Source organism: Hyaloscypha bicolor (genome assembly GCF_002865645.1).
Source record: "Hyaloscypha bicolor E unplaced genomic scaffold K444scaffold_165, whole genome shotgun sequence".
NCBI classification, from domain to species: Eukaryota; Fungi; Ascomycota; class Leotiomycetes; order Helotiales; family Hyaloscyphaceae; genus Hyaloscypha; species Hyaloscypha bicolor.
In genome coordinates this window covers 2,386,666-2,453,743 of record NW_020194667.1, presented here as the reverse complement: position 1 = coordinate 2,453,743, position 67,078 = coordinate 2,386,666, and the positions used below count along the sequence as shown (strand labels likewise).

Sequence of the window (67,078 nt, the reverse complement as noted above, 5' to 3'; positions counted from 1 at the left end):
TTTTAATGAAACCCTCGCCTCGAACTTAGCTATACTCCAAGAGCTGGCCGCTAAGCCTGCTCCTCCAGCACTTGAGAAAGTCGACCTGTCACTACTATTTACCAAACTCGATAAATATACTACTTACCTAACCGAGATCAAGTCCGCAGTTACTATACTAGCTCCAGCTCCCGAAAAGGTTAATCTGTCTCCCTTGTCTACAAAGCTCGAGGAACACTCTACCTACTTAATAGATATTAAATCTGCCGTTAATACCCCGACCCTAGTTCCCGAGAAAGTAGATTTGAGTACCCTCGAGACCTTAGTTAAGTAAGTCCACTCCCTCCTCGAAGTATAATCCACTACCCTCTCTAAAATCAAAGACAACGCTATTAGTAACACTGCGGAGCTAAAGATCCTTTCTATAGTCGAGGCGCTCGGGAAGGAGGATATGGAGATTCTGGGCGAGGTGAAGAGTATCAAGACTCTGATTAAAGAGGATAAGAAGGATTAGAGTACGGAGATCTTAGTCGAGGTGAAGGAAGTCAAGGCTTTAGTATAGAAGGCTACTAGTGTCAAGGTTGAAGAGGTGGCCGAGAATGATAAGGGTGTTCTTATTGAGCCTGTGGCTAAGAATAGGGTCAAGGTTGAAGAGAGCGAGGTCGTTGAAGCATGAGTAGTTAGAGATAGGCTGATCTGTGTTTCATAGAGTGGAGGTGAGGCTACCTGTAGAGGAGAAAGTAGGAGGGCAGTGGAGGAAACGGTGAGGCCTTGTGTAATGCGATATTTTGTTTTCCCAGCGATGCGGTGCGCTTTATACCCTTTGATTCGATAAATTGACGGCTGTTTTGCGCTGATGTTTACTTCTTTAGTTAGTAGCAGAAAAGAATATCGATGGTTTTCCCCTCTTTCATAATCTTGTATGTGGTTTGAAGTTGCGATGAGAATCCCCAGCCTTGCAACACGCAAGACTGATCAAAACGGTCACTTGTGCCCCATAGAGGCAGAGGAACACAGTAGAGTTTGCACAAAGCTGCTCAGACAAGGCAGATTTTTCCAAGCTTGGCTGGATTATTAAATAGCAACGAAAGGCTAACAGTGGCTTTACAGGGGAATTCCCGACAAAAACGTGACTTGGTACGAGCTACCCTTGTGCTGTGCAGCTTCCCCCTATTGATCCTACCAAGCCACCAACCTTTATCGTCTTCATCTCGACCAATTATCTTAGACGAATGTCGTCCATTGCATGCTCTCAATTCTCCAAGTGGAAGAAGCAGCCTTCTCCGAAAGCGCCTCGCCCTGCCCCGCACCTATACGAAGCCCAGGGTCTATTTTCTGAAATCTTATATATTATCTCTCCGAACATCTCAATTTGGCTAATGTACAACAGACCTCGATTTAAAATCAGGCCAATCAATCCCAGATAGGTACGGTTTGACATTGCTATGCAGTTCAAGGCTCGAGCTACATAGGCTCAGGCCTTGTTCGCCGTCGCCAGCCTTACGACATCACGACATGAGACGAGCTCAAATAGCTTAACGCCTTGTGGAAACAGCAAGACGGTCGAACTTCCAATTCAAATTGATATATAATCGCCCTATACATAGCTCTTTAATATAAACACCTGCTAATCTTGTGCGCTAGCTCAACTTCGGCGAAGTATAGAACGTTAACTACACTGTCGGCACTCTACCTCAGAAAATTACTTTGCAAGTAACTATCAGCGGAGGCGATCTTATGGTAAGCAATACGACGGAAACATGGACTGGCGGGTTCGCATCTTGGTCTTATAATACACTATGTGAGTAACTCCAGAGCTGCCTCCTATAGATACTTCGGAACAGCACTGATTTATCTACTCCAAAGACGATAGCTCGCTCTCCAGCTCTTTCCGCCCCCAGATTGCCACCGTAATCGTCCCACTCGATCCTATAGAAGTAATCTTTTATTCAGCTTCTGAATACTTAGCGACCTTCGCCTCCAACAACTTTAATATCGCTAGCCTTTCTCTACCGAGCCTGCTGTTCGTCTCCTCGGCTTTCTGGGGCAACGAGGCTATAGACTATACCTAGCCAGTATAATGAGTGTTATATTAACTCGGTATTGGTCTACCCGCCTCTAATTCCTCGATATATATTAATCCCGATAACAACGGAACTCTATACCCGATATTCCCACAGGTTCTCGTCAACAAGGGATTGATCCAAAGCGAAATATTCAGTCTATAGAGTGACTCCCTTACTAAGAACACAGGGCACGTCTTATTCGGCGGTATTAACACAGTACGCATCCAAGGACCACTAATCGACCTCTCAACAACTACAAGAAACGTCCAGAACATCGAGCTCGCCCCTCAAGACCCACAGCTCCTGATAACCTTCACCGCCCTCTCACTCAACAGCAGCACATCCCAACACAGCATCACGATCCCATCAAACGTCTCCCAATAAGCCGCACTCAGCATCTACGGCTATTCCTACCTCTCCCCCACCCTCGCAATGTCAATCTGGGACGCCATGGGAATACCCTACAACGCAACCCTCGCCCAAAGCTCGCAATAATACCTCCCTGTAATCCCATGTTCCTACCTCAGCAACACCACCCTCCTCTCCCTAACCTTCGTAACCAAAACCAACCCCCTAATCACAATATCCATCCCACTCTCAACCCTAACCTCCCACAACGGCACCGGCCCCCGAGGTTATAGATAATATAGCGGGTTTATGAGATTGAGGAAGCCTTCGACAAACGCTTATCAAGTTATTAAGCTCATAATATCGAGGAAACCTTCTACAAAAGCACATTAAGCTATCGGGCTCCGTCACGGCCCTGGGTTTCTACAGATGCTATAATAGCTGTCTCTTCGACTATAACTAAAAAAACCTACAAAGCCTTAGTAAAGGTCGTCGAGGCTAATACTACTTTCTTAAATAACTAATTTGGGGAAGTCACCGGTGACTATATACATTTACGTTATCCGCCTCTATTTCAAGGTACACTAGATATTGATAACAAGTCGGGGAGTCTACGATTTCCCGAACGAGTACGGTCTTCTATCTACCTAGATCGGGAATTCTCCAAAACTAAAGCCGACAAGGTTTTCATACCGATTCTAAAAGAATTTACAGGTCATGATTATATACAGTTCTGGGGCTTTGTTTGAAAGGCTACAGGCCAGGATTAGTATCGTAAAGTTGGAGCATTTCTGTCTACTAACTTTAAAAAAGACTCGATACTAGACAGCGGAAATGAAGGTAAACAAGTTATTATAATTATATAAATTCATTTCTATTCGGTTTGTTTTTGTCTTTTGAATGAACATATGGCGAGTCCTTTGTGTGTATCCAGATATCCAAGTCCAAATGCCAGTATGAAATGGGTAGAGACGAAAAGTTACGAAAGTGGTGGAATCACGACTGACAAAATGATAATTACCCCGCCCAACAACAACTCCTCACCGTTCAACCTCTTAATCATACTCCCAAGCATCTCCGCAACTTTTCTCTACTCCATCACCTCTCACACAACCCGCTCATGGTCTTTAAGAGCCGACATCGACGGCCCGTGAACAACTAACTAGTAGTCAAGAAGTCTACTATTTTACACATCAATAAAACTCCAGGTATTCGTTTCTAATAGGGTTAGCTCACGTATAAGGGTCGGGATCGGAAATATGAGAGAGGTTTTGGGAGGGATACTTCGATTTTGCTTATTGTTGTATTGGAGTAGGTCAACGTGAACGAGGTGTGCTGGATCTATAATATTTGGAAGCGCGATCTCGAGACCAAGAGCTATGGGCGATGGCAGAGTTTGACAGGTAAGCAGAAAGGAGGCTTCCAGTCTCTGAGTTCCTTGCTGTCTAAGTGAGATGGAGAAATTAATGGCCCCGGCATGAGCCGAGCTGTAGGACGTATCTGGTTCGGGTGGAACCCAGAAAACATGAAGGATGACATCGCACACTATTCTTTAACATAATGTATTAATAGCGAAATTGCTTTCGCAGTTTGGAATGCGAGTTGATTCTGCCATTGGCTCAAGGAAGCCTCTCTCCCATTTGCTGGCCAGCGCCACCTTCACACACTTTCGTGGCACCCCACAATACCGTATCTTCCATCGGTTTCCAGCTTCCTTCAACTGCAAACCAAGCCATATACCACAGCTGAGAAAGCGCCATCTTGTCAAAATGTCATCTCAAGCCCCAGAAGCTGTTCCATTGATAGAGGCAGCCAGCCAGACTCCGCTCACGGCCGAAGCTGCGGGCGTCTTAGTCGCCGAGGCTGTTGGAGAGGGAGAAGCACAGTCTGCCGCCAAAGATCAAGAGCGGACTGAGCAGCTTGGTGAGGAGGGTAATGAGGCCAAGTCGGTGCGCCGACCATTAGTTGGGCCAGAGCCTGGTGCAAGCCAACCACCCGACGAGATCCCTGGAAAGAACACCGCAACGACCGAGAAGCTGCGCACTATCGTTAAGTTGCTTGCGGAGGTCCTCAGAGATCCCAGTTTCAAGGATGGTTTGGTGCCTGACGTTGAATCTGGTGCCTCGGAAAGCGATACCCACTTAAGATCTAAGGAGAAGGAGATCGGATATATATGGAGCAAAGTGAAGCCATTCAATACTCTGCTGCGCGTCCCCGAGAATCCAAACATGCGCAGCCGCTTTCAGGAGCTCTTCTCGCGTGAGGGCTATATAGATAGGCTATACACCCTTACTTTCAAAGGATCTTCTAGCATGGAAGAGAACCTTAGGAACGGGGAGTAACTCCATGTTCGAGAAGGACTGGCGAAAGAATACGCATGCATGTTATCCTGGCGTTTCAAGAAACTTGAGGGAAAGCCTGAGCGTGGAATCCTGTTCGGCCTCCCTTCTCCGGGTTCAACAGTTAACTTTAAAGTTCTGGCATGTTGTTGTTTAGCAGTGGGAGGCAGCGAAACAAGGATCGGAGACATTTTGAGTGATTGCTATCGTTGTGGTGTCCTGGAACAACCCACCAGTGCTGGGGATATCGAAAGTACAGCATTCAAATTCTTATCGTTTTTCAAGCTTTGTTCATTCTGAATTTCGTGAGGCCTTTGGGCAACCCAGAAGGTGCGAATTTGCGGCCTGGTGATATGGCCTCCAGCGCCAGGCAGTACAGGCAATGGATCAATACGATAGACTATTTTTGGCTTATCAAGGATAGTGATCCGAGTTATCTTGCTAAACTTCTTGGACTGAGTGTCCGAGACTTTTCAACATCGGGGAGCTTCAGGTATCGACCAAAGTTAAGGAAACAGACATTGAATGTGCTTCTGGTGTGTCATTCAGACTAGATGATCTCAATCTATATGCTCTTTAGAAGATTGAAAAACTTTCAATTCGATGGACTACATTTATTGAGAATCACCTCAAACTGGACATAGAGAAGTCAACGCTGTGGGTCCTTTGGGTAACCTCCGAAGATATATACATACCACTATATAATTTCCAGGAACGGTAGGTTTTCTACCTTGCTGTGGATCAGCAAATCATGACCCAGACTAATAAATCACATGCAGGTGCTTGCAACGGTTCTCTGAGTCTACCCCTGAACTGATTCAGAGAAATATTTCACTTTATAAATTCCAACAGGAGATTGCAGCGACATGGGCAATACTTTTCACTACCGGAGGTAACCTCAGGGAGAGAGCGACAGAATACAGGCGAATCAAAGACCCACCTTGGGCTTCACCTGAATCCTTAAGATTCCAGAAGCACTACCATCTCCAACATGCCGCCAAGATCCACAAGAAATTCAAGATAATGACTCGAGAGAGGACTCCACTCAGATATGCAGAGTTCCCGATTCTCGAGACACGGCTTAGACAACTTCGTCATTACATGGACTCTAGCCAACCTCGCACACTCCGCCAGCTATGGAACGATAATCGAGACACACTCAGCTATTACACGTTTTGGGGCGTTATTATTTTCGGCGGTTTGAGTGTCTTTCACGCCTTCTTCTCGCTTATGATTGGCATCGCTCAAACTGTTGCAGCCTTCAAGACGCTCGCTGTTACCACCCCTCCAGTACCAAGTCCTTGAGTTCAACTCTACCCCTTGTTCGCCTAGTAAAATCGTCGTAAGCCTTCTTAACATCCTTGATCATTTCCAACGTGTGGGCATCCAGATTTATCTTATCTCCACTTCTTGCCTCCTGAATCAAATCCTCGCGTATTTCCTCCTCCTCCTCCTCCTCCTCCTCGTTCTCGAAATCTTCTCTGGTTTATCGACCATCTCCTGTTCCTTATCAAATGAGAAAGTCAACCGCATTAACAAATATTGCGAAGCTGATAAACGGCTCTATAGAAGATATAGATGTATATGATTTGTGGAGGCCATGGTTTGCCTTGGGTTAACGAAGTAGGAAGACAGTAAAAATTATTTGGGAGGGTAGTAGCAGGAGCAAAATTATATGGAAGTATTGAGGATAAAGCGAGTGGGAAGTGGCAGGTGACCTAGCTTTATAGCTTTTTGCAAACCGGATAACCCACTTCTCAGTAACGAATTACATTAGCTGCCGCAACGCCTGGGTTGGGCTCGTCTTGAATCACCGCTTCTCTAATACTTCGTATCCCTACGCCATAGTGCCTTTAGCTCTAGCAGTAAGCAGTACTAGCAAATCCCCTTCTACCAAGTTACGGGTCTTCGAGGCAAATCTCAGGGCCATAAAAATAGAATAATCACCTATATATACGGAAGATACGCGCTGCCATATAAATACTGTGGTACTATACTCCCTGTACTGCGGAGAATGCCCTTACTGTTATATATGTACTTTACTAGGTGGGCTATGCTCGGGTGATTATTGCATCTCGGTCATTGTCGGTTTGCCTAGTCAAAGATGAGAAGCCAGTCTATATTGCCGGTCCTGCGTCTATTGATTGAAGCGAGGAAAGGTTGGTACGAAAATTAGATTAGTACCAAAATACTATTAGTACAAACGCCTAGTTGGTATCATGAGACAATTGGTACCGAGGAATTATTGGTACTATTGAATTACTGGTACAAATAATTTACTAGTATAAAAAAACCACTTGTACCAAGAGGTTAGTAGTACTATCGAATTATTGGTACAAGAAATATATTAGTACCATAATACCACTAGTACTATTAAATTATTAGTATAAAAAATTTGTTAGTACTATAAACCCAGTAGTACTAGGAAGTGATTGGTACAAACAGATAGTTGGTATAAGGAATATGGGCCTTAGGTTTTCGCCTGCATTTACTATCCCTTGCTTAATATAGACATTAGGCGAGTAGTCATAACTATTAGAATAATGCTCCCTGGACCACCTAGATATTCACGCCACCTATAACCTCTCACTATTATAGGGAAGGTAGCCTTGGAGACTTAGGAAAACGCAGCGGTGATTCAAACTTGAAAAGTACGTCTCTCTTATTCTGGGAAAAAATATTCCGCCAATGCGGTATAAACAGACCGTAATGGCACCTGTACGAATACTTATCCTCCGTAGGAACCAAATCTGCTTATACCCGCTACAAAGGCTCTAATATATAGTCAGGCATCGGCAGCGCTATTATTACTATAATTCTCACCGTTTTTGTTATCGCATTCATTTGCATCTTCCCCTACGAATATAGAAAAGGATATCCTCCCTACTTCCCCACTTTCGTACGTTCTTTGTTAATTACTACAAGATCTCATCTCAATGCAGCTTTAACTGTTTCTCTATACCGTGGATTATTATTAATGTCTTGCTACATAGCTAGAGTTTGATAGAGAGTATATAAAGCCCTAAGGGATTATTTGAGAGCTTTCAAGAACGGTAGGGGATTTACGAGAGGGCCTAGGCCTATTTTGAGAGTCCTAAGACTATATATAGAGCTGTAAGAGCGGTAGTAGTAGAAGAGGAGTCTCAAGGATCTCAGAGGGTAAGCGTCTCCGTAGGGGAGTATTAAGGAGGCGTCGTACGTCTATTAGAAAGTGTGAATAGCTTCAATTGCATAGTAACAATTCTGCCGGCAGTATTAAGTAAAGGAGTGCGTGGTTCTAGAAGGTTCTTATCTTTGATTGGCTAGAAACCGTAGCAAAAACCCCTGGTAAAGACCCTGGTCGCCTGCCCTTTAAACTAGGAGGGAGAGAGTAGACGTTGAAAGCGGCGGCTGGCCCGTATACGCACCTTGCCTAATACAGCGGGCGCTAAACCCAGGGGGTCAAACACCGCACTTGAGATTACTTTCTTTAGTAGTTTTATTAAAATATTATTAACTTTAGAAGTCCTATATTTATTATAGTTAAAAATATATTAGATTCCTAATTTATTCTATTTATTTCTGGAAATATTAATATTTATTTCCTTAGCTATACTATTTTTTTTATCTATTATCTCTTAAAGTAATATTCTTTTAGCCTCTTATATAGAATAGCTTTTCTTCTATTCCAGTTTATTTTCAGAAAACCTCTTTAGCTATTTCTATTTCTTTTTTCTTTTTCTTTAATAAAAAACCTATTATAATATTATTTATTAATTTCAGAACGTGAAATATTAGTAATTCTAATATAATTTCTTTTAAAATAAAGTAGCTATTTAGATTCCCTAAATATAACTTGCTTGCTTCTATATATAAATTCCGATTAGCTAATTTCCTTTTCTCTTTCTTGTCTAGTAAACTAGATATTCTCTATTAATTTTTAGATATTTTTGGGTAAAGTATTCAAATTATAATTAAATTCTTTTTTTTGGATTTAGAAAATAATTTAATTAAACTACTAGTATTTATTAGTAAAGAAAAGGAAATATTTTCTTATTTAGGCTTAAATAGCCCTTTATACTATTTTCTATTAAATTAGTAAATATATCTATAATTTATAAGTTTTTTTTATTAATAGATAATAGAATTAAGAAATATAAATATATTCTAGATTAATATTATTATTTTTATTTCTATTATAGTATTTATAGTAAATTTATTCTCTTGATTCTAGGTCTATACTATAGGCTATATTAACTTAAATAATATTCTTTAATTATACTTAAAACTAATTTTTTCTAAAATATAATTATCTAGATTCTTTATTTATTTTAGCTTAATTATTATAGCTACTATAGTATTCTCTATAATCTCTAATATATTTTCCTCGAAGATTCGAATTATATTTACTAGGCTATTAATACTATTATTTCTACTATAATTAGCTAGATTATATAAATAAACTATAGATGTTTTCTCGAATTATAATAATAATTATATTAAGTTATTTCTATAGGTTCTTTTAAATTATAATAATAATAAATAATTTTTCTAGACTTTTTACTAACTAGTTAATATTATTTCTTTTAGGTTTATTACTTTTAGTAGATTTTATATAATTAGCTATAGACTAGATTCTTTTTTTACTTATATTTATAATAGTTTTAGAAAGTATTATAAGAGAAACTAGTAAAAAATTATTATTTTCTGGTTTGAAAACTATATTATAAACTATTATATTCAAATATTCTTATTTAAATCTAGATATATCCGAATTATTAGTAAAATTAAAATAGTATTTCTTCTTTTTATACTAATAGAATATTATTGCCTTTTTATATATCTTACTATATTTATAGATAAAAACGTTTATAGGCTTAAAGTTTATATTTTTAAGAATATAACTTCTTATTAAAACAGATAACTTTCTTATAAATTCTCGGTATTAAATAATTTTATTTATTTCTTTTCTTTTTAGTAACTTTTTTAATACTTTATTAAATATATTAATATAAGACTTAGAAAAGATTTCTTTATTCTAGGCTTATATAATAATCTAATTAAGAAAATTATAGCTAATTTTAAGTATTTTCTAGTTATATTCTCGGAATTTCTTTAATAAGGCCTTAAAGAATTTAATTTTCTAATAATTTCCTGAATTATTAATATAATATTCTAGTATAGCCTTAATCTAATTCTTATAAATAAAAGAGATATAATAAATAATTTTCTTTCTTTTAATATTATTAGAAATATAATAGTTCTTATATATATCTATATATTATTTCAAAAATATAGAAATATTACTTTCTTAAAACTATAATATTTTAGAAACTTCTATAAATAATAGATTTAAATCTAATACTAGTATATATTTATTTTTAGTTATATTAATCTCAATAATTTCTTCTATAATTAATTATAGAGTTTTTATATCCGAGATTTTGACTAATAAGATTTCTAAAAAGCTAATTTCTTATTTAAATATATCTTTTAGTTTAAGAACCGGAATTTGGGAAAAACTAATTAATAATAATAGATATAGTTTAGGTTCGAGTTTTAATATTAGTAATAATAAAATAATAGCTTTTCTAATTTTATTTCTATTACTTGTATTCTTTTTTTATTTTATTAACTTAATACTTATAATATCTTTTTTTAATTTTATTAAACTAAATATATTTAATAATATTATTAAAAATAATAATAAAAATAATAAATATAATTTTACTAATTTTTCCGACTTTTCTAAATTCTCTTTTTTATTTCTATTTAATATTCTTTTTTTCTCTAAAAGCTTTTCTAGATTATTTATATAATTTCTTATATCTAATTTCTTTTAAATTTTTATTTCTAATTACTATTTATTATTTTATTTAAAATTAAGAATATTTTCTCTTTTAAATATCTTTTCCGAATTTAGAAATAAGCTTTTCTATTAAAACTAATACTATTTTTATTCCGGTTTTTATTATAACTAAAGATAATATATAAATTAATAATATAATTTTATTTTCGAATATTAAAATTCATTTCTAATTAAGATCTAACTTATATTATTTTAGTATAATATTTCTTATTTTATTTCCTCTATTTCTTTTCTTTTTATAATTAGCTTCTATTTCTATTACTTTTATATATTATACTAGTAATTATATCTTATAACTAACCCGTATTTAAGTTACTAGATATATTAGAAATTAATATAAAATACTAAGATTAATACTTATATATTTTTAATATTTTGACTTTAGGCTTAAAGTATTATAATAGCCCTTTTCTTTCCAAATTTATTAAATTAATAATTCGCCTTATAAAAATCCCTTAAAACTTTATAAAAGTATTATTTTAATTATAAAGTTTCGATTTCCTTTATATTACTTATTATAAAATATATAAAAAGAAACTATAATAAGACAAAAACTTATATAAAGTATACTAGAATATAAAATATAATTTAATAGTAAAATAATAAGATTAAAAGTATAAATAATAAAGTATAAATAGTATATAGTATATAAAAGCTTAATTAATTAAATACTAAGAAGGAATTATTTTTTAGAACTATAGAAAAACTAGCTTTCTTATATAATTTCTATAAGTTATATATAAAAGACTATAGCCTTTACTATATAACTAAAATCTTAAAACTACTAAAATAATATAATTTTTAGAGAGTATGGCCTGCCATACTATAATAGTAAAAACTATAGCCTTTTATATATAATTTATAGAAATTATATAAGAAAACTAGTTTTTCTATAGTTCTAAATAATAATTCTTGTTTAATATTTATTTAATTAAGCTTTTATATACTATATACTATTTATACTTTTAATCTTATTATTTTACTATTAAATTACGTTTTATACTTTAATATATTTTATATGAATTTTTGTTTTATTATAGTTTTTCTTTTATATAATTTATAAATAAAGATATTAATTAATACTATAATAATTACTATATTTATAAGAGATTATATATATCTAGAAATAAAAAGCTTAATTTGCTTTATTTCTTTCTAGTTCTTAATTATCTTTAATAATATATTATTATAGATTTTAAGAATTATCTAGAAAGTAAATCGGGCTATAATATAGTTATTATATTTATAAATTACTTATCTAAGTATCTAATTACAATTCCCGTATAAGATATAATTATAGCTAAATAACTAATATTTCTATTTTTATTTTATATAATATATTAAATAGATATTTCAGAAATAATTATATTAGATTAAAAACTCTAATTTATATCCGATTTTTAGAGCAAATTCTATATAAGAATTAGTATAAAGCTTAAGCTTTTAATAGCTAATTACTTTTAAATAAATAAATAAATAAGTAGAGATTATTAATTAGTATTTTAATTAAAGATTATATTTATATATTAATTATTATTAGAATAACTAGAATAAATAGATTATTATAATTAATTATTAATAAGCCTTTCTTTAATATTAAACTATTAGCTAGTTCCTATTTATAACTAAAAATGGCTATAAGCCTTATATATCTCTAAACTAGAATTTTATTATTAAAGCTAGCTTATTTAAAGAAAAGCTAAATAGAAATAAAGCTAAAGAATTAGTAAATTAATTATATAAATTATAGTAATTTGCCTAAGGTTATATAGGGCAAATATAGGAATAATATATAATATAAACTAATAAATACTACTATTTAATTAATTTCAAAGTCCGAAATAAAATATAAGTTATTATAAAATACTAGATATTTAATTATTTGAGCCGGAAACTAGAGAATTAAATAAAAAGTCTATTTAAGATTTTAGAATAATATAGCTATTTGTTTTTCCTAAAACTACCGGAAATTATAAAGATATATCTAGTTTTCTATATAAAGAAGCTATAAAAGAACTTCCAAAATCCTTTACTAGATTTAGTATAAACTCTAATAAGCTTAATAAATAATAATTAAATAATTATATTAATTTTTTAATAATTAATAATTATTAATCCAGGGCCTTAATATTATAAGGCTACTATAGAACTAATATATTATATTTATAGGCTTTATATTACCTTTACTATATCGGAATTCTACTATATTAAAGGAAAAGGTAATATAAGGCCTATAAATATAGTATATTAGTTCTATAGCTATTATTAAGCCTGGATTTACTTTTATTAATAATATTATTAATATTTATCAACTATTAATTTATTAAAGCCTATATTAGCTAGATTATATAAATACGGAATTGCTTTTATTAATATTAAAGAATAATAAATAAAAATATAGTATTAAATGAATTATTATAGTTAAGCTAGTAAAAAATAAGCTAAAATATAAAATCTAATAGATTAGTTAGAATAAGAATCTAATATAATATTTAGCTTTAATATTAAGTAATAGTTTCCTGGTTTTATAAAGTTTCTATAATAATAATAATATTAATATATTAGAATTTTTATAAAACCTATAATATTAGCTAGATTATATAGAAAATAATACTTATTTAGAACTATATAGAAATAATAATAAAATCTTTAAATTATATATTAAAGGCACTTGTCTTTTATATATAATATTTAGTTTCGAAATATTAGTTTATTTTAGAAAAGAAAATAGTATAAAATTAGAGAAATTAATAGCTTTTATAAAGCTCAGAAATAAGCTTATTTTAAAAAGAAAACTAATATTATAATTTCCAGATATCTAATATCTGAAATTTCTAGCCAGATATTAAATATCTTCTAAATATAAATATTATAACTACTTTATTAAGGAAATATACTTGAAATATACTAGAGATATTTAGAAAACTAAGCTTCTTTAAAACTAGTATATTATAAGATATATATATTTCCTTATAGTTTTCTATATTCTAGTTTTCTTTTTCTTAATTTTAAATTATTTTTATAAGAAATTTTTTACCTTATTTTCTAAGTTCTAAATACTATATTTATAATATTAATTAATAAATAAAAACTATATTTTAGAATATAATAAAGTATTAATAGAATTAGTAATAAAAGATATTTAAACTTTTATAATAAATAGTATTTTCAAATATAATATTTATTACTTTTATAGAATTATAATTAATACTAGAATTTCTAGATTCTTAATTACTAGTTCTAATTAATTCTAAGCTTTATAATAAACTAATAATAGTATTAAACTTAATAAAAATTTTGAATATTAGATTAATATTTTATTTAGTATTAGATTTATATTTTCTATTAGATTTATAATAGTAAAAATACTAATTAGGAAAGTATAATTTTATATTATATTTATTAAGATTTTATTTTTATTTAGTTTAGCTAATATAAATAAATTAGAAATTTATTTTAATAATTTTACTAATTATTTTATTACTTATACTAGATATTATATATTTATAATATAATATTTTAAATACTTTTTTCTGTTTTAAAATACTATATTATAAAGCTTTATTTTCGAATTCTTTAATTATAATTCTTATTTTTTTATAATATCTATATTAATATTTTAATTATTTATTAATTAATAAACTGCGAAATATACTAAAATAAATAAGCTATAATATTAATATAAAAGCCTTTAAATACTTTATAAAATACTATAAATAATACTAGAAATTCGAATAATTATTAGAATAATATTAGCTTTAACTATTTTATTATTATTAATAAAGGCATTTAATATTAAGCTAGCTAATAGTTATAAAATATTAGTATTTTATATATTTAAAATACCCTAAAATAATATTAAATTAATATTTATTTAGGCCCTTTTAATTATATTATAGTAAATATTAGAAAGTAGTTTACTAATAAAAGATTTATTTAATTTATAAATACTATAAATACTAAAATTAAAATTATTTCTATAAAAGCTTATAGTTTTATTAGAATTATAAATATTATTATAGCCCGATTTAATATATTTATTTTATTATTATAATTAAAATTAATAGAATTAATTAGAATATTATATTTTAAATAGCTTTTAAAACTATTAATAACTTTATAGAACTTAATAATATTATTTTAATTTTTTTAGTTTATAATATTTTATTTCAAATAACTAAATATAATACTTTATTATTTATTATACTATAATAATTAATAGTATTTAAAAAGGTAATAATAGAAATTCAGAAGCTTTAAGCTAGATATTAAATTATAAATATCCTAAATATTTAAAATAGTTTTAGTATTATTAATATTTATAAACTTTTTTTTAAATTCAAATATTCTTATATAATATAAAGGAAATACTAATTAATCTAATAATTAAAATAGGCTATATAAGCTTATAGTAATAAACGGGAAGTCTTATATACTAGTTCTATTATATAATAATATTATCTTTTATTTAATTTCTATAAAACTCTTTTATATAAGAAATATTAAAATTATTACTAATAATTTCGAACCTAAATCTATTTCTAAACTTTATAATAAAGCTAAAAGTAATATAGATATAATTTCTTTTACTATTTCTGCTATTTTACTAAAGTATAATAAAAAATGCCTTTATAAAAACTCTAATATTATAATATTTCTATAAAATAATAACTTATATAAAAACTCTTATTAAGTTAAAATTACTAGTTTTTTAAAAAAGAATATATTTGAGATTATTTCTAGATTTTAGATATTAGAAAGATATATATTTTTAATTCACGGTTTATTAATAAAATTAAGAATAAAAATATAAAGAAAAAACCTAAAAAGTTAAAACTAGTTATTTTGGCTTATAATAATAATAAGAAATATATAATATTAATATAATTACTAATTATTTAATATATTAGCTAAAGAATTATTTTTTATATTATTATTATAATTATAGGAATTATAAAGCTATATTTACAAAATATATTATAAGTTTATATCTAATTAATAATCTTATTTAATTATAATTTTAATATTAATTCATTTTATAAACTTACTAAATAGCTAAATCTAAATAATAATTTGGTTCTAAAAGTCGTAAAACTATTATATAATATATCGGAAGCTAGAAACTATTAATTTAAAACTTATTATTTCTATTATATTAACGAGTTTTTTATAAAATAATTAATTTATAACTCTTGATTTCTTTATAATAAGTGATTCTTCGGAATTATTAGTCTTTAAACTAATAATATTTTATTTATTAGAAATAATAATTTTATAAAAGTAAAATAACTAAAGCTCTAAAAAATTAAATTTTTAATTAAAGAATATAAATATCTTACTTTTAATTATAATCTTAAATTTAATAGAAGTATTATTTATATAGAAATTACTAGAATTATTTTTATATAAAAATACTAATATAAAAACCTTAGAATTATATTAATTAAAAATACTATTATTATAAATAATAAAGATATTATATATTGAGATTTCTTTATTAAAAACTAATATATTACCTAATATACTAGAGAAACATATATTATATTAGTCTATTAACTAGAAGTTTTATATAATTTATTAATTACTATTTAAACTATTAAATTTTCGGAAACTAATATTAAGATATTTAATAAATATATTTAATAGCAAATTAAGAATACTATTAAAGAACTGAAATTTATAAAGCTAATAAAGAAATTCCTATATTTAATTATTTTTATAAATACTTTATTTAGAAATAATAGAGATTTCTTTTTTTTAAATTAAATATATTTTAGTTCTAGTAAATAGAACTAGATATATTAATATAAAAAAGTTATTAGAAGTATTCTAGCTTTAGAATTATATAATATAGCTTATAGCTTTAATATAGATATTTCTATTAAATTAATAATTAATAAAATACTAGAAATGAAACTTTTATTAGTTATTTATACGGATTTGAAATCATTATATAAATACTTTATTAAATTAGATATTACTTGAGAGAAATATCTAATAATTAATATAATATATTTTTATTAAATATATAAATAATAAAAGAGTATAGAAATTAAATAGATTAAAAGAAAATCGAATTCTATAAACTTTATAATAGAATTAAAATTATTCAATGCCTTTAAATACTTAATTAATATATATAAATAGAATAGGAAATAAATATATAAAAATAAAAAAAATAAGTATATAAAATAGAAAAATATTATAGAAAGAAAAGTTATATATAAAAGACTATAGTTTTTAATATATAACTAAAACCTTAAAAATAATATAAATATATAAAATGTTTGAGAAATTTAATATTAGGCCAGATTAGAAAATTAGTATATAATTAGAAAAGAAATACTATTTTTTGTATTTTTAGAAAGGTTTTAATATTAGTATAGTTATTTTTTCGAGAGTTATATATATAGTTATAGAATTCGAAACACGAAATATAATTATATAATCTCGTATTTTATAAATAATTTAACTAGTAGCTAGTTTCTATTAGACTTAATAGATTTAGAAATTATATATTAATATTATAATATTATAATTCTTATTTCCGAATATTAATTATTTTATTAATTTATATATTATATATTATATATTATATATTATATATTATATAATAAAAGAAACTATAGCTTTCTAGAAGCTATTTAAAGCTTTAAATTATATTTTATAATAAATAAATTATTTAATTAATTATTATAAAGCTTTATTATATTAAAAATATAATAAAGGCATTTTTTAAATTATATATTTATAAATAAATTTATAAAAAATCTATTTTAATTTAAATTTAAAAACTTTAAAGCTTTATTAAATCTTTAAAAATATTAAAGCAAAAATTAAAATAATTAAATAATAAAAAAAGAGGATTTTATTTATAAAATTTATTTGTAAAATTTATTAAAATAATAGAACTTAAAGGTAAAATAATAAAAGATTTAAAAGCGTTTTATAATAATATTAATAAGCTTATATAAAATATTCTTTACTTAATTAGATTACTTTGTATTCTTTTTAATAGCCTTTTAAGCTTTATTAAACGAGCTTTTATTATTATTCTTTTTATTAGATTCGATAATTTTGAATATAATATAAATAAAGTATTTAAAAGCAAATAAATACTTTAAAAATTAGAATTTATAAAAAGAATTAAGAAAAAGCTATATAATAAATATATAAGAGTTCGAAATAATAATATAAAAATAACTAGAATTATATTTCTAATAATAAGTACTTTTATAAATAATATTATAGTAAGAATTATTACTTTTACTTTTTAAAGTAAAAGAAACTATATTAAATTAAAAACAAGCTTTGAAATAATATAAAAAACTTATAATAACTTATATAAAGGATTTCTGTTAAACTAGTATAATAAAATAAAAAGTATAATATTTAGCTAAATTCTTTTTAGGCTTTAATAATAAAATACTAGAAGTATTAGATAATTTAAAAGAAAATTAAATAAAAGTAAAGCAGATATATATTTTAGATTAAGAATATTATAAATTTATAAATTGAAATTCATTTAATAATAATATAAAAAGAAATAGATTTAGTATAAGCTATATTTATAATAATTAGAAATTTAAAAAAAAGAACTTTAAAAGAGTATTAAAGAAAAATAATTTAATTAGAAACTCTAGTATTAATAGAAAAATAAACTTAATATAAATATTTTCTAAAATTTAATAATTTAGGATAATAATATATATTAGGTTTATTTAAATTAGAAATTAATATAGCTTTTTAAAATCTATATATTAAATGATTTTTATTATTTTAAAGCTCTCTAATTAGATAAAATTAGTAAAATATAATTATTGAAATAGCTATATTACAAATTTCCTAGTTATATAACTAGTTATATAAGCTCGCATTATAGGCGTGACTCGACCGGTAGGCTAGTCCCTATTAGGCTTAGTAGATTTAGGAATCGTATATTAATATTATAATACTATAATTCTTACTTCTAAATAATAACCACTTTACTAACTTATATAAATAGTATTCTATAATTATATAATAGTACTATATATTTCTGGTAAACCGATACTAATTAGTTAGTACTTATAGATTAGAAAGAATTAAACTATACTTGCTCAAGATTCGGTTCCTTGAGGGCAAAGCCATTATTCAAGTTAAAGAAGGGACAACTATTAATCCTTTGCCTATAATTCGGTTCTATAAGGAGGAAATACATACTTGATCTTACTAAGGTCCGATTATACTATATTAAAGGGGGGAATAATAGTCGCCTTTACCTATAATTCGGTTCTATAGGAATGAAAGACACTGCTTCTTGCCAAAACACCATAAACGGTCAGCCATTTAACCATCTTACGTTAATCACTCTTTCGCAAGGCCAAATACCCTCTACGAACTACCAAAGCAACCATTAAAATCGCTCCTTTACAAGATTACGAACGCCTGAACCTCGCAAACCACCAGAGCAACCCTTATTCAATCGCTCTTTCGCAAGGCCGAATACCCTCTGCAAACCACTAGAGTAACCCTTGACCGAATCGACGATCCCTTAGCCTTGGGAACCTCTCGAATACCACCCCACTCTCTGGAACTCCACCTTCTGGAATACCACCCTCTGGAACACCCTTAAAGCACTTCAGCTTCAGCTTTACCTTCAAGTTAAACCCCTCGAGCTTCAGAACCCTCAGAACCTTTAGAACCTTCAAACCCTCCGGAATCGCGATATTTCACTTCTAAATTTCTCGTTACAGACAAAATATTTACAAACCCACGCAAACCACCGGAACCCCCTCTGTCCAGAAACGACGATCCTTCACCTTAGGAGCCTGTCAAATACCTCTCCCTACCTCTCCTTATCTCAAATACCCCTCCTTACCTCGAATTCTATGAGTTCCACGAATTACCTCACCTTCGAGCCCCCCTTACTTCGAACCATACACACACACACACACACTAGAAAGAACCTGAAAGGTTTGGGATACTATGGATAATTCTATCTTATAAGCAAAGCAGTGAAAAGCACGAATCAAGTAGAGATACAGAATCAATATAGCTACCTCCACCAAAGAGCAGTTATCCGAATACCTGAATACCAAGCTATTCCAAGCTACCGTTTATAAAATAGTTAATAATAATCTCTGGGACTTGTTCAAATACGACTTCAAGAACTTTAGTCGAATAACCTTTAATCGTTTGGATCAGATAGAACTATTATACTTACGGGCAGTCCTTTGATACGGTAGCGTTTACGTATACCAAGACTACAAGAACCTTTCAATTACCTAATCCTTAATTAACCTCGTTTAGGAGGAAGAATAGCATATCTGGAATACGGCTAATAATAACGGGGCTAGAGCGGACCTTTAGAAGGGCCCTATTACCTCGGTCTTTATATCCTTAAAAGGGAATCGACGTCTTTAACTACCTGGCCAACCACCTACTAGTGCTTATTTTCGATATATGGCCGAAATGGAGCGCTTTAATAGAGCCTATCTATAGTATATAGCTAAAGCTAAGGGAGAACAGGATAATAAGGGCAGTAAGGACGAATCAGGTAATGCTTTTAAGGCTCTTCTGGCAGATACGGACAAAGCAGAGAATTAGTATTCAGATTCCTATATTACTTTAGTCGAAAAGGACACTTTGGGAGCTCTTCCAATTACGGAAGCTCTTCTAATTAAAGTTTTGCCAGTGGATACCGATACCAACGAACCTCCAAAAACCGAATCCTTTACCTTTGAGGCTCTTCTAGTAGATATTTACGAACTGGATACCAACGAATTAGCTATTCTAATGGATACTAACGAACCAGTGGAAACTGATGGATGCAACGAACCTGCTATTCTCTTTGCAACCGTCATCGAACCATTAATAGGAACCTCTACAGGCTCTATTCCGAAATCTCTTTCGACTACCACCCTCATTTCATCTCAATCAATACCTCTCACCAATGGCTGTCTAGCTTATACCCTCTCTTTACCTTCTGCAATTCCTGCTACCGGTTTCGGACAATTCCATGCCTTTCAATGAACCAATAGAAGCGTCATACCCACCTATACCTCTGCTGGATTCGAATTCCAAGCTTCACAACGTACAGGAGTGGGTTAAACGCGAATGGGCATACTGGGAATGGAAGGAATAGGCACACTGGGAATGGACATACTAGTGAGAAATGGACATACTAGTGGGAAATGGGAATATTAGATGGAAATATTGGGTGGGAATAGGGCATATTAGATAGAGAGAAATGGGAATATTGGACGGGAGGGATACTGAGCGTTTGGGAGGTTTGAGACTAGGCCGAATTAGGAAATTAGTATGCAATGGGAGGGAAGCACTGTTTTTGGCGTTTTCAGAGAGGTTCCAGTGTCGGAACAGCTACACTGCGAATTTCCTGGTCATGTGACTAGTCATGTGAGCTCGCATCGCAGGCGTGACTCGACCGGTAGGCTAGTCCCCATTAGGCTTAGCAGATTTAGGGATCGCATATCAACACCACGATACTGCGATCCTTACTTCTGAATAATAACCACTTTACTAACTTACGCAAATAGCATTCCACGATTATGTGACGGTGCTATGCGTTCCTGGTGAACCGACAATAATATTCGTGCTTTTTTAAATAATATATTATAATAAGAATTATTAATTTAGGGCTAGTATAATTACTTTACTTAGTTAAAATCTATATACTTATATTTTAAAGCTTTATACTTTACTTAAGCTCTTTTCTAGCTAATTTAATTAACTCTTTTATTATTTAATATAATTCCTTATTTTATAATCTTTATATATATTAATAACTTATATAATAAAATAGCTAATAAGGCTTCTAATTTTATTATTATATTTTTTAAGCTTATTTACTTATATATATTTATACTTAATTTAATATAATTATAATAAATATTTTAATTATTTTAGTTAATACTTTTTTTCTTCTTTTTTAATTTTATATTTTATAAAACAAGAAATAGAAATCTTTATACTTTATTTTATTACTTTAGCTTTATTATTATAATAATTATAAATATTATATAATTCAAATTATTATAAATATTATGTAATTAAAATTATTATAAAATAAAATATAAAATTATTAGTTTTATAAAACTAATATATTTTAATTAAATAATACTAATAATAATAAAGTTATATATAATAATAATATTTAAGCTTTAAAATCTAAAGCTATTTTCTTTTTTAATATTATATAAAGTATTATATTTTATAATAAGCTTATTATAATATTAATTCAATTCTTAGAAATATATATAATATTTAATAGCTTAGAATTTCCCAATATAAATTTTAATTAACTTAGAATTTTGTAATTTCTAAGCTAATTTTAAAAAAGAAAATATATATTAATATATCCTGTAATAAATTATAATCTTAAATTTATATAATATTATTAATAATTGATTTGATTTAATTTGATTTAAAGCCTTATTATTAATTAAATAAATAATAAATAATAAAAGAAATATAATTATTTATATTATTTATATTATTTATATTATTTAATTACAAAATAGAAATACTTGCTTTCATTAATTATTAAGAGTTTTATTAAATAGACTTTTAATAACTTTAAATTAATTATAGTATTATATAAGTATATAAGGAATACTAAAACCACGATTTAAATAAAGCAAGCTATAAATAGCTTGCTTCTTCTCTTCTCACTAAAATCATTTAATGCCCAGGTTATCTCTCACCCCTTTAGTTACTATATCACATTCAATTAAGTCTCTAAATTAATAATATTATTCATAGAATACTAGCTTTCGTATTTTGATGTGAGTATCTATTCTGAAACAATTTTTCAATCCCAATGCCCTCTAGGCAACCAACAGCTGCCTTCCAGTCGATACAGGGCTCGCTTTTCCCCTTTCAATACGATGGTGGCAGTCTGCAACCAATTCCCCGTAGACTGAAGTTCGGTATTAACACAAATTTAAAACTTGGACACAGGACGCTCACCAACAGCTAACAAAGCGCACATCCCTGACACTCTCCCCACCCACAAGCATCTTCACCATCCGTAAGATCTTCAAGGCACGAACCGCAGTTTTGCTGGCGTTTATCGAGAGGAGAGGTGCTCGGGAACGCAGCGACAGATACCACGAGAGCAAGGACGCAAATGAGGAGGCTGTTGAATTGCATGTTGTCTGATGATATTGACTGATAAATTGATTTGAGGGTTGAAATAGACTGGGATGAAGTTTCGATGTGCTGTGAATGTTGTTCTTGATGTCTAAACTCTTGGGTCAGCGGAAGACTTTATAGCCACTGTGAAGACTTGCAGCAAACTAGCTTGTTGATCCGTGACGAACTCTTTTTCTTGCAGCAGCCAAATCTTTCACCAGATATTATGGGACTAATAAGCTGAGTTTTCTCAAACCGATCCTTCAACCATTTACCCGTTCGTACCTAGTTCGATCATCCCCTGAGCTTCATTCGTCCATTCCTAACTTTCATCCCAAAAAGCTCGCGTCGAAAACACAAAACAACATCGCAGGAACCTCTTTGGTTAACTCCGAGACGGCTATCACATTAAGCGCTCAGTCAGATACCTATGATTTCGATCTTTTCATCTAATCGTCTCTGCTAGAGCCTGAGCGGGGATATAGATCAACGGTTGAGATCCTCGTTTGGGAAGGTTGCGTGCGGCGCAGTATACGGATACGCTTCCTTCGGCGATTCTGGTATCGAGACGTGGAGGAGCCAATAAGAATGTTGGACTCGCAAACTTGCTCCACTTCCTCGGGGTACCGGGGATTTGGGGTTGAATCCCGCGTACTAGCGGCGTCTCGAAACTTGAGAACGGAGTCAAGGAGTGGGCTTTGTAAAAACGCACTATGTTCGTTGTTCCTAATCGTTAGAACATTTTACGGAATGAACATGGGTGGGCATCGATCTCTCTTGATTTGTGGAGATTTTGGATTCTCACAACAACCTCCTTTTCCCATTCGTTGTTCCATTCATACCTGGCCCCGGCACATTCTAACACTCCATCTCGTGTACAGAGCTCGCCTATTCGGTATAGCCAATGTTCGGTATCCCAGCATCCCTTGGAGTAACGGGGGCGTGACTCCGTGAACCACTCCGGTGCTTTGAAGCTAGAACGGCTTACCTAGCAAAAGTGAATATGGAAGATCGAAACTAGAGCGTACGAGTAACTCAACGATGCATTTTCCTACCCATCTAATCCTCTCTCCTCGCTACGATACAGAGTCTACATACACTCTGGATTTCTCCATCACTATCAACTCAATGGCTCGAAACATCTTCCGAAACCCAGTTTTCACACTCACATCTTCTTGCCTCACGTCATCGCACCCTGAACATTTCCAGCACCATAAGCAGCTTCGCCCTCAGGGCAAGCCTCATTATAGTCATCACCATATTCGCCTTCTTCACGCTCACCCTCGGCTTCACTACCCTCCGCATCCTCACCTTCGCCATAACCCGCATCCTCATCGTCAGCCTCCTTGTTACTTTCACCCTCCACCTTCCCGCCGCCAAAAGCCAGATCATCAGGCATACAAGCAGGAACAGTCACTCCCACCCTCCCACCCGCCATGGAAATCATGCCCTGCTTCTTCAACATCATCTCCAACTGCGACAGCAAGAACGCGATATTATTCGGGTTGAAGAAACCCTCTGCGTCTAGCTGGCGGATGATATCTCTGATTTGAGGCATAGTTTTAACTGTTACTTCGGCAATGCAGGGAGGGAAGGAGTTGGTTGATGTATTCGGTGCTGGATACGGAGGTGGGGGGTGTTGAGGAGGTGGTGTGGAGGTATTAGGGCGGATTTGAAGCTGAGATGGCAAGCTGGTGGCAGGATTGGAGAATAATGGGCGGAGGTGATCCTTGCGATAAGCAGTTGGATTCTGGGGAGCCTGCACTGGAGGAAGATTGTTTGCGTGGTTTGTTTGAGGAGCAAAGTTGGAGGCGCGTGAGTCGCCGTGGGGGACAAAGGCCAGTGATTCAGCGGCTAGTTCTCCGGCAACGGTCCGTGAATTGTGGCCATCCTGAGCTTCATTCGCCGTGACGACACCACTTGCTTGAGGACCCAAGTTGGCGTTCGGTTGGTCATTCTCTGAGAAGGCAGCCTGTGATTGATCTTCGGATGACTCTTTGCGAGATGTTGGAGCGTTGTACACATGCTGATCATCCTTTTCGATCGGAAACGTGCTCGCATGATGCGCAAAACCCGCAGCCGCAGAGGAAGCAGCAAGCATCTCCGTCGTCGAAGCTGGAGAATGAGGATAAGGGACATGCTTCTCCACATGTCTCTTTGCCGTTTCTTCGATCTTCGCTTGCCAGCTCTCGGAGTGATGCTTTGCCTTCTCAGATAGCTTACGGTGGAGGAACCCTGCACCTTGGCCGACGAGCTTCGCTTGGTTGGAACTGGCGGGGATAGGGCTGCTCTCGACTAGCTTTTGGACGAAGGTTGAGGTGTTCTCGGGCGTGACGCGGTGTTTGAAATGCATGGTGGAAGTTGATGAATGAAATGAGCTTGATGGAAGAACTGAATTCGTGGTAAAGGGCGATGAAGATGTTGTGTTGGAAATATGGTATCGAGGTTGAAAGAAGAACGAGAGGTTGCACCTGGAGGAACTTTTATATGCGGCAAGAGCAGAGACATTCAGGAATGTGATTGTAGTGTAGAAATATATGAATGTGCCTTGTGATTCACGTACATCCACATTGTACTTCACTCTTCACGTATTCACTTGATCTTGTATCAACATCCAAAAATGAGGCTCAAGATTTCGCGTATCCCTCTCCCAGAGTCCCTTGATTGTACCAACCGAGTAAGGGCGTTTGAAATCCTCGACTATGATCGTACCAGCCGGCCCGGACATTCTGAACTTAGGACATTTGAAATATTTGCCCTTGGTCGTACCAGCGGATCGGGACAATCCAACGACTCCACACGTACATGGAGCTTACCCGTGTGTCTCAGCCCAGTCTTTTGGTAGTTTCAAATCTTGTGGAAGCTGATACTGCCCATAGCACGAACTCGCAATACAGCGCTCAAGACCGCAGCGTCCATACAAGCGACAATAGCACTGCGCAGCACTCGGACAAGCTTGTTTGTTCAGCAGCTCGAGATCAATCCCTTCGTTCCCTGCCCGGACTTTCCCTTGCTTAATAAACAAAATATGCCACACATATGACATGATCCTTCCAAGCACAAGATCGCCTCGTTTGTCCTCGAGCAACCATTGCCGCAAAGCAGCGTACTCCTCGCGGGAATGACGCATGATGCTCTCCCGCGACACGACGAACTGCGCACAGCACTGAGAGCGAACAGCATCCGCGGGACCTGGGCGCACTCCTATAGCATCCTCAGCACCAAACAGAGCAGCGAGAGCCTTGGGAAGACCTGCATCTGAGACCGCGCGATCATCCCACGGCACGAGTTGTGCCTGAGAAGAAGTCTCAAAGCTCCCTTGCGGTGGGACGGAGGAGGGGCAAGTGCTCAAACTCCAATCACAACGAAGATTATGATACCCAGACGACTCCAGCGCTCTCGAGACATTCAGCCTCGAGAGAAGGGCAACATTGTCATACTGAGGCTCATCATTGTGCCACTGGAAGCGTGCTCCATGGACAAACACTGCGCCCGCTGACGGGATATGATCATAGTTGTCGATGATGAATGTCAGATATGCCATCGCTTCATGTCCGCGCCTCGCGGGAACTTGGAGGTACTTATAATCCTGGACAGGCGCATCAACAGTGTAAACGCAAAAATGGGACAGTTTGGACAGTGGATCGAGCCATTTTGGATCCCCATCCGCTGCGACTCGGGATACAACTAGTGCTGGCTTTGAGCTGCTCGATAAGCCGTGACAGATTCCTCGAGACTCGGGCAGCGTGGCTGAGGAGGGCTTGTAGCGGATCTCGTTCCAGGCAAAAGTCTTGGTCTTTGAGTCTGGGCCGTTCAGGTATATAATCAGGAAGAGCAATGCACTGAACAAGCCAAAGTTCATCAAGGCTCTTCGCGTGGTGCGTCGCATCTCGAAGCTGCTGTATCACCTTCCTGTTGACGGATGGGAGGGGGAAAAGAAGAGTTGAATAAAATATCTGAGATGTTGTATTAAAATTAGCGTCCGCAGATCCCGCACCCGTGCGTGCCTGCATATCACATGACTTGAGCAAAGTAGAGCGATTAATAAATCAATGGATGCTCAAACTTTCAAGTATTTGGCGAATTAAAACGAATGAGAAAGCCGGGGTAGAGATGTTCCCATTCGAGGAGCCTTGGAGGTCATGGAAGCTTTGTTTATTCTAAGCGAGTAGGGAAAGGGGCAAGTGAACTCGACTGCACTACCCCTATAAATATAGTATTTGCAAGCAACAGGATTTCAAAAACACTGCTTTGTTTGAATTTATGTATTGAGGAGGAGCACTCTTGCTAGACTATTAATGTGAAAGACCATAACTGTCCGATAAGCTATCTCGTCCCCCCCCCCATCGGCAAGTATTTGCCGATTATGTTCCGAGAGGTGAATGAATCCGAATCTACTGAGGCCCGACATCGATCTAATGCCAACACATTTGTGAATCACAGTCTTTTCCAAAAACCAACCCACCCCCTCAAAAAAATTGTCTTTTCCCACACTCGATCTTTCAAACCTTCAAACATCCTAATCGCGACTCCCAAAACGCGTCCCGAGTCCATAACAACCAAACAACAAACACCGAAAAAGCACAAATACCGACATCACATCACAATGGGAAACACACACTCAGCACTGCCAGCAAGCGGCCCCGAGGCACAAGTCAAGAAATGCGGTCGCCACGTCCCCCGATTCCAACCACTTTGCAAGGCCCACGTCGCCGACTGCCCGAACAAGGATGGCTGCAACAGAGACTGTGGCACCTGCCGGTACATCCGCAGTTCAAACAAAGAGATGGAAGAGAGGATGAAGAGTGAGCTGAGACGCCGTGGAACTTTGAAGGATTGATTCAAGGTGAGCCAAGTCCGAAAGAAGGTTCAAAGGTTCCACTGCTGATCTGTACAGTGCAGGCTTCGGTAACAATGACGAACTCTCGGACAATGGCACGTCTTTGGGTGGCAGCAGCGGATGTCTTTGTTCTATAAGAGGCCGTGGGGTCTTTGAAGCCCGTGGTATATCTCAATATACTCTGCTCTTCTCGTACAACGTACCATCCACGAATGGCTTCCGTGTGTTTGATATCGTGAATCATTCAGCCTCCATAACCTGGAGCAATGCTTTACAACGTGGCAATGACCTAGCCATGATGCGTATGTTAATTCTTTGCCCATTGCGCAAGCATATCAGAAAACCTCTTGACCTTCACTCAAGCCAGCTCATACATCTCATTTGTACCACATGTCCACGGTACAAACACTGTCCAATTCGACACCAATTCTCAGTGCAAGGTTCCTCGCGCTCTAACAGAAAAAAAATCACCAACTTCAAATCCCACAAGAGTAGTCTCTTCCGCTGCCTGCATCATCTCGGTACACTTGCCGTGGCATAGAGAATTGTCACAACGACCGGGGCAAATGCAGAGAATTGCGAAAAAGATGTAAATTACCAGCAATGCATACATCACTGTTCCAGCAACTGACAGAACAAGAAGCCTAAAGTGGCAGGTTTGCTGGTGCTGGTAGCAGCACGACATGATGTCAAGGCCGGCGATGGATGTGGCGTTCGGGGGGAGGTTGAGGATTTGCTTGCCGCTTGTAGGAGTATGGGATATTTACAGCGGACTTTAAATGTACCGACATCACATGGAAGAATAACGTGTGACTTTTCCATTTCCTTATCGAGTGAATCACCCACGCATGACCCGAAAAGAAATGCAAACCCACACACTCTCATCACCTCCATAACACCACAACCACCAAGGTAAAACACCAATGAACAAACGATTGACCCAGTTCTTTCTCGTACATTGATTCTACGATAATTGTATTCAAGTTAACAACTCTCTCGGCACACCAAAGCCACGATGGGTTGCAAGCCTTCCAAGCCAGCTGCTCCGAACAAATACTGCAAGAAGCCTTTCCTCCACTACATGCGAATAGGTTGCGAGTACCACCTGAACGAGAGCAGTCCCTGCAAGCTCCTCTGTCCGAATGGCAATGACTGCAGGCGCTGCAAACACATGCGCAAGTCACGATTGGAACGGGTGAATACGGTGCTGAGGAGAGTGACTGTGAAGAGTGTGGATATTCCTGCGGATGTGGAACAGCGGAAGTCGGAGTCGAAGGATTTCAATGTGCCAGCTGTCGTGGAACAGTGGAGTTCGGAGGTCCCCGAATTACAAGTTGACGTGAGATATTCAGAAGCAACGGCGGCGGTGGAGCGGTCAAGTGATGAACGAGAACTGGTCTTGGATACGGGTATGGATATCTCGGAAGCGCATGCGGTTTGGATCTAGGGATCCTTGAGGTGCGGGTGTGGACTTAAGGTATTATGTTTGGCGGTGTCCCTCATTGTATGCAGTCATAGTGGGACAATGGACTTGAATCTTGGGTAGAGAGGTGCTTAGGTAACGGGTTTCGATGAGCTAGAGATTTGAATGTACAGTACAACAGCTGAGCGTATATTCAGAACGTGTCCTCGTTCTTGAATGTTTGACTTGAGCTTGGGACATTGAACAAAAGTGCGCTTTCCTAATGGGAGAGTTTCATCGATGCGTAAAATTGTTCTACCCATTCAGAATCTTGTTTGGTAATTGTTTTGAGACGGGCGAGTCTCGACATAGAGGCTCGGATAAGGGTCGAAGTACCAAGTTCTACCAAGAGAAGGCGCCTTGTAAGTTGTAACTATGTTGCGTATAATGCAACATTGTTTGAAGATGATATTTTCGATGAGGCTAGGTTAAGGCATTAAGCATATCTACACAGAGAGTATTGCGAGAGCGGTGAGGTTCTACAAGGGTGAGGGAAGACACGGTCGCTTCCGCCGAGATAAAGAAGGCTGAAAGCGGAAGTTTTGGGAGGCGTATGAATGGTTCTCATGTGCGATTTGAAATCCATCTATAAATTTTATCCTCCATCTCCTGGGATGTATACGAGAGGTCAGTGTGAAAAAGCAAGGGTTAGCAGAAAGTTCATCAATACAATCATTTCTTCAACTGCACCAATTATTCTGTGACTTATCGTGTTATTACAGTTCCTCGGAATGTTTTGCAAATACGTAGACTTAGGGGATAAATATTGTGTTTTAAGTTGCCACCTGCAAAATGTCAGCAGTGCTCGTATCTTCAAAAGACGCTGTCAAATTCTTTCGTCAGCCTCTTTCATCATTGACATTATGTTTCAAACGCGAACACCTTTCCACCTCCATATCGCAACTGGGCACTTACCGGTGGGTTATAGGGCACGGGAGGATTCCCCCAGTTTTCCAGCAATTCGTAAGCCAATCCGAGCCGAGCGTACAGAGCTAAGCCTCAACATTTGTAGCCCGTGATCTGCGTCTATGTAAGAGAAGACGAGAGGGTTCTGATACGAACGGCGATCCCCTGATAAGCTGATGTGAGGATGCCTTCAGCCCCGCTGACGCACTTGCCAGCAGCGCAATCCTATGGTTAGGGCGGTCATCATTGTACTCGTGATTGATCACTTGGATCTTGCTCGATTGTTTGGTAACCAACAGTTGCTTTAACAGTCGCTTTTGAAACGTTTCCGATCACAGCTCGTCTACAAAGCTTACGTCAGAGATACGATGTAAACCTACCTTATAAATTAGCACAACCCCCCAATAAACAGAATCCTTCTGCAATCAAGTATTAACACACCTTTTTAGACATCTTTTTTTGTTTTTTATTAGAAAGGACCCTCCGGGAACAGTGCTCTTCACCAACAACCGAAATAAGCCACCAGCAATGCAGTTCCCAACCACCATCTCTTCGCTTTTCATCCTCCTCTCCATCGCGACCGCAGCCCCAACGGAAGAGAAGCGTCAAGGTGCGTCTCCCTCAAATCCGAAATAAGTTTTGGTTGACAAAATCTAACGCACTACAATTTTCAGGAGGTGCAATCTATGCTACGCAGACCTATTACAGTGGCGGAGGATGTACTGGCACAGCTGATGGCGAGGCTACCTTCGCTGGCGTGAATCTCTGCCAACCAATCCGTTCTGTTCTCAGCAGCGTCGTCAGTGTCACTGCTGACTCAGTTACTGACGCTTTTGCTGACTGCGTGGGTAAGTAGCTCATCTTCGAACCACATTTTATATCCGATAATATGGCTAACTTTCTTGCTTTCTTGAAGTTCACTACTACACCGATTCTGCATGCACTGAGGGAGATACCGTAGGCGTCATTGATCACTGCGAGCAAGCAAGCGCCCCATTCGTGGCAACAAACGTTATTTGCCCCACTTAAGAGGTTATTTCCTCACGGACCTTTTGCTATTGGAAATGGGAACCGATAATCAAAAGATGGAGTGCAAGGGACGTGCCCTGAGATTTACCACCCAAACAAGTTGTTGGGATGCCGGCAGGTCGATGATTCTACGTCCTTGATACAAATAGCAAGCCTGGTTTGTCAATAACTTCCTTTTCAATAGCGAGGTTTGGAGAAATAAATACATTCGATTTGTTTGAAATCCCCAGTATCCCGAGGAGCACACTATTGCTTTTATCATTATCGCAGTGTGGGCCTCTTTACATGCACCAAATTGTATACAAAATCAGAGTGATCCTTCTAACCCTTGTAGATCCCTCTACTCAAGTCGCGTAGCATTCCCAAATAAAGGATTATCTGTCCAAAGTAGTACTTTTCGGGCTCAGCGGAGGTTAACTCTTTTTAGAGCATACGCTAATACTAACTAGTACAGCCTTTGAACTTAGACTATGGAATCAAGAATTTGATTCCATTCTAGCTCTCTTTTCTCGCTCTTAGAAAGGCTAGTTTCTATAATTTTATTATAAAAAAAGGTTTTATATTTCTGTTATACTTTAGCTCTTAGCACGCGTATAAAAGATAAATAAGAAATAAGTTTCTATTTAAAAGCTTTAATATAATTAAATATATTCTTTTAATAAGCAGTATTTTCTTATTTTCTCTTTTACTTATAAGAGATTTAAAGTATATATTATTTAAATAATAATAATTTATATTTTATTAATAAATCTCTAAGAAATTTATATATCGAGCTTTATTATAATATATATAAAACTGTAAATAATAAAATTATATATATTATTAACTTTAGTTATTATTAAATATCTTTATTTTTAAAGAAATAATTTAATAAATAATTGTATTTTAAAATATGTAAAATATATAATCTTTTATTAAATTAAATATATTAAAAAGAATTATAACTTAATAAATTTAATTTGAATTACTTAAACTATATATAAATATTTTACTTTAGTATAGCTATTAAATGTATAATATTACTAGTATTTTAGTCGATTTATTCTTGAATATTTATAAGTAACTTAAATGACTTGCGTTATTCTTTAATATACTATATACAGAGAATTGGTAGATGCACTTGGAGGCCGAGAGGGATCCCCAGATATACATACTCATTGTATAAGACATCTATAAGTGAATCAATGGTCCTATTATATATGTGAGGCGAATAATATGTTTTATTTCCTTATTCCCTTTCCAAAAGTCTGGGCTTTACTATGACGGCGGAGCGGAGCAATGGAATATAGGCATAAAGGTCCCTTTTCCTGTCTTGCAGAATCCAAAGCTAAGGAGAGAAGGAGAGAGTGAGGTGTGGTGGTGGATATATAAGTAACGCCAAAACCACTGAAACTCCGAGCGCCTAAAGCTTAGCCTGAAACCTTAGCTAAAACCAACCATGTGACACCAGCCGTTACATTCACCGTCCATCCCTCGTCATATATGAACGGCGCTTCTTTGCTTGTGTTTCGAATCCAATCCAAGTTGGCTGAGAACGGCTTTTCTGGCTCCCAACCCCTAGTTCCTTCGTCTAAACAAGATAATCAAGTTAATATTAGAACTATTACTAGATTACTCGAGACTTCAATAGCCCTCACTATCCCTTCGTCCGGTAAGACATGGTCCGTACTAGCAAGGGGGCCTGGCTCAGGGCAAAAAGGAGACTGATTGATTGATTGATTGATTGATTGATTGATTGAATAATAGTTTTTTATGTCCGGGCTATGGTTAGCCACTAAACTCCTGAAGGGGACACGCTAAGCTTAGAGGAATATTTATATACAGAGTCCTACATATAAAAGAAGCCAAAAACCGCAAGGGGTAAAAAGACATCTCTCTCAAGTAGTCCCGGGTCCCTATTCCCGCGATGTTACAGTTCCCCCGTAGACCTTATAGAGAGCATTTCAAGCATGAGCAAGCGTACCAAAGGCTTGTAACTATAAACTTTCCACGACTAGTTAGGGTGGCCACCAGATTACATTTAGTGTATTCCAGGTAATCTGAATCTCCCTAGACAAGCATATTGACAATATACAAAGGCGCAATACCAAGTCTTCTATACTTCTCCCCCTCCCTCTCCTCCCTTCCCATGATCCCTATTCCTTTTATCCGCTATATTATATTATCGAGCCCCTATAGGATTCTCCACCATAGAGCCTTCTCAAGGGAGTAGGCGAGTTGAGTAAGCCATAGTGTTCATCCTGATTTCCCTTTGCAATATATATAGAATGAGTCGCGTTATTGCGAGCCTCGAGAAGGAGAAGAAGTAGTCGTAAAGGATTATTAATAGGGGAAAATCTCTTTATATAATACTATGCGAGCGTTCGAATGAAGCATCGCTTTCATAGTATATCAATAGTTAACTCAATCTTGGCCCTATGCTCCAGAGAGCATAGCTTGATAGCCTGTACTACGAGGTGTTGAGTCGCCGCAGGCCGGCAAAAAGGAGACAGATGACTGATATGTTTATAAGCAAAGACACGCTTTTACAGTCTGAGCCAGGACCCCTTGCTAGTACGGACCATGTCTCACCGGACGAGGGGTTACCCACATGAAGTATCTAGGTTTCTCACTGGACTGAGTCTCTCACCACCCAAATTAAGAGGATAGCGGAGGTGATGTAGCCTCTTTATGAACTCTCTTGGCCATTAAACTGAGTCGACTTAGGATATTGGTCTATGAGCCTACCAGTAGTTTGTCTGCAGCTGTAGAGGAAGAGAAAGTACTCCTTGGAGGAGATGCACATGGTTTTGAATTTCAAGATACTGTTGAGGACGGTTATAATGTCGACAAGCCTTTCATTCATCGTGAATAAAGCGCTGGGGGTTGTTTCTCTAACATTTAACAATTTCTCTCTAGACAAGCCTCACGCTAGGTAAGCCATTCGAACTTTCAACAGAACCGTGAAGTTTGGAGAGCTAAAAATTAATGCCAGCCAACAGCCAAAGTATGAAGGGATGTACAAAGCACTTACCAAAGTTTAGTGATAGCAGCAAGTAGCAGCAAGGAAATTGGGAGAGCAACATCCAAGATTGCTAATAGTAATATTGATGAAAGCTTTAGGGTGTTAATACTACAGATTCAATGTCGGCATCCTCTCTCGATCAATAACAACAGGGTCCCGGTAGCAAAGGTCACCAATTACCCTCCCTTCCGGTGGCTGTGCAAATGTCGATTTTGATAGGTCAAGCCATCTACGCCCGAAAACGCCTGGTCATCTAAATCGGGAGTGCGGTTCTTTTGCGCACACCCAATCGCTTGCCGCCAAATCACTTCACGGAGCCTCAAGAACCACACCTCGTAGACTGTCTATATGTTACCCTTCCATGGTCATCACTGGTTGAAGATGCAAGACCAAGATTTCGAGCACCTGAGTTTACCTTGCGCCGTGGCATTGGCAACGGAAGCTAATTTTACCAATATGGATCTCTTCGAAGAGTACTTTTCTCCTGCAGCCTTATCTGCAGCTTCACCGTTCGTCGAGCCAAAGACAACTACACCCGTTGAAATATCGTCTCAACATCCGTTCGTCTTCCAAGAATTCCCATCCGGACAACCGGGAGTCCGAGAGATGGCAAGACAGCAATGGGAGACGTTCAAGCCGCTGATCAAGCAGATCTATATCGACGAGAGCAAGCCATTTCCCTATCTTGCGAAGATTCTCCGGGATGAATATGATTTTGAGCCAACGTAAGATTCTATCTCGTCGTAACCCCGACGCAGCGGTCAAGAGCTAACTGAGATCCAGAAAGCGACAATTTTCAAGGCAAGTCGAGAAATGGGGATTCCGGAAGAACGTCACGCAGTGAGAGCGCGCGATCTTGCCAAGTCTTCTTAGAAGCGTGAACGATCCGGTGCCTCAGCTAGTTGATCGTAGATTGAAAGCCGGGAAGTTGAGGAATTGGAGAAGGAGATATCGTGAGGAGTTGAGTGAGAGATCGTCGATTCTGTTGCCAGAATCTGACAACTCAGGTGAGTCGGAATGCCTACTGAGAGCGAAATTTGATTGATAAGTCGACTCCATAGTTGGCTATAGCCCTCGGGAATTGGCTTCCGCCTTTACAGCAGAGTTCCCCATTGCCAAGACAGAATTGTCCATCACTGAGGCAGAAGGACATCAAGTGTCCGATCTCAGAGAGCTGCTTCCAGCCCCGGGTATTCCTGTGAACTTAAACAACAATGTGGAGTGGTCAGGGCACTCCTCTGAAGACTTTACACTCATGGATATATGCCAAGATGCGTTGCCTTTTGACTGGTCGAAGGTCGATGTTCCCGGTTCTCCTGGATTATCTCGTCTCTTCGCACGTTTGAAAATCGAGTCTGAATCTGGTATCCCTGCTTTGTCTCTCGAGAAGCCAGAGTCAGATAAACCTTCCTGCCTTTCACTCACAGAAATTCAAGAAGTCTTCCACCCGAATCAGAAAGCGACCACTGAACACTTCTGTCAGGCTCGTTCATCTCGAGCACAAAAGTACTTTGGACCGCGAGAGGAGCAGTCAAAATTGCGACGTCCACAGTATCCTTGGCAGAATATCGAACTTGTCTTTTGCGGGTATAGTCCAAGCCCTCTCACCGAAATATACGTGTTTCCCCCTTCGCCGCCTCGAAAGTCTTCCTGCAAGCGACATTGTTCAGCAACTCCAGCCTGGGCAAATCTTGAAACGCAAGAAAGGGAGCTCCAGGTTAAAGTTGCAAAATTGAAAAAGCAGTTCCCGGAGGATAGTTCGGCCGTTATGGCCGGGATGGAAGAGCTTGCGGACGTACTTTTCAAAGTTCGGAAATACAAAGAAGCTGGATTCCTGTACGAGAAACTCGTGGACATATATCGGCGGACTGCGGGACATAACCACATTAGAACTGCGAAGGGGATCTACAATGTGATTATCTCGCTCAAAGGACAAGGTTATTATACCAAAGCGAAGCGTTTGACTGACAATCTTCGCGGTACAATTTCGAAATCGGTTTCACCTCACCACCCACTCGCCATTCGTGTTTCTAAATTAGCCGCGTGGCTAGGCGAAGTTTTAGGCGAACTTAAATACAGCGAGAGGATCCGCCGGCAAGTTCTTCAGATATCGTTGGTGTCCTACGGTCCTAGACACCCGAACACGATGCAAGCGCTGTCTCATCTAGGCCATACCACATCTCAAATGAGGAAGAAAGAGGGGGAGATGCTCCTCCGGATTGCCGTGCAGCTCTCACTCCAAGATCCTCACCAAGGTGATCATATCAACTGCGCGATGATGAATAAGTTAGCATATGCGCTAAATTACAACGGATCGTTTGATGAAAGCTACCAGATAACAAGTTTTGCACTGGAACGATTTACTCCATTGCTCGCGCCGCAACAAATATACTTAGTATATGGCCTTCAAGAACAACGGGCTCAGAGCTTGCTCGAGGTTGGAAGACTAGTCGAGAGCGAAAAACATTTCAGAGACCTGGTCGTCTGTTATGCCACTAGCAACATGGAAAGGCTTAACAGCGAACTATCAAATCCGTGGTGTGGCCTTGCAAATGTCCTTGCGCAGCTCGGCAATAGAGCGGAGGCAACTGGGTGGTACGAGAAATACATTCGGATGAGAATTTCAAGCGATCGAGGAGTTGATTACGCCTTGGTAATTACTTTCTATAAGCCTTAGCCTGCTATCAAGAGCAAGGTCGCTTTGACGATACTTTGACCGCGTACCGTCAGGTGATCGAAAAATGGCGCAAGTCCCATAGATACACAGAATCGTTGAGATTGATTGCACAGATGGAATCAGAGATGAAGTGGATAGAAGGTTTTGTGGTGTAGAGCTCAAGCGACTCCCCTGTAAGTGAGTGGGAAGTTAGCGAGTACGAAACGGATGTCAACAACACAGAAGACGATGACGAGGCAGACGACGCAGACGAGGAAATGAATGATGGACAAGATGTTGTTGTCGAGGAAATCGAAAAACAGATTGTAGAAGAAGGGGGAAAAGAAAGTGAACTGGGAAAGGAGGACTGGTCGTCGTTTCTCCACTTGGACGTCCCCACGCCTTAGCTCTAGCCTCGACCTTCCCAAGTCCCCCCTTCCCCAATGTCCCCCAAAGCCTGCTATGTATATCAAATCTCATGCTTCCGCATATTTAAGAAAGTAGAGGTTTCCTTTGAGTTTCTACACTTCGGTCCAAGTTATAGCTGTATTGCTAGAGCAGAATTATTCTCCGAATGTCCACCAAGATATTGCTAATCTCACTCTGGTTCCTGAAATATGCTGTTCTTTGGTGTATAGGTATGCAGCGGGAGGCACTACTTGCATAGAGTCGATAAAGGAGAAACCAGCACAATGAAAAAGCCGCCAGCAGCAAAAGCAGCTTCCCAATTTCCTCCGCACGCTTTCCACAGCGTGACTATCATCAATGCCACAACAGGAACGTCGAATGGCCACCGCATCCCTGTGAAGCCCCAGCGAATCATCAGGCCTCTGAATTTGGCTTCTGCTATCCGTGACGCAAAATAGGAGCTGCCTCTGATTTCCCTATATCATTTGTCAGTGCCCCCGCAGGCCAGACCTACAGTTTCTCAACTCACGAAGTACAATATATACAACTCTCCTGAGCTAGACCTTGTAATGTCCTCTGACCAGCCGCTATCTCGGGATTTTGAAAGCATAATAGCGGCAAGCCTAGAAGCCCCAAGTGGTTGAGTTTCCGTTCGCATTCACGCTGAGACTGAAAAGCACAAGTATTCGGGCAATTCAGCCTTTCATCCCAACAGGCGGTATTGTAATGGTCCCATCTACCAGTCTTCATATCTTGCTCGCAATCTTTACTAGGGCCGTTAGGATTAGTGGATCGATAAACCGTGGCGTCGGCTTTTTCTAGCTCGCTCGTGAGCCGTGCCTTGAGCTGAGGGATGGCTAATGTTCCAACAAGCACCGAAAAGTCATGGTTGTTCTTTTTCACGAAACGGAGCTGATATGTTGAAGTCAGCAGCCCTTCATGCTGAAAATATTCATACGCACATCTACCTCCTCTACAGCAACCATTCCATAGAAAGGGACATATCTCCACCACCGTCCATGCTTCTCACACCATTTCCGCTCTAAGTCTTGATATATCTCGACTTCGTTCTCAATATCTTCAATCAACAATGGGGCAGCCCTTTGGTCGTTGACGCCCAGCTCCCAACAGAAGAAGACGCAATGGGTGCGTGTTCCATGGTCCAGCCCAGCTTGAAGTATTTCGAAGAATTGTTCTGCTGGTCCGAAGGTTCGACTCTTTGGGCGAAAGGATTCTTGCCATGCCTGTTCCATCGGGTTCATTGTTTGTACGCGTTGATGCGGTTGATTTGCAGGTGGAATCTGTTCCACGGCGGTTGAGACAGAGTCGCCGGGCATGATATTTGGCGAGTGAGCGCCAGTCTCAACCCCTGCTTGTTGCATAGCACTGGAACTTGGGACAGACACCGAGGCTGGGGATCTTGGGGGGTGGATTCCAGCTTTGAGGTCTGCCTGGTGTGTAACCTGCCTCGTGAGAGACGAGACAAGTACTGGTGCTGGAATACTTGGGGGATGGACGCCAGCTTCGAGATCTGATTGTTTTGTCATTTTTTCTGGGACATGGAACTCATGCTCCCAGCTCAAGCGACCGCAAGTTGGGGGTGATGAGAGTTTTAAAATGAAGCTGTGCTTTTCCTGCGCTTTTAGAGTGGGAGGAGTGATGCGAGATTTGATTCGCCCAGGGCGTGACGTTCTTCAGGGCCTTCTTCGACAGCTATACGAGGGCAGCTCACCGAGTAGATAAGGCTTCGTCAACAAACCTCGGCCGGGCATTCAACCAAATAGAAAAGACGAATGTTAGAGTATAACCAACAACATTGCGGCCATTGCCCGTGTGGTCGTTGGAGCTGGAAGCAGACTCTTAGACGAGCTTCACTTCGAACAGCCTCCTTTGCACCAGTGGCAAGTCGCGACAAAGGCATCGGAGGGCAAGCTCTGAGATGGACCCAAGGCCGATTTGTTCGGTCTCAATCAGTCGAGAGTGCCAGCTCTTCGCCCACAGCTTGGCCTAAGACGCGTGAAAGTCAAGTCATGTTCTAAATATTCGTAGGCGATATATATACCCAGCAAAAGCAAAGGGGAGGAAAGCTCCACTTGACGCTTAGGTGTTCCTTGCCTTGTCGACCAGCCTTTTGTGTCCACTCCTCCGTGGAAAGAGAAGGTAAATCTACCATTGCTGTAGACCATGGCGGCTAACGACTCCTTCTCACAGAGACGGCCGCCACGAGTTCATATCTTTCGTGGCCGGTTATCTCGTAGAGCATCCATCTCATCCCCAGTTCCTTAGTGAATAGTGAATAGAGACCTAGCACAGGCCCTTGTTACTTTATGCCGTTATCTACGCACCTGTCCGGTGAAGAAGAAAATGCAATAGGGGACATTATTCGAGGTCTTCTAAACATACTTCGTTCGTACATCATTTATCCCTCCCATCTCATGCAAACCGTGAGATCCCAAATCGAGCCCTAACGCCGTTTACCCACCCGAAACTCCCCACCTCTCCTTTCACCACACAGACGCATCTCTATCAAACCGCCCCAACTCTTTTCCCGCATCCTCCACGTCCTTCTTGGCCTTCATCCGCATATAAAAGATGGGGCAGTCCTTACTACTACAGATAACCTCACAATGCATGCTTCCCTGACAGCGCTGGCACTGTGTCCACAGCCTCCCAAACCGGACTTCCAAATCGGACACTTTGCTCAGTGTCTTTTGGTAGAGTTCGCCTACTCGCGGTGCGCAGTTCGAGCACACGGCGCCGTTGGCTTCAGACGCGGAGGTCAGAGGTTTCTTGCAGCCCATGCAGGTGTAGGTTTTCTTTGCGAACTTCATGAGCCCGCCGATGGAGGGGGCTGCTACTGAAATTGCTCGGGTATGATCTCCTGCCAGCAGACTGTTTGCCTTGGTTTCTCCTAGAATGGGTTCGAAAATTCTGCCAAGGGGTTTTGCCAGCTGGTTATCGAGGTAGTATTTCGTGTCAATCGGGATGTTGTTTTCCAGCACGAAAATTGGATCTTCGGACCGTTCGAAATTCTTCGCGCCAGCCGAGCCCTTGACGATCACATACGCAACACGATCACCGAGTGTCGGAGCGGAACCGGCGTCTCGTTTCTTCATTCGTTCAGCGAGTTCGACATGGGCTTGTTTTGCGGTGTAGTCTGCTTTTGCGAGGGCTTTGGTGATGACGAGCTTGGACATGTCGATTTTGTTTTGAAGGAGGTCGGAAATGGTGTCTTTTACGTAGCTAGGGATCGTTAGCAATGAAAATCAACTCATGGGATAATCAACTCACTCTTGAGCACCTTGAACGTCTTGATCTATCAGGATCATGCGGAGGACAGTCTCAATGACATTCTGGACAAGTCGACAATTGTCTCGACGGACTGTTTCGATACCTTTTGTGTCCATCTTGTCGTACTTATCTGGGTTCGTCCAGTATAGACCAGCGTACCGCTTCTTGTTGATCAAGAGATATGGGAAGTACACTTTCTCGAACTCAAGCTTGATGGGCTTGATGAACTTCGAAGACACAAATTGTGCTGCTTCTTCGCCCAACTTCATGGCCGTAGCCAAGTCCTTAACACCAAATTTGACCATGACGGAATCGGTATCACCATAGATGACTTGAGCATCATGGGTGTACCCGTTGGCAATGGTGTACTTCTTCTCGACCTCTTCCTTTGTCTTCTCAATCATTTGTCGACCGTAACTTGTTGTACTACTGGCGATGGCAAGACAGGGAAGTTTTCCAACAGTTGCACCAGTAAGACCGTAAACAGAGTTGGCGCTGATCTTCAAAGCAAGTTGTCGGCCGTTCAACACGGCTTTCTTGAATGGATCGGTCTCGACTGCGAGTTCTCGCTTTGCTTGCTTTCTGGCGGTGAGCAATTCTTCCAGGATTTGAGCCAAGAGACCTTTCCTCCGCTTGATTGTGGCGAACATATCACCGTTAGGGGTGACGATGAAGTCCTCATCCTTGACCAAGTTCAGTTTCTCGACAGCTGTTTTGTTCAGAAGTGTTGTGTAGCACAGGTTGTGCGCTTGGATAATACTGGGATACAGAGATGCGAAATCGAGGGTAGCGACTGGAACATCGTAATATCCTCTGGTAGGTTCAATGACTGTGGCACCTTCGTACTGTTCGTCGGTAGCGTCGGTTCGCATGTTGGGGATAACCAATTTCTGCTCCAAAGCTTTCCGGAACAGTTGGCTGACAAATTTGACTTGTTGACCACGAGCGAGGAGGTAATTGAAAGGTACGCCGGTGACTCTTGCCATTTCCGTGTAATTTTCAAGACACGAGAGCTTGTCCATCAACCGTTGAGGTAAATAAGCATCTTTCAAACAGTAGACTGCCAACCGTCGTCGCGACTCAGGGGTTCCGTTGAATAATTCTGTGATCATGGTATGATGTACATCTTCCTTCTGCTCGCCCAAGAATTGAGCACACACAGAATTGAGTGTGTAACTTCGGAGTTGGTGATCTCGTTGAACCAGTTGTAACAAATCGAGTTGCAATCGACCATTAGTATTCGTCGCTTTCGTATCTCGATTTCCCATCTGCTTGCTAGAGAAATTCGTGTCCTTCGAGGCAGATCTCACATTCTTTAATCGAGTCCAAGCATCGAATCCATTGACCTTTAAATGCTTCGCGCGGTCGAGGAGGTACGGAAAATCGAAATTGCAGATGTTGTAGCCAATGATAAGATCTGGATCTACCTCCTCCAAGAAGTCCCGCCACTTCATCAACATCTCCTCTTCCCGCTTAAATTCGAAGATCTTCGTATTGACGATCAAGCTCGTGGTATCAAGACAGAACACGTTCCGGACGAATGGCTTCTTTTCTCCGTATCGAGTGACTACGTTGGCGATTTGGATGACCGGATCTTGATTGGCTTCTGGGAACACTCCTTTTCGTCCCGCGCACTCAATATCGAAGGACAGAATTCGCAGAGGTGCCATCTTTGCCCACTCTCCCTCTGGCTTGTGTGCTATCAGATCTCGGTATGTGACCTCCGCCTCGATTTGACAATTGGAGTGCCGTTGATGTTCGGAGATGAGCTTGTATGATTTCGCAGGAACTTCGACCCAAGACATGCCAGATATCTATGCAGTTATTAGAAATACCCCGATAACCTCCAGGGAAAATTTACCTTGCAGTCAATCATGAACCGCAGAACGTATTGAATGCTATCAAATGTCAAGATTCCACCATCACCAGTACCTTTCCACATTCCCTTCCAATTGGCATTCCCATGTTCGATAGTACTTCGCACCTTGTTGATAAACTTCGGGTCGGTGACTGTGATCTTGAGATATGGATTTTGTATATTGCCCGAGAAGCCATACAAGTTCTCTCGCATAACCATCTGAACAGAGTGGATCGCCGGCTGGTGTTGAGCAATCTGCGACTCGAGGAAAGTTTTGTATTTCTCGCAATCTTGCGGCGTAAACGAATCCGGAGCTGCAACGTAGAGGTAGTGAAGGAAGTCGGTGACATGCAGCATGACAGAGTGGCCCGTCTACTACAATAAGTACAAGCCTGTTTTCTGGGGCTGGCTACTCACCTCCGTAACACCAAACAACTTGACCGTAGCTTTTCCATCATGCAGCGTACCCTCTTCACATTCAATCTGCTGAAAGATAAGACTGTCCGCCTCGGCATTGAAGTCCGCCAAGCTGGGGCGCGCCCACTCCTGATCCCTCTCGGAATTGTTCTTCCTCAAGCCCGCCATATCCTGCGTCATCTTCTCCAGCACCTCAGACTCGAAGTACGAGGGCTGGCTCGAACCCACCTTGCCCCTGGGTCCATTTTGCGAGCTCTTGAAGCGCGCTGCAGGCGAAGATAACGCCTCGAGCTTGCGTTTCTTTGTCGAGTTGGGAGAAGAGGGGATGTTTCGGCGGGTGTTGGTTGATTCTCCTAGAATCCGCTTTTGCGGGAGTCGTGTCGCCATGGTGAAGGAATTGTAGCTTCAAGGCGGAAGTTGGAGGTGTCAACAATGGTGAGGGTTGAGCACTTGTGATGGGTATGGGGCAATGGCATTTCTGTGGCTTGTCGCGTCGAGCTCGCGACGTGAGAGCAGGGGTTGATAATCATCACGGGAGTTTAGTAAGCACAATTTGCTGGGCAAAATGCGAGTTGAGCCCAAACGTCCTCTCTCGTCCCATCTTCACCATGAGGTCAGGCCCCTTGGGATAGCCTCAATGCACTCAATTAATGTTGCCAGCGCAGCACCATCAACGCAGGCCATCTCTCCCTTATTTGCCAGCAGAAATCGAGGAGGAAGCTCCGGAATCCTCGAGATCTTGAATCATGGGATGCTCCGCCAGCTAGGTCAAAATTTCCGCGCGAGGCTCTACACCGTTGCATCTCGGCACTCACCAAACTTACACTATCTCAATTCAGAGGAAGTGAAGGAGCCAATTGCTGTGGTTACCATGATCACAAGTAAGGTTTAGTCGGTCCCAAGCTTTGGCTTTCCTGCGGTGGTGGGGAGGGATTGCATTTGTGCCCTTCGGGTCCTTCCTGGCCGGAAATTCTGGGAATTACATCACAGTCCGAGATATAAGGCGAAACACCTCACCTCTTGTTTCCACTCTTGTGCATTGCATTGATTCAGTACATGCTCTTGTTTTTATATGACCACGCCAGTAGCCCCAAGTGCGATTCCTATTATTGTTCTCCCTCGAGATTTCCTCGCGTCATTTTCCTGCTGTCTTTCTCTTGTCGTGCGACGATGCCTTCCACAGCCAGCCCTCCGATGCGCCGGAACCAGTCCGTCCTCTCCACGCTGTTAGGAAAGATTGAGCTCATGTATTACCAATACGAGGTTACTTTCTCGCCGTATGTGTTGACGCGGGGGGAGAAGTTCGTGCTGAACACTATTGTGGTGGTGCTCCTGACGCTTCTCTTTGTTGGCATGGCTACCTACCTTCCAAAGCTGGTTGCGAGAGCTGCAGTGGGACTTGTGTCCGGTTCTATGCGGGTGCGAGCGATAATCTTAGTGTCAATAATACGGCGATTTGGCATGAGATGAAGGCAGCGAGGGTGTATCGGTGGTGAGTGATGAATCCCAAGACGGTCCCTTTCTTGCAACAACACTTCACTACTACCAACCTCTTCCCGCAACTTCGCCCCGAACTGGATCTCTCTTCACGACCATTCGAACGAAGAGGCTGTCGCAATGGCTTCCCGAACGTCCTCCGCCCCCCAACACACTTCATTCTTCGCCCACGCCAACGAGAAACTCCAGCTGATGTGCTGCCAGTATTCAGTAACGCTTCCTCTCTACTCAATGCAGCCCACCGAACAGATCATCTTTCGCCCGCTCGTCATGTTATCAATACATCATTTCATTCCCGCGGCGTGCTATATGACTAGACTTGGAATTCATGGTTTATGGGCGTCGGTGAGGACGATTGTTGTTGCATGAGGTGAGGATGGAGCCCCATGACTGGTGGCTGGACTACTTGAGCAATCCAATGGTGGGCCGCTTTAGGCCTGGGAGAGGAATTCAAACTGATTCACGCAACAGCTTCCAGTCGTCTCCTGGCGCGTTCATCGATCAAGGACGGTTTTGCGCTGCATTCAGAGGGGATAATTTATTAGCGGGCTGCATTGGGAGCATATAACATCACATGACGACGACGATAAATGGATAGGGGAGGTCAGTTCAGAGAGACGGGTTCAGAGTGGGATCGTGGCAAGTGAGAGAATCAAGCTGCGCTGCCAATATCTCGCCGGACAAAGGGATACGCACTTGACACAGCCTTCAGTTCGGAGATGTTGAGCGTCCTTCAGTTTTGATGCAGAACGAGTTAGGCAGCCGCGAAATTCACAGTTGCATTGACTTTTAGTCAAATCCCGCTCTTGAATTGGGCCCCTATCGTGTGAGTCACTAACCAGAATTAAGCCAATCATGGCGAATTGGGGCATCGTCTCCCTGTAATTGGCAACACTCGTATCACTTGCTTGTAATCATAAATAATCGCCCAACTGATGCTGGTGGGAGACTCGCACGACAACTTTGCATCTCTATTCTATGTGAGGAGCGGTAGTATAAATCCCAACGTTTATGCCTCCTTGTCAGCAGCCCTCTCAAACTCTCATCCCGTGTTTACTAGAGACGGGAGATGCTCCTACTCTTGTGTAAATATCGTTTGCATTTCACTCATAAAGCGACAAGACGAAACACAAACAGTCCTAACCCAAATCCTTGATCGAGACCGATAAGTATCCATACGAGCAGAAATATACCACGCGGAGCTGTTATGTCTACCAGGCACAAATCGGCTTGGAGTGAATGGATTTGAAGTATTGTGAAGTCAGTCGTGCCCACGGTTGGCGGTTCGGTTGTGAAGGCATCTTCCCGGCGAATACACTCGTGAGGGCTCACATTGTGAGAGAGGACATGTTGGTGGAGATTGAGGCCTGAGCTGATGTTGGGTCAGGGCAACAGGGTGTTTCGAGAATCTCCAAGTCGTAGTATATTGGGAAAATAATGAGAACCCATTTTGAAGGGGGTCGGCGCAGAGATCTGTTGGGTGGGAAATGTGGCCCTTCGCTCATTCCAATTCGCAAGATTTCAAGAGTTTGAGGCCTTCGCAGATTGAGTCTTGGTCAAAATAATTGAACGTATTCTTACTCCCTTATCTATACGCCATCATTTGCAGCATCCCTTGAGAAAATGGTGCCAGACCCTCCAAAATCCCTCATTCTCCTCTCGCCAACGGACTTCACGGGCGTAGGCCGAATCAAGACCAAACACAAGTGAAGGTCACTCAAATCATGGAACACCATACACCAAAAGGCCATTTAACTGTTGCGCAAGGACTTATTTTATACCTTGACAGTTCAGGGTAAAAACTCCCCAAAAATATCCAAAGTCCTCTTCAAGGCTTCTATATCGCCGTCAAGTTCCATGATGTTGCTCTCGAATTCCACTCGCAGCGCACAGAGCCTTTCCAGTCTTTCTTGAAGTTTACCACTCCCAAATCTAGCCACATCTCCCGTGATCGTCATTTCTGGCGATGAAGGCTCCTCATCTCCCCTTCCCAATTCCTCAGGCACTACCACATCAAAATGGGTACGATTGAGAGACCTCTGCATCGACGCCGATGCAGCAGGATGGCATCGTTTCTGATGCTCAAAGAGATTGTACTTCCTCGGAAAGCCCTTGGTGTGACGCTTGCAGGAGGCATTGGGGCAACAATAGGTTTTTGAGCCATGCACTTCGCGCTTGTGTCGGTCTAGACCTCCTTTATCCCCGAAGCGAGGGTGTTTGCAATTTGGGACTTGACAGATGTAGGGTTTGCTGTGCTTTTCTTGGTGTTTGCTAAACATTGTGAGTCAAGTACTTGTAGGTGGGAAGGTTGGTGAGGAAAGAACAGATGTACCGTAAGGCGGACTCGGTGGGAAAATCGTGATCTTGCGAACAGTCTGGAAATGTGCACCTCAGCCGCGTAACTTGAGGTTCGGCACCATCTTGGACAGACGACTCTGTGACAGCAGAGGGGATTGAGCTTGCGGCGCTCATAGCAAAAGTGTTATAGGGATTGGAAGAAAGTTGGGGGCTGTGAGGGATTCGTCAGCATCACAGCTCTCTAGCTGTCTCAAATTGACCCGGACGTTGAGGACAAACGAAGTTCAAGAAACGTACTCAATAGTGAAGTTCTGTCTATCTTCTACGCAGGAGGGCAGTTCTGCCTCATCAAGAGGCATGTAGTTCGCATCTGGGGATAGATTAGTCGATTTGACTCGATTCTCTGTGACGTGAAGGGTTCCGATTTCCTCACCACTTTGGTCTATCGAATTGTCGATCGAGAAATAGTTGTTCAAGTTTGAGTCTTTGGCGAAATTAGTAAACAGATAAGAGAGGTGAGATCAAGTCGAGATGCAAGTGAAGCGAGATTGACACCAAGTAAAATGGGGATGGCCCACTATAGCCAATCTCAATTGGGATTGAGGGCTGTCGGCAGAACAAGAAATTGTTTTAATATATTGTCACATACCGTATGTGACAACCTGTTGATCTGCGGGCAGCTCAGGAAGGAAAGCGCCTGAAACTATATTAAATCAGTGGTAAGAACTAATCAGAAGTGACAATTCTCGAGTCTGGAGTTTATCTCACATATAGAGTCAAAGGTTGCTTGAGGAGAGCCGTGAGGTAGAGAGCTGATGTCTTTGTTGGCGTTAGGAAATATTTGCCTCGGTGAAGTGGTTTGAAGGAAATGCCCACTCTGAGGTAAGGTGTTCCAGTCTTGGTAAGGCTGTTGAGCACGGGGAAAGTCAGCATAATTTGCCATGGCGACTGAGGTGACAATTGATAACTTACATCACTCTGTGGGCCTTGCCTCCTTTTCAAGTCGACATTTTGGCAGCACTTCGTTGTGGACGAAAATCGAAATGGGGAAGAATCATGGTATTATATGGCCATGGACGACGTGACGGGGTGTGTTGGGTGCTCACCGAGTACGATTCACACCGAATAGGATGGATAGATGCATCCTTTGTTGCCCGAATTGCCCAGATGGAAGATTCGAAGACATAACTCGTAAGCTTCAATAAGATGCGCCATGAGCGCACCAATTGAAACCAAGAATGAAGGCAGTTGATAGATTGATAAGTGCAGGTAGCTGGGAAGACGCAACATACGGACGCCGTGGCGCTGGTATTCAACGCCCAAGGCAAAGCTGCCCAACTTCTGAGGCAAATGGTGGTTTACACCGTCATTCCGTTGACGCAGATTAGTGCGTTGAGTTGCAAGTGTCGCCCAAGGCGGAGTTGCCCTGATTCTCGGGCGTGAGACACCTGCCGACACCAGACTACGCGGCGTCACGGCCCAATTGCATGGAAGCGGCCCGAGAGAGATGCCGTAAATACTCCGTAGATGAGGACCAAGGCAGAATTGCCCGAAATTCCAAGTCGCCAAGAAAACTTGAAATTTGTGTATGGCTAGAGGAATTTTCCGACTCGTGTGGTTTGCGAGTGCGCTGATTTGGTTTATCAGAACAACCAGGGGCCGCATAAGCAGGTGCAGATGCAAAAAGTAAAAGCCAGATTTTCCCACTTTAAGAGACTATTGTGATTTTAGAGGTCCCCCCGAAACAAAGCTATATAAGAGAAAGCATTCTTTTAAAAGAGGGCTTAGTTCGAAGAGCAAAGTGTTCATCCTTGGAGTAAGGCCCCCAAAGCCCCCCAAGGAAAGGAGGAAGTAAAAGAAGGCAAGAGAAGTCTTTAATCTTTGGGGGGGGGGACCCCCAAATCCCCCCTTAAGCCTCCGGCAGGTAGTCAAATATTTCTCTGGGTTATGTAATAGTGTATTTTACCCTAGACCCCTTAAAGAAAAAGAGGAAGTGGGAAAAACTAAAAGGAGTCTTTAATCTTGAGGGGAGACCCCCCAAACCCCCCTTTAGTTTTCTTTTAAGTTTTTAATTCTCAATCACGTGATTGTGCTTTTTCGTAGTCACGTGAGTTTTTTGCCACACCAGCCCACCGCGCGTAACTAAAGCTTCGCTTTGACAAGTCAAAATCTTGCTTTTAATAATATTTATCTACCCTATCCTCCAGGATCCATCCCGAAGCGCCATACCTTCTCCAAGGCTTACGCAGTGAATCCATTGAGTTTGAATTTACTGTCAAAAACATGCGAGTCAGGATCCACATCAGTCAGACTCGGAATTGCAGTGGGGACGCCTGAGCAAAAGGGGCGCGGTCACGTTGTGCTCAGGGCTGCATCCGAGAACGTGTTTTAAGGCAAAATAAACAGTGCTGAATCATCTCCTCAAGCAGTTCAAGGTTTGTTCGTACGTTCGAATAAAACAATCATTCTTACATCATCCTTCACGTCCGCCACTCCTTGGACGTGGGTGGCTGTAAGCGAGAAGTTGAAACCTACAACTCTGTTTTTAGCAACAGGCCGGGGCTGTGCAGCGAAAGTCTGATCTTGACCCAACCACAACTCCCTCCCTCCTCACTCCGCCCGCAGGCATTACGAAACCGCTGCTCAGCACCACAGAGCCTCGTCCGATCGTTTGCAGCTTCTAATCTGCCATGCGTGCGCGCTTTGGTACAAGTTGTTGATTGCACTCTGGACCCTCGTTTGAGCTCCCTCCTTTCTTCTCTTCTCCTGTTCGCCTCCAAGACACACGAGTACCATCGCATTCAGAGATATCTGAGTGTCAACACCATCGCCCATCATGGCACCGAGCGACTACTACAAACCTCCACCACGTCTTGCATCACAACTACCCCCTCCATCAATCCCACAATCGCTGCAACAGCAACAGCCCTCGCTGCCTTACTACGAGAGCTACAGCCAACAGTCAGCGCCCTCGATAGCACCGTCCTACCACACGAATCCTCCACGACCAGAAGATCGAGCATCGCCGTTCGAAGCCCCGTTCGACGACCATGTGTACCCGATGGGCAGACCTGGAGGACATCAATATGACAGTCAGACCAGCCTAGGGGCGGATTCGAGATACTATGGACAAGGAGGCGGCGGACGGCCGGATCAATCACCTTCATTTCAAGACGATATCCCATTACGAGATCACCCAGGTATGCCGAACAAGGACAACAATTCTACAGACCACGTCTACGATGCGCCTGCTCCGTCACAACTGGAGCAAGGACGCAAGAATCGCTTCAGTGGGATGGGGCTGCTGAAGCAGCCGGGAAAGCGTATTCCATGGCTTGTGTATATCCTCACAACTGTCCAGGTAGTGGTGTTCATCGTAGAGATTGTGAAAAATTGTATGTATATCCTAATCATGCTTGGGGGCGATGCTGACCCTCCCCAGCACAACTCACCGGCTCCCCCATCGAAATCCACCCCCAATTTAACCCAATGATCGGACCCTCCCCCTACGTCCTCATCAACATGGGTTCCCGCTACGTGCCGTGCATGCACTCCATCGACGGACTGCAAAACCGCGTTGAAGGCGGCGCAATCCAGTGGCCCTGCCCCGGAACCACCAACGACAGTGCTCTTTGTCAGCTCCACGATCTCTGCGGCTTCGGCATGACTGCTTCTCAAGACCCAGTATTCCCTCCCACCGTCACATCTACGAACATCGCAGACTATCCCGCTCCAGATCAGTGGTACCGCTTCATCATTCCCATCTTCCTGCACGCGGGAATCATACACATTGGGTTCAACATGCTGCTGCAAGTCACCTTAGGCAGGGAAATCGAAATGCAGATTGGCATACTGCGTTTCTTCCTCGTCTACTTCTCAAGCGGAATCTTTGGCTTCGTGCTAGGAGGCAACTTCGCCGCGACAGGAATTTCCTCAACCGGTGCTTCGGGTGCTTTGTTCGGCATCCTAGCCCTCACTCTCCTCGACCTCCTTTACACCTGGAACGATAGAAAGAGCCCATGGAAAGACTTCGCCTTCATCATGCTCGACGTCGTCATCTCCTTCGTCCTCGGACTCCTCCCCGGGCTGGACAATTTCTCCCATATCGGAGGTTTCTTTATGGGTCTCGTCCTCGGGATCTGCATCTTGCACTCTCCTAACGCCCTTCGAAAACGTATAAATCAAGGAAATGAATACGAGCCTCCTTTTGAAGGCACCACACCATACAAAGTCGCCCCGGATGAACGTGGTGGAGGGGCAGTAGGCTTCGTCAAGAGTCCAGTTGGGTTCTTTAAGGGCAGAAGAGGCGCATGGTGGGCTTGGTGGCTCGTCAGAGCTGGCAGCCTGGTTTTCGTGTTCATCGTCTTCATTCTGTTGTTGAATAATTTCTATGTTTATCGGAAATCGTGTAGTTGGTGCAAGTATCTGAGTTGCCTGGTAAGTCGTCGTCCATAGCTGGATTTTGAGAGGGGTTTTGCTAACACAATACAGAACGTCAACAACTGGTGCAATGTAGGCAACCTCCAGTTCATTGAGCAGGGGACGAACACAACGTCGAAGAGAAGCGTTTTCGATACATGGGAGATGATGGCGAAGCTGTACATGACCGAATAAGCAGTCGTGGGTTGAGAGATGCAAGGCGGGGAATGTAAGGGTTTGATTTTGCATAGCGGTGGCGTTCTGCTTGAGGGTATCACACAAGTGGGGAGCAAATACATGGAAAAGGATGAAGAGAGCATGCGGAGGAAAGACATACCCCCTGCATATCGAGCGCTCAAGACGGGGTAATATAATGACGTCCATGCCATTCTTCTTTCCCGCTGAACTTGTTAATGATGATTGAGAGGAGTTGGACGTTCCCAAGTGGCATTGAACCGCCTGTTTCCTGATGCTCTTTCTTTAAAATTAGCTGTACCAAGTGGTGCAGAGAATGATACTCACCATTTGCGCCTCGCCTGAACTTGCAAATGGTGACCGGACGACATCATCGCTGTCAACTTTTTGTTGCTGTTAAGCTTCGAGTTTGGCAGTTCCCTCCACAGACAGTCCTTCCCAAGCTCTTTCCTACCCAAGCAAGACCAATTCACAAGGACTGACCCTTGCTTCCAAACCCCCTAAACCCAGAACATATTCAGGACGAGTGTTCTCGTTCCCTGAAAAGCCAGAGTCATTCGCATCTATGTTTGAGAGATTCATGCCGGAATATTTTGGTTCTTGAAGTGTGAGGGCTTATCCTTTTATATGCTTAATCCTCCACCGCTAAGTGGTATATCAGATATATTTGAACATGATAACTGTTCGGCAAAGCCTCCACGTCTACGCTTGTATTGGAATTCAGGGGTAATTAATCTGCATGGGCAGACCAATTAATATAAACGTCATCCCCGCGTTCGTTTATCCCAACATCTCAACTTTAATCGCAATACCTATTGATTCGCTACCTTGTCATTTCTCAATTACCGGATTGCCGTTTTGCAAGTCTCGTAGCCGGAAATAATGAGCCAAATCAAGGGCTGGGCAAAGCTCTGAATCCGATTCCTTTAAATCTCGGAGCCCTTCTTCCGCTTTCCCACTTGCCCCTCGTATTTAAAGGGAAGAAAAACTACGGTAATGTCTAAGATCAAGAAAGGGCAAAGAAATTGAAGGTCATGATCTACTCAGTTCTCTTGGTCGGCCTCAGCCTTGCCTCCCAAGCCCCAGCAACATGCACTCGAGCAACGCTCCAAGCTGCCGCCGGCGCATACGGTATATCTTCCCTTCTCTTTCTCCTCCCAAAGCCATACTAGAAGCGAGCTCTCAGAAGCTAACACCCTTCTAGTCGAAGCCCAAGCGGCAGGCACTCCCATCCTCCTGGTCAATCTAGTAACGCCAGCTACTAGAAAACGACGTCGCGATGGACATCAGCAAAAGGCGTTCTCTCCCAAGCAGTCACGATTGATCTTAGTCGCAGTCTCATCGACACGACGCAGTATACGACTTCGCGGAGCTGTCGTGCGCGAGCAATAAGAAGCCGTATGCCATCCATACACGCATGCTCTTCTCCGCCGACGGCTCCCAGATCACGGGTATCCAAACTGTTCTCGCGAAGGAGGGGGATTGGGCGTTCAATGCTGCTGGGCAACTCAAGTGTGCCAATTCCTTCCGTCATGCTCCTCCCTCACCTCGCTCTCTCCCCAATTTTTCTTCACTCCCCATGATTACCCCACCCAGGGCCGCGAATTCCCCTTGAATCTTGATGTTTCTGCAAAGGAAAGACAAGAGAGCAACGCTAACTCTGCACGCCCAGGATCCAAACAAGAAACCTAGGCCTCAATCCCCGAAGGCAAACGCGACACCTACGCCGTGACCAAACCAGCATGGGACGCGTACCTAGACTCCTGGGGCGACAGCACCGTCAAGGCTCCCTACGGCGTACCCTGCGCGCGTCTCGAAGGCGGCTCATACGCCGGCACCGCGACCGGGACAATCAATACGTGGAAGATGCCGCAGTTCCCTGAGACTTTCCATGCGGGCAATCGGAGGTATGTGGTTGGTGAGGAACTAGGCGGCGTGGATATCTTTATTGATTTCCTTTTATTGATAAAGCCGAATGAGACCCCGAGTTTGTGTGGAGGGGGGAATGATCAGGTATATTCATGAGGTTACTGTTTATAGTGAGAAGAATTGTGGGAGGTAGGGGCCCGGGTGAGAGAGAGATAGGGGGCAGGTAAGGGGGTGGTTGGCGCGTGCTGGAGAGTTTCACTTTGCCCGTGTGTACTGAGGAATGATTCTGAAATGTGGCTCTAATATGCAGTGGCTCGCTTTTTTCGTCCCTCCCGGACCTTTTCAATAGTCAAGTGACGTGCAGTTGATATCTCGTTCAATTTCATCTCCCGTACACTTCCGTCCCTCGTTCACTTCCTCTGACGTCTGAGTTTTGCGTGCTCACCACTCATCACAATCCTACTGGCGGGACAACATTCTTTATGGATGCGAGTTGGCAAATGACATTCGGTCCTTCCCAAGGAATTGCTTCATATTTTATAATACATACACAGTAAAGAACACTAATCTCACCGGCTATGCCAAGGACGCCAAATTTCCATCTGATTACACTCATATCTAGTTGCCCGAACGGCTCAGTGAGCTCAAACCCACGTGCGACAACTGCCGATCAGCGGTGAACAGGTGTACCAGAGACCTCCGACAGATGTTCTGTACTATCTCCCTTCCACTGCCCATCGGACTTTGAATCCATCTCAACAGGGTTGTGATGAGTGTCTGTTGGGTGTCCCCAAGGAGGCATGCTCGGCAGTGTATCCAGGGAAGCCTTTTTCTCCAATTGAGCCTTCTGCCGTCGATGCAAGAAAAATACCACAGCAGCCGTAATCCCAACTCCAATGATCATCCCAATTATGAATCCGACGCCAATGCTAAGCCCATTGGCTGAGGACTTGGATACGGATGAATTCCCACTTCCGACAACTGGATCGGAAGCTTTGCCAGTGCATGCGATTGGAGAAGCGCCGACATGCCACCAGTCACAAGATAGACTTTGACCAACGTTCCAATTGATCGTCGAAACGTTCTTGTCGAGTGTTGTTGCAAAGAGCTGGAACGTCGTGTCGCCGGTGGAGATTCCGGAAATAGACGCGGCAGGCATTGTGTATACGTTTCCAAGCGCGGTCCAGGGACTGAACCCTCCGTTCCACGTCGACAAGTACACCAGGGAATCCTGCGCCGTGACGTACAGCTCGATGGTGTTGGGCTTGGAGACGATGCCGAATATTGGTGCTTGCCTAGGTACAACGAGATTTCCAGTCTTCGTCCAGCCTGAAAAGTCAACTGCGGGAGACTGTGTTCGCACGGCGGTGTAGATATTGTTGTCTTGGTCTGTTACGAACAAGTGCAGATCTCCGTTTGGCAACATGATCGGTGTAACAGGGTTACCACCATCACAACCATGAGCTCCGGGATAACTTATATCGGTCCACGTCCCGGTCCTATCTGACGTTTCGAAAAGCATATGATAGACATGTGCATTCCCACCGCAAATGAATACATCGGCAGTGCTCGGATTGTTGAATCGCGGAATCGCAGTGATTTGCCCACCAGCTCCTATTGAACCGCTGGTCAGTGCGATTGCAGTTGAATTGCTAGAGCGCAGCTCGGCTTCGTACACGTAGCCGTCGGTCCCGGCCCAGAATACTTGGACGTTCCCGGACGATGCTGATACTGGAGTGATAGTTGTCCCCGGGCTCGCGGTTCCACCTGCCAATTGTGTCCAGGCTGAATAAGAGCCATCCGAATCTCTCGATGCTGTGTAGACAAAGGTATCCGCTCCCGTCACAAAAATGTCGATTTTATCCGCTGCAGCAGAAATAGCGGAGACGGAGGAGCAGAAAGCGACTTGGATGTTCCCAATCACATTGGATGCGCCGAAGTGAGTATCTCCCGGACCTTGCGAAGCGGTGTAAACCCTTCCATCGGACCCACTGAAGAATATATCGACATGGCCTGAGGACCGAGAAACAACTGCAGTTTGTCCGCTGCAGGCTGTGCCAGGGAGGAAGGAAGCTGCAGTGGAAGCTGATACTTTTTGTAGAGCCAATGCAACCAAGGAAACAAATTTAAGGAGTGTTATGCGTGCCATCTTTTCTGTTGGCGAAAATGAATGATACAAAACAGATGGGCAGCAGAGATGGCGATGAAGAAAGAAAGGAAGGAAGGAAGGAAGGAAGAAAGAATATCGCAGCTGAGAGCATCTCACTTTCTAAATGGAGCTCACGGCCATCCTTGGTCGTATCTTTGCCGCCCAGCCCAATATTCTGCACGCCTCATCCTCATATTGTTTGAACGACGATGGGTTCTGCTGAAAATCAGCCTCAGCGCTGCAGGGGAGACAACAGCGTCGTACAATCACCTGCCGTCTTTCCAGCCGCAAGGTTACCTGAAGCAGTAGATGAGGCTCCGCGGGGCAGATTTTGCAACTTCTGACATGGCGAAGCTAAGACATTAATATCCTCTCGCTCTCAAAATAATTGCCAAGAGATGTTTTGGGATGGGTTGTCGCCACAAGGAACTTTCCGTATTGAAAAGGCTGAAGAGGCACCATACAACCAAGCATTTTATGCTTGGCCGAGGTGAAAAAAAGACCGGTTAGAATTGAACATGCCAGTGCACAATATTGGAAATCAGAGAATGGATTGGACAATATTCTAGGTGCCCTAATGATGTTTCCCTTTGTCTGGCTTCCCGAGCATGCCCCTTTTTCCCTCGCGTAAATCACGCACGTGATTTCGCCTTATGTCTGCCCTCCGCACTTATAAGTGGGAGCAGATAATGAAAATAATTACTACAAGATCTTACTCTGGTTAATATGAGTCGGCCTCTTATCTCTCTATCTAAATATCGCGATTGCTGATACCGAATCCAGGAAACAACTCGCCGTGAAGCATGGCAAGAATATTATGTAACTGAAAACTGTCTTTCCCCTTCGATCTCTCCTGTAAGAACATACGGCTTTAAGATCGCCGCCAAGTTATCCAGCGGCAACCAATCCAACGTTCAATGAATATTTCCAATAGTTCTCCACAGCACAACACTCTAACAAATAAGCTGCTGTCCCTTCCTTTCGTCCTTCAATTCCCGAAAGTAATATTAATTCCCATAGCTGACCACCTCAGTTGATTTATCCGTCCAACGTTGCCTTCAAGTACAAACACATGCGAATACACTGCCGTAGTCGTCTTAACAATGATGGCTAGGAAATGGAGAAGGATTTCTCTAATGAAAAGGCACTCGACCAGCTGAATATACTTCGTTACATTGGGGTAGTTGCCAACTTTTCGTACCAGTGGTCGAGTTTAATTAATTTGAGGCTCCCATAAATAAAGGGGTTACAACTTTTATCCAAAAACGATTTCCTGGAGATTGGTATCTCTAAAAAGGGATCATTTTATCAGGCACAAATCTCTTTGTTCCCCCACTCACAGATGAAAGCAGCCAAGATAGTGAAATGAAGCCTTTCGATTATTACCCTGACTTTGACCATCTTTGGGCAGACAATATTAACTATGTCATTTTTCTGTCTTACAATTTCTGCTATAGCCGGGTAGGCCTATCAGCATAAAGTCCGTTCTTGTGAGGAAATTTGGAGGCGCGAACAATAGCCAAATAAAAGTGATTTCGCACCAATCAAGACATCACTGCCAACGACTCCATCAGCTCAAAGCAACCAAGTGCCACTACCAGTCAGTGGCGAAGCCATAGAAGATAATCAAAAGTGTCAGTTGGATGACTTCACGACACGAGAACTTGCAGACCTCGATGTGGTTAGCTCGCGAAAACTGTAAGCCAGTAGTCTCGATAGAGAAATCGCCCTCTTCTTAAGCACTGGTACAATGAAGAACAACTTTCAGGACAAGTTCTAAGGACGTACCCATTACGTAATCGAGGGGGGTTTGGGAGGGAGCGATGGGTTGGGAATAACACCTCAGTTTGGGAGATCATGCAACCTTCACTCCTGATTGCTACAAAAGTATTGGAAACGGCTGCGGTGAAGAATTTCGTATGCGTATTATAAACTCTGACGTATTCTACTAAATATATATTACTCTATTGGTTTCGGGCCGGGCGAAGTATTTAACCGAATCGATTTCAGCCATGGACGAAGAATGATTGACCAGATTCGAAGGACAGAAATTAGCTACAGCCTCTTCGCTACCATTCTATCCAACAGAGACCAGGTGCAGAGCCAGACTGCATGCAACGTGAAATGTTTAAGTGGCTAGATGACTGGTGGATACTAGAATTCAAGAATGAGCAAGGAGATCCTGGCGGTAGCGCAACTCCTTGTACACTTATTCATCCCCAAGTTCACTAGTTATCCATTCTCTTGAGTTGGAAAACACCTGGTGCCCTTTATACATAGTCTTTGATTCATCCATACGCTCGGCAGTCACCCTCTTAACCATACTAACTTTTCTGCCCGTTTAGGAGAGGGATACCGCACGCGAAAGCGGCCAATGCTTACACATAGTGTACTCTCGATCGCAAAATGATATGTCACGCAAATATGGACTTGGTTCGATTGCGAGTATACTTAGCCTCTGCTGCAAGATGTTTTAGATAATGCGTTACGAGTTGGTCTTTGATATTGAATTGCAACAACGATTGTGCATAAAAGGTATACTAGCTGTATTTTGCAAAGACTAAGTGACACTGACAAGCTTCTGTCAAGGTATATCCTTACTTTCCTCTTTTCGTCTATTCAACCCCCGGTCGGTGACGGGACATCACAGTCACATTTTCCCTTGTCTTGTAACCCTGTAGCAATAAAAACCACCAGCACAGCGCCATACCTAAAAGCCAAAACATTAGCACATCCACTACAATTAACCCTAAAACCAAACTCAAACTCACGCAGCAGTGGCAGCTAGCATCTCCGACGTCTTCGCATCAGTTAACGTCCCAATAACTAACACAAACGCAAAAATAAACCCTCCAAAAGCTCCAAACCTCTGAGCTATCGTTTTCGCATAATGAAGACAGATAATGGCGGCAGTTAGGGCGAAGGCAGAGAACAGCACGCTGAGGATTTGAACGGCGCGGCTGATGTGTTTTTCGGAGTAGAATGTCATGGAGCCCCAAGATTTGGGGATGGGTTTCCTTTCCTGGGGTGGGGGTTGGGATCAGTAAGAACTTTTGAGGTTGGAAGATTGCAGAGTTGCAAGCTGAAAGAGTGAAGAGGGTCATACTTGGAATGCCCATCCGAATCTTTTTTGAAGTGTTTTGGAGAGCCGGTCTTGAGTGGGATTCGGTCGCAAAGCTATGATGTCGTCTTTGGTGTATATATTGTTTGCAGTGTTCATGAATGGGCGTTTGTTGTTGAACCATTCTTGGAAGACTTTTAGGGGACGGCTGCCAGGGGAGTCCAGCTTGAGAACTTCAGCATGGAGAATGAGTGCCTCTTCTGCTTTGTTGTTAGAACTTCGGTATGCATAGTTGTGTTGGGGTGAGACGAACGGTATTGTTTCAATACTTCTCGAATCCGCAATATCGTTAGCATTTTTCGATGTTGTCTCTCATCCTTAAGCTTTGTCGGCTCAACCATCACTTCACTTCTTCCTTCTTCAGTGTCCGGTTGTGAACGTGGTGGCGACTCTTCATTCCAATACTTATTCTCCTCCGTCGGCGCTCGTCTCACAAAGCTCTTCCAATCTTTAGCAGGAAGAAGAACTTCCCAAGCTGGCCCACCAGGTACCAATCTCCCATCTGTATCAAGAGTGCTATTCTTCTTCACAATTTGCCTGTCTTCCTGATCATGTTCTTGCAACTGTTCCTCTAGAGCGAGTAGCTCCAGTTGGAAGTACAATAAGTTGCGAGCACCTAAAGTGTCAAACCGGCTGAATAGTGCGAGGTCACGACTGCTGCCGATGTAGGCCGAGAATTCGGCAAAGCCAGGGAGGTATTCTTCAACTGCTGGTTGGCTTTCTACATCGGATCTTGGGTTGTTGGGCGATGAAGCCATCGAGTTTCCGTTTGTGCAATCAGCCAGGCGTTGGATGCTGGGGTCGTATGAGAGTCTGTCTCTGACGCACCACGTCATCAGCTGATACCTTCGAGTTCTATGATTCTTGTCCTGTCCGACTGCTTTTCTCGCACTTGTTTCCAAACACAAAGGAGGGACGGCAATTTCTCTTCGTATTTGGCATTTCTGGAGGCTGGTGAGGGTAATGATCTGTTGCCCGAACTATTAATGGTGGCAGCTTTGTGCCAAGTCCTTCTTGAAGCAACTGTTTAAAGGGAGGAAGACTGCCCCTCGGCCTCGTGATTTCGGGGCAGTGCAGCGAATCCAGCCAATGGCGGATATAGCGCAAACAAACGAGGTGAGGCCTCATATCCTCCACTGGATGTCGAATTCGACCTCAATAGCGACTGTAATCTCGCAGTTTTAACACAAGACCTCCTACTCTCCTTCTCACCAACCTGGGCTCGCAATTTATCACTGATCTGCAAGTTTATACACATGCGCATTAATATCCAGATGCTAAGAGACACGAGGCAGTCCGAATGGGATCCTCAAAACCTAGGCCGAAGGCCAAAAACAACCCCCAGCAGCAGCTGGAAGAAACCCAACGAGTACGCCGATTACAAGAAAAGGATCTTCGCGCAGTTGAGCAAGAAGCAATCACGGCTCGGCGAAAGCAAGAGAAAGCAGTCCTCAAACAACAAGCGCAAAAACAAGCAGCGAGACACCTTGCAAAACAGCAGGCCGAACTCGCGAAGCATCATGAGCATCTTGCAGGTTATGCAAGATACAAAGAAGCCTATAACAAGAATCTTGTGCGGGAAGGTTTCGAGATCCGAGGCGAGAACTGGGAAAGACCCTTTAAGGCTGAGGATGGGACCATTCAACTTGTCGGATTCAAACAACTACCCAATGTCAACCTCATTCGCGATATCCCCTCGAACCTCAATGCAGGCAAATGCAACTACATAGATGTCACATGGGGAGAAATCAAAATCAAGCACATGTGGTATGTGAAACGGAACGCCAACTATTTGAGGCACCGTTTCGTCATCGATAAACGTCAGTCATGGAGATCCTCACTTTCTGACGGGATGTTTGCGTTTCATGTCGATGCGTTCGCATACCAAGTTTGGACCTGGCCTGGCGCAATCGGCGATGACTCTCTGCCGGAAGACGATTTCCCTCACAATGATCCAAGAGCAGTTTATCAAGATCGAAGCATTACTGAATTCGATGACTTCGTTCTGCAACGATCTGGTAGGGAGAAATACCTCAACAATATCGATCGTCTACCCTCTGCTCAGTTGGGTGACTGGAAAGACCACTGGCATCGGAAAATGCGAAATATCGACGATGATGTTATTGAGACTTATGTTTCGGTGCCTGCAGGGTCCTCACCTGTAAATATAGCGAAGCCATTGAGCAAGAAGGACTCTTTGGAACTCACCCACAAATCCTTATTTTGTCCCTTTACTTTACGACGTCTGAGGTCCTGGGGAGGTTTTAGTACCAGGGAACGTTTGCTAGGACTTGCTCTCCCTTGTTCTCGCCACCGGGCCTACCGCCCTATTTCAGATATTCTAAGGTCGCATTGGGGGGAAAAGCAACAGAAGAGATGCTATGATCGCAAGATTTGGCGCCAGCTGCTCGATACTGTCGATTGGCTCTCGTATATCGCTCGCAGAAGAGCTGTATGGCTTTCCCTCTTTCAACGATGTTCATTTTGGTCGAAAAAGACTCTCCCAAATGACAACGTCAACAAGTTAAAATATACAAAAATCGAAGTCCCCGGCACACTCAATGGACAGAAAACAGCAGCATTTCCTGATTCTGGCAGTGCATACAATTTACTTTCACATAGCTATGTAATGCAAAACAGAATCATCTTCCAGAAGCAGGAAAGAACAATAACATTACCCGACGGCACCAAAGGCAACACCATTGGCTTCGTATCGCTGGAGTGGGTTTTTGAAGATGCGCCAGATGAAGTCCACAATCTCCTCTTCCACGTCCTCGAGAACTGCGTCCACGACGTCCTTTTCGGAAACCCGTTTCTCGACCTCACGAAGCTCAACACCGACAACGACTCCCGAATCAAGCGGCGTGTTATTCCAGGCCCTCCTACCTCATCGGGAGGCTTGGGCGGTGTTATTTATGACTGTCACTTAACAGGCAATATCATAAACAATATGAGCGGCGAACTCAACGACAAGCAATCATACGTTATCCCCGACACCGGCTGTCAAGTTAACGCCATTTCTCCTGCACGAGCTCTCGCACTAGGGTGGGATGGCAAATACAGAGGTGAACGGGGAACATTCAGATTCATTAACGGGAGCACAACACCAAGTCTAGGAGCAATGAAAGCTATTTGGAGTCCTGCCGGAAGTGAGGAGAAATACGAGCTGGAATTCGAAATCATGGAGAATTGTAAGGGGGTCATTATTGGGCAAAACTATCTCTATGGCAATAGGGCATTCGTCAAGCACGCAGCAAGCATGATCAATGCTGATGCTGGCGACATCATTACAGCCGACGAGATTCCCAATGAGGAGAACGAGGGAACAATATCCATATCCAACGACTCAAAAGATCCTAACCCACCTCCTCACCGAACCGCCACCCCCTCAACACCCATACCCGCCCACGAAATAATCACCACAGACGACGAAGTCTACGGCGTCACCTACGAGGCCTCCCCATTCACTCGCATCCGGCGCCGAGCCCGAGGAGGCAGAAGCCGCGATGCAGGAGCGAGATCTCAAATTTCTTCCGCGGCACAGGAGGAGATGGAGAGGCGGGCTACGACTGAAGATGCGATTGCTAGGATGGGGAATTGGGAGGCGAGGATAAGGGCTGTGGAGGCGGAGGTTAATAGGAGGAGGTTTGCTGGGGAGGACGGGAGGGGGAATGGGGCGCTTCTGAGGTTGTTGCCGCCCCGGTATGTGGGGGTGGCAAGGGGGGAGGGAGAGACAGGTGATGGATCTGGAGGTGGAGATGGGAGTGGAAATTTTAATGGTAATGGAGATGGGACGTCAGGGTCTTCATGACGTTTTACTTTCCAAGTAGCACTGCTGTTGGATTATGATAGATAAGATCAAGGATGGGAAGGCGCAATAGCGATTTGCAAAGGAAAATACCCAGGAATTGCATACACCGGGGTTTTGGATTTGGGATATTTGTACATACCATTTGGTCGTTTTTTTCTCTTGTAAATATTACAAAGGCGTTTTGGGAAAACTTGGGCTTCTACTACCTGCGATTGTTACTATCCCCTCCCATGAATAATTATGGGTGGGTCCAATATTCGCCACACTATCATGCCACGATTCACACCACTAAAGGCACGCAATCGAGGGTCTATAGCGAATAGCGGCTCTCGAAAGCACCTGATATTTCCTAATTCGGGGATACTGACGAAGTTTCAGTGTGGCGTTACCAAAGGACCCACTCGTAATTATTCAAGGGGGGGGATAGTAAGATATATACCTTCCAGTAGTATGCTGAGACACGATTATAGAATACTAGACAGCTCCTCGATGCCTAACCTGGGATGACACAATGGGGTGTGTTCCTCTCTGCCGCCTAAAGGATGAAAATATAGCAAGATATTGGACGAAGCATTTTGACTGTCATAGAATCATCTAGAAATAATTTGTAGCCTTGGCTAAAACGGGGCCTAAGCATGGCCTTGAAGACTTCCGAAGCAGTTTGGAGTAGACAGATGTGTGCGCACAGTCGAGCTTAACCGGCACCAATGGCAATTACAATAGTCACCCATAGAAATGCCCAGCACAAACAAAAATTGAGAACTATGATGCCTAACTTAAGACACTTTCTCACGCTCTCTAGGTGTGCTGCCTCTCCAGGCTAGGGAGGCTATTCACTAAAGCTCGAAGGAAGGCTAAGTATTGTGCCGGGCTCGAAATAAGCTTTGTATCTAGAAAGCAATTCCAGAAATGTGACAGATTTATACAAGAAGAGATGGTATTTTTCAATTTAGATGAAACGGAAGCAAATTGAAGTATTATAAGAGAAAACCCTACCACTCTAATCGATCGTTCAGGATCCTTTGCGACGTAATCGCAATATTTATAAAGTAAAGCGATTAACGATGCAGCCACATACGATGGAGGAGCTTATAATAAACTCACCAATACTAGCGACCATTTGTAATATCGAAGAACAAGACAATATGATCTCTATAATATTTAGTGTCGAATTCGGCCCGTGGACAAGAGAATTCCGGCCGTTCGGAGTAGGACACTCTAACAATGCGTTTTCACAGCTTGGGGACAAACTCCTCGATAATCCGAGCTCTGAGGACAGCCACACACTCCAGGAACCCGGTTCTATTCCCAAAGTTGCGCAATGTGTAAATTCAAGGCCTTGTTTCCGATCCGGCGCAGTTCTAGAAGTCGTTCGAGCTGCCTTTGAATTTTTAGGCTTTCATGGCTTGCTTTAACGAGCAACGGCTGCTAATAGAGCATCTGACCATGGCACGTTATCTATCACCTTAATCCCCAACGAAAGAAAGGCATCCAGTTGGATTCAGCGACCCGTTTCCCCGGAAGCCCCAAGTCCCCCAACGTCCTGCGGTGTGCAGTGCACAGACTTGGTGCGCCTCCCGTGCTTTTTGATCCAAAATCTACTCGTGGTGGCTTGCATGTTAGTTCCTTAGCGGGGAATTGTGGGTTCTTTCGTTGTCCCAAACATTTCGTAGGTAATAATCCGAGTGCCATCATTTCATATTTACGAACCGACGTCCTCGAGTCTGATTCTTTCTCTCTGCTTATACACATTCATACTTACGAGGAGCTCTTTTGCTACCTCAAGAGCAAAACAGGTTCGTTGAGGGCTTAAAAAGATGGGTCATAGCGGCGATTATCCAAAGGCTGATCAGATCAGCTTTATGGCACGCTAGATGGTCGTCCTTATTTTCGCATTGATGATCCGGGCTTGATGTGGCTGATACTCGGTTGTCTTGGGGTATTCCGTCTCAGTGGACCATTACTCGCCTAGAAACCCCAGCAACAGCGCCGCAGCAGCCACTTTCTTTATCGTCCAGTGGCAACCCGCTCTGAAATATCCGAACCAGAAAATCGGTCCTGCGGGCAGGGTGGAGCTTGAACAATTCTTTGGAATGATAGGCCAGCACTTCAAGGGTTTCGCCTGCGCAAATCGCCGGACCTTCAAAGTCTGGAGGTCAAAGCGATTATGAACACTTATTTTGTAGGTCGCATGACAATCTAGTATTGGCTTCCGAACGCTAATTATCTTCACGATGCCCATGATTTCGTTATAGGGCCCGGCTACAATAATAGACTCCTCCCTCTTGCCAGGAACGGCAGGGTTAGCCTTTGGTTTCGATCTACTTTCAAAGAAGAGGCCCCGCTGGATCTTCAATCGAATACCCCTCAATATGGCTCTCTTTCCTAGGCAGGCACCCAACATACCTGCTTTGACGCCAGAGTACCTCGATTTCAACACCTCTCCCCACCTTCTCTCGGTTTCAGGAGGTTTAACAGCATTGGCTCTCCTTGTTTTTCTACTCCGCGCCTATGTTCGAACAGTGATGCTGAGAGTCTTCGGGGTCGATGACGCCCTTATGCTGGTCGCAATTGTGAGCGGAGCTATTCCTTCCGCAGTTGCATTGAGTACCCGTGGCTGACGCGGGACGCTAGATCCTTGCGGTCACTGTATTTGCTCTCTTCGTCCAAGGAACACACTATGGAATCGGCAAACATATATTTGCAATATCTCCTCAGCAATTTAGTTCTGTATTTTATCTGCTCTTTTGGCAAGGGCTTCTCGTGGTCTCCGCCGTCAGCTTTGTCAAGCTGTCAATTGCATTCTTTCTGCTCCGCCTCGCCCAGCGGACACAATATAGACGTTTCCTGTACGGTGTGGTCGGTTTGTATTACCATCTAAAGCAATGTAGTTGCGTCTAACATTCCGTGTAGTATTTCTGATCCTCTTCACGTTTGTCTCTTGTGGGCCAATAATTTTCCAATACAGGCCAGTTGCAGCAGCATGGAACTTCTCCCTTCGGCCACCACCACTTGGAACCGGAACAGGAAAATGTATGGACATAAATGTCTTTGGCAAAATTGGCGTTTTCAACAGCTGTAAGTTACCTCCGATTGCACACGCATTGGAAGAGCTATTGACCTTTATGCAGCCATCAACGCCTTCACTGATGTACTCTTCGCCGCGCTCCCAATCCCGATGATCTGGACATTGAAAATCAACTTTCGGACTAAAACGTCACTTATCGGAATATTAAGTCTCGGTTTCTTGTAAGTTATCAAAGTAACGTTTGTGGATTAAACTCTGAACTTGCCACTTCCTAGAGCTTGTTTCGCAGCTATCTACAAGACACCACTACAGTACCATTTCTTTGAGGACACGGATCCTACTGGGTTTGTGACGGCCGCTCCGCAACTTTAAACATACGCTAACTGGCATCCGCATAGCCACGGGGCATGGTTTTGGGTCTGGCAAATGTGATCTTCCCTCTCTCCAGCAGCCCAAGGAAGAAATCAAGCTAACAAGGCCCCTCTACAGAATCGAGCTCACACTTGGCATAATTTCTGCCTCCCTCCCATCCCTCAAGCCTCTCTTCAACTGGTTCCTGGAAACAGCCAAAGCGTTCACAACCAACTCCCGCTCGCGCACTGGGACGCAGAACTCGGGATTCAAACGTAATTCCTCGCTCAACTATTTCAAGTCAGACACCTTCAAGTCCAAAAACGATGGTGCCTTTGAACTCGCTAGCGTCACTGCGAGTGAGAGGACGGAAAATGGCGGTACGGGTAGGGGGAGAGATATGTACAGTGTGAAGGTGACTGGGGAGGGATGGGATGCAGAGAAGGGTCGGTACGAGAGCGACGAGGCTATCTTGCCTATCCAGGGCGGGGATGGCAATGAGATCATGGTTACGAAAAGTGTCGTTGTACTGTGAGCAAAGGAAATCCTGTTTTCTTTTGTAATGATGATATGACGATACTTTCCCAACTCGCGACGTCGAACCCATGTGTAGCATACGGTTGAGAACATAGTTAGGCCAGAACGCCGTATGATGCCACCTCCCCCAAGAGGTTCAAATATGCAACTGTTCTGTGCTGAGAAGCGACCCGGGGACAACCGGTTGAACACGAAGTTTGCCAATATTATAACCACAAGCCCAGCCAAATCGTAGACCATTCCACGAAATTTGCTCTGTCTCTAATTTAAAACCCTCCAAACAAAGCCGAGTCAATCTGAAGGGCAAAGATTGTAGAGCCCCTTTTGTGGTAAAGCCAAAAATTTCTCCAAGATTACATTAGTTAACAAGAGCCTAGCACTTGAAATACCTGCACTACACACGAGGGGAGCACTCTGGGATTCCTTTAAATTTGCTTGTTCGACGATTTTTCATTAAAGAGCTGTTCCTTCCTTCCACTTGGCGAACATAGCGGACACTTACTTTAGCACTTTTCCTTTTCAACCCCGGATTTCGTTCATAGTTTTAAATGATTCTCGGCAAGAATTCAGATGATAGCCTATTTTAGGAGCGAAATAAGCCAGCCAAAGTCGTATCGATATTTTGCTTTACTTTGTGCTGAATTTTGTTGATTAGTCCTTGAAAGGAGAGCTCCGTCGATGAAGCAACTCGACGAAAGCTTCGAAGTTGTCATTCAGGCAGTTCCGAGCGCTGCCTAGTTGATCTCCTTCATCCAATAACTGCATATGAAGCAAGACTGAAGGTGAGACGATGACCATATGTCCAACCATTGGGAAGACTGCTTTGAACGCTTTTTTGGTTCGCGAGAAAATTTGAGTAACGTACTATAAGACGAGCATAATGTCGACAGCGTTCTACAAATATTTTCAATGTGAGGGTTGACGTCTCTTTGGTCTCCAAATACTGCAAAGATAGTAATATTGAGTAGTGATGAAATTCTAAGTGTAAAGCATCGAATGGTCCTCCCGTATTTCTCTATTTCTGCTCCTCGAGATTTTCTTGATTCAGCTTGGTATCAGTGGGAAGGTTGTCTTGCCATGCGCCATCTTTCTGCGACAGGCCGCAAGCACACCTGCTGATCTCATCATCCTAGAGATTTTCTTGTTCGATTCGACGATTTAGATCATGTATTGGGCCGAAAAGATCAAACGAGTGTGATGATGTGAGCCCATAATCT

The 67,078-nt window shown here is 41.4% G+C and overlaps 17 protein-coding genes across 17 annotated transcripts in view; 11 read left to right on the top strand and 6 right to left on the bottom strand.

The window, feature by feature from the left end:
• Positions 1–493, top strand: part of K444DRAFT_636066 (uncharacterized protein) — a gene marked incomplete at both ends in the record, with an annotated part of 911 nt that extends 418 nt beyond the window's left edge. Inside the window, 2 exons of the mRNA XM_024883952.1 lie at positions 44–309; positions 376–493. Coding sequence (XP_024730077.1) covers positions 44–309; positions 376–493 — 384 coding nt within the window. The remainder of the gene's footprint in view (positions 1–43; positions 310–375) is intronic.
• Positions 494–4,139: 3,646 nt separating this feature from the next.
• K444DRAFT_704975 (uncharacterized protein) lies at positions 4,140–4,875 on the top strand. The gene has a single exon (XM_024888096.1). It carries the CDS (start codon positions 4,163–4,165, stop codon positions 4,733–4,735), a length of 573 nt encoding a protein of 190 aa, XP_024730076.1. The 5' UTR covers positions 4,140–4,162; the 3' UTR covers positions 4,736–4,875.
• A 210-nt stretch (positions 4,876–5,085) lies between these two features.
• K444DRAFT_704972 (uncharacterized protein) lies at positions 5,086–6,037 on the top strand (the record flags this gene model as incomplete). Its single annotated transcript, XM_024888095.1, has 3 exons — positions 5,086–5,268; positions 5,313–5,449; positions 5,512–6,037. The coding sequence occupies 3 exons, from the start codon at positions 5,086–5,088 to the stop codon at positions 6,035–6,037; spliced, it is 846 nt and encodes a 281-aa protein (XP_024730075.1).
• A 16,280-nt stretch (positions 6,038–22,317) lies between these two features.
• Positions 22,318–23,111, top strand: K444DRAFT_619833 (uncharacterized protein). The gene is made up of 3 exons (XM_024881586.1): positions 22,318–22,500; positions 22,551–22,824; positions 22,874–23,111. Exons 1-2 carry the CDS (start codon positions 22,402–22,404, stop codon positions 22,740–22,742), a joined length of 291 nt encoding a protein of 96 aa, XP_024730074.1. The 5' UTR covers positions 22,318–22,401; the 3' UTR covers positions 22,743–22,824; positions 22,874–23,111.
• A 53-nt stretch (positions 23,112–23,164) lies between these two features.
• Positions 23,165–25,068, bottom strand: K444DRAFT_636063 (uncharacterized protein; the record flags this gene model as incomplete). The annotated part of the gene is made up of 3 exons (XM_024883951.1): positions 23,165–23,426; positions 23,558–23,689; positions 23,900–25,068. The coding sequence occupies 3 exons, from the start codon at positions 25,066–25,068 to the stop codon at positions 23,165–23,167; spliced, it is 1,563 nt and encodes a 520-aa protein (XP_024730073.1).
• A 459-nt stretch (positions 25,069–25,527) lies between these two features.
• Positions 25,528–27,852, bottom strand: K444DRAFT_647165 (uncharacterized protein; the record flags this gene model as incomplete). Its single annotated transcript, XM_024885298.1, has 2 exons — positions 25,528–26,582; positions 27,831–27,852. 2 exons carry the CDS (start codon positions 27,850–27,852, stop codon positions 25,528–25,530), a joined length of 1,077 nt encoding a protein of 358 aa, XP_024730072.1.
• A 2,501-nt stretch (positions 27,853–30,353) lies between these two features.
• K444DRAFT_668710 (uncharacterized protein) lies at positions 30,354–31,182 on the top strand. Its single transcript, XM_024887437.1, has 3 exons — positions 30,354–30,533; positions 30,598–30,771; positions 30,840–31,182. Exons 1-3 carry the CDS (start codon positions 30,452–30,454, stop codon positions 30,950–30,952), a joined length of 369 nt encoding a protein of 122 aa, XP_024730071.1. The 5' UTR covers positions 30,354–30,451; the 3' UTR covers positions 30,953–31,182.
• Positions 31,183–34,263: 3,081 nt separating this feature from the next.
• On the top strand, positions 34,264–35,033 carry K444DRAFT_201752 (uncharacterized protein). The gene is made up of 3 exons (XM_024870999.1): positions 34,264–34,681; positions 34,740–34,963; positions 35,018–35,033. The coding sequence occupies exons 1-2, from the start codon at positions 34,305–34,307 to the stop codon at positions 34,798–34,800; spliced, it is 438 nt and encodes a 145-aa protein (XP_024730070.1). The 5' UTR covers positions 34,264–34,304; the 3' UTR covers positions 34,801–34,963; positions 35,018–35,033.
• Positions 35,034–37,118: 2,085 nt separating this feature from the next.
• Positions 37,119–38,628, bottom strand: K444DRAFT_668708 (uncharacterized protein). Its single transcript, XM_024887436.1, has 3 exons — positions 37,983–38,628; positions 37,550–37,932; positions 37,119–37,496 (listed from the first exon to the last, which is right to left on the bottom strand). Exons 1-3 carry the CDS (start codon positions 38,565–38,567, stop codon positions 37,268–37,270), a joined length of 1,197 nt encoding a protein of 398 aa, XP_024730069.1. The 5' UTR covers positions 38,568–38,628; the 3' UTR covers positions 37,119–37,267.
• Positions 38,629–45,634: 7,006 nt separating this feature from the next.
• Positions 45,635–47,019, bottom strand: K444DRAFT_619827 (uncharacterized protein). The gene is made up of 5 exons (XM_024881585.1): positions 46,960–47,019; positions 46,815–46,865; positions 46,679–46,751; positions 46,416–46,592; positions 45,635–46,354 (listed from the first exon to the last, which is right to left on the bottom strand). Exons 3-5 carry the CDS (start codon positions 46,738–46,740, stop codon positions 45,874–45,876), a joined length of 720 nt encoding a protein of 239 aa, XP_024730068.1. The 5' UTR covers positions 46,741–46,751; positions 46,815–46,865; positions 46,960–47,019; the 3' UTR covers positions 45,635–45,873.
• Positions 47,020–49,217: 2,198 nt separating this feature from the next.
• K444DRAFT_636054 (rhomboid-domain-containing protein) lies at positions 49,218–50,995 on the top strand (the record flags this gene model as incomplete). Its single annotated transcript, XM_024883950.1, has 3 exons — positions 49,218–49,776; positions 49,824–50,818; positions 50,873–50,995. 3 exons carry the CDS (start codon positions 49,218–49,220, stop codon positions 50,993–50,995), a joined length of 1,677 nt encoding a protein of 558 aa, XP_024730067.1.
• Positions 50,996–51,953: 958 nt separating this feature from the next.
• On the top strand, positions 51,954–53,147 carry K444DRAFT_656351 (uncharacterized protein). Its single transcript, XM_024886077.1, has 4 exons — positions 51,954–52,126; positions 52,286–52,349; positions 52,382–52,509; positions 52,704–53,147. The coding sequence occupies exons 1-4, from the start codon at positions 52,030–52,032 to the stop codon at positions 53,018–53,020; spliced, it is 606 nt and encodes a 201-aa protein (XP_024730066.1). The 5' UTR covers positions 51,954–52,029; the 3' UTR covers positions 53,021–53,147.
• Positions 53,148–53,534: 387 nt separating this feature from the next.
• K444DRAFT_636053 (uncharacterized protein) lies at positions 53,535–55,013 on the bottom strand (the record flags this gene model as incomplete). The annotated part of the gene is made up of 1 exon (XM_024883949.1): positions 53,535–55,013. One exon carries the CDS (start codon positions 55,011–55,013, stop codon positions 53,535–53,537), a length of 1,479 nt encoding a protein of 492 aa, XP_024730065.1.
• A 2,486-nt stretch (positions 55,014–57,499) lies between these two features.
• On the bottom strand, positions 57,500–59,129 carry K444DRAFT_619823 (uncharacterized protein). Its single transcript, XM_024881584.1, has 4 exons — positions 58,388–59,129; positions 58,120–58,334; positions 57,785–58,035; positions 57,500–57,723 (listed from the first exon to the last, which is right to left on the bottom strand). The coding sequence occupies exons 1-4, from the start codon at positions 58,890–58,892 to the stop codon at positions 57,633–57,635; spliced, it is 1,062 nt and encodes a 353-aa protein (XP_024730064.1). The 5' UTR covers positions 58,893–59,129; the 3' UTR covers positions 57,500–57,632.
• Positions 59,130–59,308: 179 nt separating this feature from the next.
• On the top strand, positions 59,309–62,171 carry K444DRAFT_619822 (uncharacterized protein). Its single transcript, XM_024881583.1, has one exon. It carries the CDS (start codon positions 59,435–59,437, stop codon positions 61,943–61,945), a length of 2,511 nt encoding a protein of 836 aa, XP_024730063.1. The 5' UTR covers positions 59,309–59,434; the 3' UTR covers positions 61,946–62,171.
• Positions 62,066–62,536, top strand: K444DRAFT_201548 (uncharacterized protein). Its single transcript, XM_024870998.1, has one exon. The coding sequence runs from the start codon at positions 62,186–62,188 to the stop codon at positions 62,450–62,452; it is 267 nt and encodes an 88-aa protein (XP_024730062.1). The 5' UTR covers positions 62,066–62,185; the 3' UTR covers positions 62,453–62,536.
• Positions 62,537–64,317: 1,781 nt separating this feature from the next.
• On the top strand, positions 64,318–65,988 carry K444DRAFT_600609 (uncharacterized protein; the record flags this gene model as incomplete). The annotated part of the gene is made up of 7 exons (XM_024878631.1): positions 64,318–64,518; positions 64,580–64,808; positions 64,859–65,023; positions 65,077–65,194; positions 65,249–65,317; positions 65,372–65,401; positions 65,463–65,988. The coding sequence occupies 7 exons, from the start codon at positions 64,318–64,320 to the stop codon at positions 65,857–65,859; spliced, it is 1,209 nt and encodes a 402-aa protein (XP_024730061.1). The 3' UTR covers positions 65,860–65,988.
• Positions 65,989–67,078: the final 1,090 nt, after the last annotated feature.

What these genes read in the sequence shown, in the direction of transcription:
- K444DRAFT_668710 (XM_024887437.1), top strand. Translation starts at nt 30,452, where the DNA reads ATGCAGTTCCCAACCACCATCTCTTCGCTTTTCATCCTCCTCTCCATC. An exon ending in AACGGAAGAGAAGCGTCAAG is followed by an intron (nt 30,534 to 30,597) that starts GTGCGTCTCCCT and finishes TACAATTTTCAG; the next exon opens with GAGGTGCAATCTATGCTACG. An exon ending in CGCTTTTGCTGACTGCGTGG is followed by an intron (nt 30,772 to 30,839) that starts GTAAGTAGCTCA and finishes GCTTTCTTGAAG; the next exon opens with TTCACTACTACACCGATTCT.
- K444DRAFT_619827 (XM_024881585.1), bottom strand. Translation starts at nt 46,740, where the DNA reads ATGCCTCTTGATGAGGCAGAACTGCCCTCCTGCGTAGAAGATAGACAG. An exon ending in AGACAGAACTTCACTATTGA is followed by an intron (nt 46,593 to 46,678) that starts GTACGTTTCTTG and finishes AATCCCTCACAG; the next exon opens with CCCCCAACTTTCTTCCAATC. An exon ending in CCCACCGAGTCCGCCTTACG is followed by an intron (nt 46,355 to 46,415) that starts GTACATCTGTTC and finishes CACAATGTTTAG; the next exon opens with CAAACACCAAGAAAAGCACA.
- K444DRAFT_619823 (XM_024881584.1), bottom strand. Translation starts at nt 58,892, where the DNA reads ATGGCTTCATCGCCCAACAACCCAAGATCCGATGTAGAAAGCCAACCA. An exon ending in GATTCGGATGGGCATTCCAA is followed by an intron (nt 58,036 to 58,119) that starts GTATGACCCTCT and finishes CCCCCACCCCAG; the next exon opens with GAAAGGAAACCCATCCCCAA. An exon ending in ATGCTAGCTGCCACTGCTGC is followed by an intron (nt 57,724 to 57,784) that starts GTGAGTTTGAGT and finishes TTTGGCTTTTAG; the next exon opens with GTATGGCGCTGTGCTGGTGG.
- K444DRAFT_656351 (XM_024886077.1), top strand. Translation starts at nt 52,030, where the DNA reads ATGATCTACTCAGTTCTCTTGGTCGGCCTCAGCCTTGCCTCCCAAGCC. An exon ending in AGCTGCCGCCGGCGCATACG is followed by an intron (nt 52,127 to 52,285) that starts GTATATCTTCCC and finishes GATGGACATCAG; the next exon opens with CAAAAGGCGTTCTCTCCCAA. An exon ending in AGTCTCATCGACACGACGCA is followed by an intron (nt 52,350 to 52,381) that starts GTATACGACTTC and finishes GTCGTGCGCGAG; the next exon opens with CAATAAGAAGCCGTATGCCA.
- K444DRAFT_619833 (XM_024881586.1), top strand. Translation starts at nt 22,402, where the DNA reads ATGCCCTCTAGGCAACCAACAGCTGCCTTCCAGTCGATACAGGGCTCG. An exon ending in TGCAACCAATTCCCCGTAGA is followed by an intron (nt 22,501 to 22,550) that starts CTGAAGTTCGGT and finishes CAGGACGCTCAC; the next exon opens with CAACAGCTAACAAAGCGCAC.
- K444DRAFT_668708 (XM_024887436.1), bottom strand. Translation starts at nt 38,567, where the DNA reads ATGACAAAACAATCAGATCTCGAAGCTGGCGTCCATCCCCCAAGTATT. An exon ending in TTGCTGTAGAGGAGGTAGAT is followed by an intron (nt 37,933 to 37,982) that starts GTGCGTATGAAT and finishes TCAACATATCAG; the next exon opens with CTCCGTTTCGTGAAAAAGAA. An exon ending in AGTTGTATATATTGTACTTC is followed by an intron (nt 37,497 to 37,549) that starts GTGAGTTGAGAA and finishes CAAATGATATAG; the next exon opens with GGAAATCAGAGGCAGCTCCT.
- K444DRAFT_704975 (XM_024888096.1), top strand. Translation starts at nt 4,163, where the DNA reads ATGTCATCTCAAGCCCCAGAAGCTGTTCCATTGATAGAGGCAGCCAGC.
- K444DRAFT_619822 (XM_024881583.1), top strand. Translation starts at nt 59,435, where the DNA reads ATGGGATCCTCAAAACCTAGGCCGAAGGCCAAAAACAACCCCCAGCAG.
- K444DRAFT_201548 (XM_024870998.1), top strand. Translation starts at nt 62,186, where the DNA reads ATGGGTGGGTCCAATATTCGCCACACTATCATGCCACGATTCACACCA.
- K444DRAFT_201752 (XM_024870999.1), top strand. Translation starts at nt 34,305, where the DNA reads ATGTTACCCTTCCATGGTCATCACTGGTTGAAGATGCAAGACCAAGAT. An exon ending in GAATATGATTTTGAGCCAAC is followed by an intron (nt 34,682 to 34,739) that starts GTAAGATTCTAT and finishes ACTGAGATCCAG; the next exon opens with AAAGCGACAATTTTCAAGGC.